This window comes from Carya illinoinensis, chromosome 14, assembly GCF_018687715.1.
Source record: "Carya illinoinensis cultivar Pawnee chromosome 14, C.illinoinensisPawnee_v1, whole genome shotgun sequence".
Classification (NCBI taxonomy): domain Eukaryota; kingdom Viridiplantae; phylum Streptophyta; class Magnoliopsida; order Fagales; family Juglandaceae; genus Carya; species Carya illinoinensis.
In genome coordinates, this window is record NC_056765.1 from 10,860,128 (window position 1) to 10,931,380 (window position 71,253).

Genomic DNA, 71,253 nt, shown 5'->3' on the forward strand with positions numbered 1-71,253 from the left:
CAACGTGTTTATGGATCAACCTCCAGGTTTCATCCATCCAACTCTGTCCTCTCATGTGTGCAAGTTAAACAAAGCCTTATATGGCTTAAAATAAGCACATTGTGCTTGGTTTGATAAATTTAGTAATTTTTTAATTGCCTATAGTTTTACATGTGGCTCCACTAACCCCTCTCTCTTTATATATCACTCCTCTCTAAAAGGACTCACTAGTGATGTTCCTTTTCCTAACCTGACTCATTATCGAAGTATTGTTAGTGCTCTTCAATATCTTATCCTTACTCGCCCTAATTTAGCCTATAGTGTTAATTTTGTATCTCAAATTTTGCATTCTCCTACTATGGATTATTACAAAATGGTAAAATGTATCATTCATTATTTACATGGTATTCTTGATACTGGTTTTCATTTTAGTTCACACTCTACACTTGATCTTTATGTCTTTTCTGATGCAAATTGGGCTAGCTATCCTCATACTCGTCGCTCCGCCACCAGCACTTGCATTTTCTTAGGAAGCAACTGCATTTCTTGGTCTGCCAAGAAACAAAATACAGTCTCCCAGTCTAGCTTTAAAGTAAAATACTATGCTATGGCACACATTATTGCAGAAATCACTTGGATCTCATTTCTCAAACGTGATCTTGTTGTTACTCTCTCATCAACACCAATTCTCTTCTGTGATAACCTCAGTGCCCTACATATGGCTGTCAATCCTATTTTTCATGGTTACAGCAAGCATATAGAATTCAATTACCACTACGTGCAAGAATGTGTTGCTCTAAGACTGCTGCATACCCGACACATTTTGGCTTCCTCCTAACTTGCCGACATCTACACCAAGCCTCTTGGACATCCTGTGCTTCAATCTTTACTCACCGAACTTGGCCTTCTCTCTTGACTCAATTTGCGGGGGACTATTAACAGTACTCACCAAATCAACTCAGTCAACCCCGATCTAGATGCAACAGCTACTACATGCACACATATGGAAACTACCAACCAAGCAACGACTACTACATGCACACATATGGAAACCACCAACCAAGTAACGGCTACATGCACACATTTAGAAACAACTAGGGCTGAGCAGAAATTCAAAAATCCAACTCTGGCTCCGGCTCCGCTCCGACTCCTACAAGTCGGAGTCGAAGCCGGAATCGGAGGTGGAGTTGTAACAGCCCGCTAAAAATTCAATTGTGAAATTTCTATTAACTTTAGGAACCTCGTGAAAACCCCATAAGTTTTCACGAATCCATTAATCGTATAGATTTTTGTCTAACTACATAGTTAGTGTTATTATTTACTATGGTATCAGAAGTGTATTTTTGATTATTGGAGATAGTTAGAAGTGTCAAAATGTATTATGGTTTGTGCCATTAGACTCGGATGGTTATTTAAAGTCTTATGGCGCAATAACATTTTTTTTCATATTTTCGGACAAACGTCTGTTCAAAACTGTAGATATTATTGGATAAAAAGAAATATCTTGAAGTAATTTTCATGAATATTATTGGGTAAAAATTTTTCTGAGTTGATATTTAAGTTTAGGACAAAATTTACATGAAGAATGTAAATTTTGGAAACTTTTGGAGTTAGTATGCAAAATCCTTAAGTTATGGGTAAAACGGTCATTTTCCCACATGTAGAGAGTAAAATTAAGTTAGTATTTTCCATATTTTAAATTATTAGTGATTTAGTTCTAACTTTTAGAATCACTAATTACAGTTTCTCGTGGTCGCACTTGAAGTTTTATAAGAAACGCGGAGATCGAGGTAAGTTAGTTTTTAACTTACTAGCAGTCTACTGTGTATGTATGCTAAGTAAAGGAACTACAGTGTATGTATGTATGTTATCATATATGTCATGCCATGCCAAGTTATCACGTAATTATCTATTATACAGAATTTATTCTGTCATCAATTTTTATCTGTTACATAATATATTCTATCATGTATTACTGTACATTACAAGTATGTCATGTTAAATATGTTGTCTATTATATGTTATGCAATATACGAAATATTTCTATCTCAAGTTGGTCATGTATTTCAAGTTATATTCAAGTCACGTTATGTTATGTCAGGGCTTCAGTCATTTTGTATTCCAGTCACGTTTCATCTTGATTACTTATGTATGGGGTCACAGCAATTGTGACGCATACACTACGTGAGACACAGTAATTGTGACGCATACACTACGTGAGACACAGCAATTGTGACACGTAGAATACATGGGGCCACAACAACTATGGAGTATGTATTTAAGCAGTTAAAGAATAAGTTTCCGTAGAATACATGGAGCCACAACAACTGTGGAGTATGTATTTACACGTAGAATACATGGGGCCACAACAACTGTGGAGTATGTATTTTTCATGTTAAGTCAAGTTTGTGTAGAATACATGGGGCCACAATAACTGTGGAGTATGTATTTACACGTAGAATACATGGGGCCACAACAACTGTGGAGTATGTATTTTTCATGTTAAGTCAAGTTTGTGTAGAATACATAGAGCCACAACAACTATGGAGTATGTATTTATACGTAGAATACATGGGGCCACAACAACTGTGGACTATGTATTTTTCATATTAAGTCAAGTTTCAGATCAAGTTCATGTCAAGTCAAGTTCAGTTCATATTTCAATTTAAGTTATGTCAATTATGCTATGTTGTACGCCAAGTTATGCTTTAATTACTTATGAATTTGATTATGCATTTATGCTTTTACTGTCATCCATGCATCATTAGCTTGTGTGGAAGTTTTTTATTAACTTACTGAGATTTGTAATCAAATCTCACTTTGGTAGTCACAACTACCATTCCCCCCGAATGGTAGATCTTGTTACAGGACCTGAAGGAGAATCAGGAGCTGATCAACTAGACACAGTTGACTAAGCGACGGTGCGACGTCAATGTTAATATAGTAGTTAACGTAAATTACTACTTGTATAATGTAGTTGCATCTTTAGTACTTTTTGGATCATAACCATTTTGGACTAGTGTTGTGATCTATTCTATGGGTCTTTATGTATGAAATATGTTTTAAGCATTTGGAATATTTTCAATTTGGTGCATAGTATTGCTAAAGAAAAAAATTATCCGCTGCGAATATTGCATAATGTTATATGCATGTTAGGAACATTGCATCTTATATGTCATGAACGGGGGCAAGTAACCTTGTGTTGCATGTCTCGACGCTTCAAATGTCCGTCCGATCCCAAACGAAATTTGGGGGCGTCACAGGGTGGTATCAGAGCAATACGTCTCTGGGCAGTAAATCCACATGTCCTTAGGAAATGCACCAAACATTAGGCTTGAAATTTTAGTCGTCAGTAGGCTTGAATTTCTTAAGGTATGAAAGGTAGTATGTGGTTTTAATACATATACTCGTGTGTTTCAAGAAGGGACACATGACTCGTGATAGAATACCTCGGAATCCTAAGGGAGATAACAATCAAGAGGATCAGAATTTCCCGATGGATGAAAGATTTGTTGAGGTAAACATAGTTAACGTTGATCTGATTGCAAGTGATGGTAGTATTGCATTATTGTTATTTTGGAGTAGGTCAAGTCATTGGGGTTGGTAAATTGTACATTGTTTGATTCAAACGAGTCATTGTTTCTATTAATTGTGGTAGTGCTTGAGAATTCAGCTTGGTAGCTGAATTGTTACCCTAGTGGTAAGAGTAACAATTTTCATTAGAAGTATTATTGTTCATACCAATGTAGATATAGAATACCTTTTAGTAATATGAGAAAGGATATGTAGGATTGATGAATGGTATTCCACATATTTGGAGAATTGTTTTGATTCTGAGAATACGATTGAAATTGTGTTTGGAAGAGTAATTTGATTAGGAGAAGCTTTAGCCTTAGTAGGATTCATTTATGATAATAGTATTACCACGCTGCCAGCAAATGATTTCTGGCAAAGCAATATCTTTATGAATACATAGATCGATCTTCTTTTGAAGACTATTATATAGGGAGTAAAATCTTGGTCTTGAGGATTTATGTGAACATTAAGAACAAATCATTTAGAGTTAGAATAATTGATAACTCATGATGGATAGAAGAGTTATGACAATCATAAGAGAGAAAGTCTCAAGTTTAAGTTATTAACTGGTCAGTTATCGAAGTACCATCTAGGAAGATGACTGATTGTTGCGATTATAAAGAAGTAAGTTAGTCCTAGACCAGTAGAACTCCTTGAGATTTTTATTAACTTGAAGATTACTGAGAGTTTGGATATGCATGATTAAATGCATATTTATATGAGTTATTAGATCATGTCATATATATGAAAATCCCTGAAAGAAATAAAATGGAGCACATAAAACATCTACCAGAAGATAGAAACACAAATATGAATATTTGTGAAGTATTATTTTATTATCATAAAGCAAAATTACAGAAATTTGAGGCTCTTTGCCTCAATCTTTAAACGCTCTTACTCTTCAAAAATCTGCATGTCTTTCCTATCTAAAGGAGTAGCCACTCGAAAAGAAGAGTTAAGCAAAGATTTTAAATCTCTGTTCTCTCGCTTTACTGCTTCTATCTTCATGTTGGATTCCTAAGAAGCCTCTGAAGGATAGAAATTTTCTATTGGAGTTTGTCAACCCCACCAGTCCTGGATTGCAGTCGCTGAGAATATGCGACAATGGCTGATGAGTATCGAGTACCGAGACTCACAAGCTCGTAGATAAGTTCATTATCTGACTTATTAGTCAGATCATTATTGGATTGCATTATAGCACCTACGGAAGAAGCATAAACAACTGGTGAACGAGGTGCAGAATACCTCATGTTTTGGTAATGAGAAGATTGCTGAGCCATTGCAAAGTGAGTAAGCAGAAAGAGATTACAGAGTAAGAATGCAGACTAATTTCAGAAAAGTGAAGAAGAGGAGATGAGAAAGAAGATGAACTGAATAATTCTTTTATAGAGAAAATTATGACGAATCATCTCTCGTGAATCATTTCTCTACAAGAGACAAGAGCAATGTAGTATCATAGCTGCGGTGCCTGACAATTACAGAAGAACAAAGTAGTGTCGTAGCTATGCGGCGCCTGACAACTACAGAAGACCTATAAAAATCATGCGCATCAGAGTTGTCTGGTATAAAACAGAGGGCCACCGATTTAAAAAAAAAAAAAAAAACAGAGAGAGAGAGAGAGGATAACGGCTTAATTTTGATGAATTCTCTACTAACTTTGGTATTTACAAGAACACTTAAAGTATATCGCCTATTTTTTTCTAAAGAAGAGTTTCGGAAGATTATTTACTTGAAATTTTAGGTTTGGAGACTGTGTCGATACAATTTGGTCAACCTTGTGGAAAGAAATATAATATAATTGTTGATTAAAATAAGAGAGTTAAGGAATGACATAATCTCAAAGGCAAATATATACAGGATAGACACCAGGTTGGTAAGCAACACATATTCCTTAACTTGTTATTTCTTACTTACTTCGATTTCGAGGACGAAATCTTTTTTTTAGGAGGGGAGATTGTAACAACCATCTAAAAATTCAATTGTGAAATTTCTATTAACTTTAGGAACCTCGTGAAAACCCCATAAGTTTTCACGAATCCATTAATCGTATAGATTTTTGTCTAACTACATAGTTAGTGTTATTATTTACTATGGTATCAGAAGTGTATTTTTGATTATTGGAGATAGTTAGAAGTGTCAAAATGTATTATGGTTTGTGCCATTAGACTCGGAGGGTTATTTAAAGTCTTATGGCGCAATAACATTTTTTTTTCATATTTTCGGACAAAACGTCTGTTCAAAACTGTAGATATTATTGGATAAAAAGAAATATCTTGAAATAATTTTCATGAATATTATTGGGTAAAAATATTTTGAGTTGATTTTTATAGATATTATTAGATAAAAATATCTTAAGTTGATTTTTTATAGATACTATTGGATAGAATATTATGAGATAATCTTTTATAGATATTTTGGGTAGGAGAAAACTACACTCAACTCTCAACTCCAGCCTCATATCTTCCATATCTCATCCATAAGTATCTCCAGCCACCTCTCCCCACGAAATTATCTTCATTTACACTTTCCATTGAAGGAATATCAAACACTCTCTCTCGGACAGCTTTTAGGAGGTCTTTTGCACACCTATTTCGAAGCTTTTGTAGGTATTTTATCATAAAATCTCCTTCATATAAGTTATTCCTTTTTGAGTCTAGTTTACATGGATATCTTATTTGCCCCATTTGAAGATCATTTGGTCAGTCAAATATTATGTAAACTATAGAAAGGTCATTCTGGGAGATAAACTGGAGAATATGTTATAGTTTGGAGTTTTTGACCAAGCTAATGGATAGATATTGGTCCGAAATTTTTATGGAGTATTTTTAACATGTATATGTGACTATTGGTTGAGGATTTTTGCATGATTAAAGGTCTTGATGAAATATTTTCTTAGATTTAGAAACTTAGAAACTGGAAGAAGAAAAACAGTTTCTGTTTTGAGAAAGTTTAACTCTTTGGTGGTCTAAACCTATTCTAATGACTTTAATAATTTTATTGGAGGATCCTAAGTATCTTATATACATGTTATATTATTATTTTGAAAATATTTGATGTTAGTTTCAAAGATATGAAATTTTATGCAAAGAGATATGCAAATAAGCCAAAGTGTGGATATTCTTGGCTAAATTTATGTTTTGGTTAATTTCTAACCATGTGATCTTGAATTAGAAGCTTATATATGTTTTAGGACATCTTTTTAAACCATGTGATGGTTTGGTTTGAAGATCATATATTTATAAGTCATAGATCAAGAGATTTATCAAAACTAGTTGAGGAAAAAGTTTCTGTTTTTGGACTAAGTGTAAAACCAAAAACTCCAAATGTTATTTTATGATTTTGGTGACTTTGGTTTGATGATTTAAAGCATGGTTGATGTTAGGATGATATTATGAATATGTTAGAAGTAAGATTTGATTTTTGAAATTCTTGGAGATGTTTTGATTTAAGGTCAAAACTTGTGATTCAAGTGCTTGGATCTTTTTACAAAAAAGTTTGGTGTTAATTATTAGCTTTTTCTAAATGAATGTTTTAAGTATGGTTTTGAACTTAGGATTGGAAGATGTTTGTTGCAAAATTTTGGTTTAAGCATGAGTTTTGAAATTGGAAGGAATTGCAACAAAAATCAAGGGAAATGGCCTATGGATGTTTCGGCCATAGTGTGTTCTTCATAGTTGTGTTTTGTTTTAAATTTTTCTGAGTTGATATTTAAGTTTAGGACAAAATTTACATGAAGAATGTAAATTTTGGAAACTTTTGGAGTTAGTATGCAAAATCCTTAAGTTATGGGTAAAACGGTCATTTTCCCACATGTAGAGAGTAAAATGACTCTCTAAGTTAGTATTTTCCATATTTCAAATTATTAGTGATTTAGTTCTAACTTTTAGAATCACTAATTACAGTTTCTCGTGGTCGCACTTGAAGTTTAATAAGAAACGCGGAGATCGAGGTAAGTTAGCTTTTAACTTACTAGCAGTCTACTGTGTATGTGTGCTAAGTAAAGGAACTACAGTGTATGTATGTATGTTATCATATATGTCATGCCATGCCAAGTTATCACGTAATTATCTATTATACAGAATTTATTCTGTCATCAATTTTTATCTGTTACATAATATATTCTGTCATGTATTACTGTACATTACAAGTATGTCATGTTAAATATGTTGTCTATTATATGTTATGCAATGTACGAAATATTTCTATCTCAAATTGGTCATGTATTTCAAGTTATATTCAAGTCACGTTATGTTATGTCAGGACTTCAGTCATTTTGTATTCCAGTCACGTTTCATCTTGATTACTTATGTATGGGGTCACAGCAATTGTGACACGTAGAATATATGGGGTCACAACAACTGTAGAGTATGTATTTAAGCAGTTAAAGAATAAGTTTCCGTAGAATACATGGAGCCACAACAACTGTGGAGTATGTATTTACACGTAGAATACATGGGGCCACAACAACTGTGGAGTATATATTTTTCATGTTAAGTCAAGTTTGTGTAAAATACATGGGGCCACAACAACTGTGGAGTATGTATTTACACGTAGAATAAATGAGGTCACAACAACTGTGGAGTATGTATTTTTCATGTTAAGTCAAGTTTGTGTATAATACATAGAGCCACAACAACTGTGGAGTATGTATTTATACGTAGAATACATGGGGCCACAACAACTGTGGACTATGTATTTTTCATATTAAGTCAAGTTTCAGATCAAGTTCATGTCAAGTCAAGTTCAGTTCATATTTCAATTTAAGTTATGTCAATTATGCTATGTTGTACGCCAAGTTATGCTTTAATTACTTATGAATTTGATTATGCATTTATGCTTTTACTGTCATCCATGCATCATTAGCTTGTGTGGAAGTTTTTTATTAACTTACTGAGATTTGTAATCAAATCTCACTTTGGTAGTCCCAACTACCATTCTCCCCGAATAGTAGATCTTATTACAGGACCTGAAGGAGAATCAGGAGCTGATCAACTAGACACAGTTGACTAAGCGACGGTGCGACGTCAATGTTAATATAGTAGTTAACGTAAATTACTACTTGTACAATGGAGTTGCATCTTTAGTACTTTTTGGATCATAATCATTTTGGAATAGTGTTGTGATCTATTCTATGGGTCTTTATGTATGAAGTATGTTTTAAGCATTTGGGATATTTTCAATTTGGTGCATAGTATTGCTAAAGAAAAAAATTATCCGCTGCGAATATTGCATAATGTTATATGCATGTTAGGAACATTGCATCTTATATGTCATGAACGGGGGCAGGTAATCTTGTGTTGCATGTCTCGACGCTTCAAATGTCCGTCCGATCCCAAACGGAATTTGGGGGCGTCACAGAGTTGTCCCGACTCCGACTCCGCTCTGATCCGACTCTGACACACCGACTCCGACTCCGACTTCCCTTCCGGCTCCGACTCCGACTTCCAATTCGACTCCGACTCCGACTTCTACTCCGACTCCGACTCCGACTTCCAATCCGACTCCGACTGCTACTCCGACTCTGACTCCGATATTGTGCATATTTTATAAAAATATGTGTTATCAATATATTAACATCTAATAAATAATAATGTATAAACATTATAATGAATAATATAAGTTAATATAGTTAGTATAAGTTAATTTACATTACTAATTTACTATAAGTTACTATAAGTTAATATAGTTATTAGTTACATTATAAGTTACTAATTACTATACCTTATATAGTTAATTTACATTACTAATTTACTATAAGTTACTATATAATAATATAGTTACTATATAAGTTACTATACATTATATAGTTAATTTACATTACTAATTTACTATAAGTTACTATATAAGTTACTATAGCTTATTTTATATTTTACATTACTAGTTTACTATAAGTCAATATATAATATATAGTTATATATATACTATATATATTAAGGGCTTATATAGTATATAGTTACTATACTATGTATTTTTTATGCATTAATCATATATATTTATATGTTTTATATAACTATACCTTATATAGTTAATTGACATTACTAATTTACTATAAGTTACTATATAAGTTACTATATCTTATTTTATATTTTATATTACTAATTTAATATAAGTTAATGTAGACTATATAGTTACTATATAAGTTACTATAGCTTATTTTATATTTTACAATTTACATTACTAGTTTACTATAAGTTAATATATAATATATAGTTATATTATATATAATTATAGATTATATATATACTATATATACTATATATATTAAGGGCTTATATAATATATAATTACTATACTATTTATTTTTTATACATTAATCATATATATTTACATATAATATATAACTATACCTTATGTAGTTAATTTACATTACTAATTATATATAAGTTACTATATAAGTTACTATATATACTATATAGTAACTTATACAATATATATAATATATATACTATAATATATTTAGTTATACTTATATACTATAATATATATAGTTATATATTAACTTACTAATTAACTATACTTATATAATATATATAGTTATATTATATATAATAGTATAGTTATATTAGTTAATATATATAGTATTAAAACAAAATTATCATTTGATTTAGAGTTAAAAAAAAAAAAAAACCAAAAGGGGCTGAAGTATTAAGACCGGTTTTTAGAGTTAAAAAAAAAAACAAAAAACAAAAGGGGCCGAAAATACCAAAAGCCCCCCCCCATACGAAAATAATGTGACTTAGGGTTTATACTCCAAGTCTCCAATCAGAAAGTTAGAAACGGCGCCCCAGCCTTCAACAGCCCCAGCAGACTCCCTCAGCCCCAGCCTTCGACGCCCTCAGCCACCACGAAACGGTGCAGCTCCAGCCTCCGACGGCTTCTCCGGTATCTCCTCTCTCTCTCTCTCTCTCTAGTGTTTTATTCATGGATATGGGTTTGAAATCCGGTATCTCCGAGACTCCGACGGCGTTGGTTGATTTATTTTTTATTTCTCTTTTAAATGCTATGGGTTTGGTTGTTGATGTTTGATTTGTTGCTTTGTTTTTTATTTTTGATTAGTTTGTTAGATGACAGTAATAATTACATAAATATATAGAATAATACTAAGGGATTAAAGCTCAATTTCTTAAGCTTTTTAACCAAATTACATCGGCATTGCTAATATTCATTAAAAGAAACTTAAATCTCAAATTGTAAATCATTACCTTTCACACATCGTAGTGAAATCACAATATTTATTAGCACCTTATAATTACTTATCCAACACTCCTCCAGATATAAGCTCTAGAATTTAACATTAAGGGCTTTCAAGGTTTATTTTTTTCTGAATATTTTTGTATTTTAAAGTCATAGGTGAATCCGGCTAGCTACTATAGTCTATGTCCACTAAATAAAGCATATTTTCGTTGGTGGCATATTTTGGTTGATTTACTTGAGTAATCTTTACATTAGTTCATGAATTTATTTTGTTTATGTTTATCTTATTTGTTGTGTTCTACAGTTCTAGTTATTAAATCATGGATATGGAAGGCACAAACACTCCTACATCCACAGGTGCATCTTGTCCTGGCATTCCACCCCCAGAACAACCGATTGATATTCTCATTCCAATAGTTGATGAGTCTAGCGGACCAATAGGCTCTTCGGTAGGCACTCCTAGTGCCTTTCATTCTACCCCTCGCCCTCCACCTGGTAGTAGAAATCCTAAGAATAAGTCTGAGGTATGGTCCCACTTCACAAGAGTGCCCGATTGTGATCCCGAAGAGCCTATAGCTACTTGTAACCATTGTCATAGGCAATGGAAATGCCATCCCAAAAGGCAAGGCACTTCGGCCATGAAAACACACATCCAACTTTGCCCCAAAAACCGTAAGAGTAAATTGGACAAGAGTCAAACTTTCTTGGTCCCGGAAGCAAGAAGTGAAGGAGGGAAAGGGGAGAAGACCTTAGGGATGGCCAAATATAATGAGAAAAAAATCCAAGCTGCCCTTGCTAGGATGGTGATAGTGGATGAGTTACCATTTAGGTGTGTTGAGGGAGAAGGGTTTCAGAAATTTGTTAAAGCCCTTGATCCAAGGTTTCCTATTCCTTCTCGATTTACCGTAATGCGTGACTGCATGAGGGTATTCTTGAGAGAGAATGATAGTTTGAAGAAAATGTTTTTGACCACCAAACTTAGAGTATGTCTGACTACCGACACTTGGACTTCTATCCAAAATATTAATTACATGTGTGTGACCGCTCACTTTATTGATAATAATTGGAAGTTGCATAAGCGGATCATTTCATTTGTTCGGATTAGTGACCATAAGGGGGCAACAATTGGGAGGTAGTTGGAGGAGTGTATGCTTGATTGGGGCATTGGCAAAATCCTCACAATTACAGTAGATAATGCTACCTCTAACGACTCCGCTATTGATTGGTTGAGAACAAGGGAAATAGGAAGTGCGGATTGTATTGTAATTCACGAGTTTATTCACATGAGATGTACGGCACACATTTTAAACCTTATTGTGAGTGAAGGTTTAAAAGATGTTGATGACTCAATTGTAAGAGTCCGAAATTTGATCAAGTATGTGAAGTCTTCTCCCCAAAGACTTGCCACTTTCAAGTCTTGTGTTGATAGATCAAAAGTTCAATACTCTAGTTTTTTGACTCTTGACGTGCCTACTAGATGGAATTCGACTTTTCTTATGTTGGACATGACTGAGAAGTATCAAAAAGCCTTCCAACTTTTGCTTGATAAAAATCCCTACTCAAGAGTTTATTTGTCAGAGGATGGACATGGGAGAAAGGGTCTAGGAGCTCCTGGGCCGGATGATTGGGAGACTATAAGAAACTTTTCGAAGTTTCTTCAAATATTTTATGGTGTTACATTGCGCATTTCTGGTACACTATATGTCACATCAAATAATTATGTCCAAGAGCTTATTGCCATTCATAAACACTTGAATAATTTTTGTGATAATAGTAATCGACGTTTGAATTCAATGGCTTTCAGAATGAAGACAAAGTATAATAAGTATTGGGGTGATCTTGAAAAAATAAATCGGTTGTTGTTTATTGCTGCTATTCTTGATCCACGGTTCAAATTGGTTATTCAAGCATATTGATTCAAGAAAACATTGGGTGAGGAGAAGGGTGAGGAATTTGTTGCACTCCTCAAGAGGGATATGGAATATTTGTATAAGGCATATGTAGAGTTTGGTGGTGGGGGCGTAACTGGTACTAACAAAACTCAAAGCAGTGAAGCTAGTGCATCAATGGGGAGTAGTAGTATTGTTACAGATTATGATCCCTTAGATTTTTTGAGGGAGTTCCATAAAGAGCATACAGCATCCTTGATGGATTGTAAGTCGGAATTAGAGCGGTATTTGTTGGAGAACATTCAGATTCCTACGGAAAGTTTCGATATTTTAATTTGGTGGAAAGTCAACTCCACCAAGTATCCAGTTCTTGCTCTAATGGCAAGAGATATCTTGGCCATTCCTATCACCACCGTTGCATCTGAGTCAGCATTTAGTACAGGAGGCCGTGTCCTGGATCCGTTTAGGAGCTCTTTGTCTCCTAAAACTGTAGAAGCTCTCGTGTGCTCGCAAAATTGGTTGAAGTCTAATCTCATATGCTTGAGTCAAAATTATTATGAAGCCATTGATGATGCGGAGAGCTATAAGCTAGACTCAGGTAATGTATTAAGAAATTTTTTTAAGTTGTTATATGAGTTGATTTTAACATTTTGTAATACTAATTTCCTATACTTTAACATCTTAATGCAGAATTAGCCAATTCTATGGCCAGCATACTTCGTGAAGAGGATTGACAATCTTATTTCTGGTATCTTATTTTAATTTTGCTTTCTTTATTTTTATAAATTTATATGGTATCTTATTTCTTTACTAATTTTGTTCTTTTTTTTTCAGGCACAAGTTGAAAAATGACATTTTTTGGACCTTTGGTTATGTATTTTTAATTTTATGTTTTAATTTTGGATCTTTGGTTATGTATTTTTAATTTTAGGTTTTAATTTTGGTTATGTATTTTTAATTTTATGTTTTAATTTTGGACCTTTGGTTATGTATTTTTAATTTTAAGTTTTAATTTTGGTTATGTATTTTTAATTTTAGGTTGTAATTTTGGACCTTTGGTTATGTATTTTTAATTTTAGGTTTTAATTTTGGTTATGTATTTTTAATTTTAGGTTGTAATTTTGGACCTTTGGTTATGTATTTTTAATTTTAGGTTTTAATTTTGGTTATGTATTTTTAATTTTGGCTATGTATTTTTAATTTTAAGTTGTAATTTTGGTTATGTAATTTTAATGTGTGTATTTAGTTTTAATTTAGTTTTTAATTTTGGTTGCACATTTGAATTTAGTTTTATTTTTTATAGTGATAGATTTTGAATTTAGTTTTATTTTCTAATGTGATAATTTTGGTTAGATAAATTAGAAATCTCAAATTATATTTTTTAAAAAAATTGATATAGAAGCCCAAATCCGATTAGAGTCGCAAATTGTAAAATTGAAATGTTAATTGGGTCAAAGAAAAAAATCTAAAAAAAAGCCTAATAAAAAAGTCCAACTCCGACTCCGCTCCGACATGTCGGAGCGGAGTGGGGTGTAAGCGTAGTCAGAGTCGGAGGTCGGATTCGGCCTCCGACAAAGTCGGAGTCGGAGTCGGAGGATGCCAAATCTGACTCCGGTTGAATCGGTACTCAGCCCTAGAAACAACACAACCAAGAATCAAATCGAGCACTACACTTTCTTAATTTATTTTTTATATCGTTACTTGTCTTTTTTGTAAATGTTACAACTCTGTAAAATTCCTATAAATACATAAAGAAACTCTTTGCAAGCTCTCACGTTTTGTGAGACATTTTTACATGCAATTTGTATGCAAACTTCTTATACCTCCTCCCTCACTCACTCACACAAACACACTCACTCTCTCTCTCTCTCTCTCTCTCTCACACACAAGCTGACTGCGTGGTTTTCATCCCTCTCAGGTGATTTTTTTTATAGAACTTGAAAAACTACATATTATGTTGTAAGATCTAACAGAGCTACAACGAATAATATTGGGACTTATTTGACTTGCAAAACAAGGGCTATAGGAATTCTTAGTGCATTTTTCAGCAAAAATTACAAAAATACAAGGTGGGGAATGATTTTAGTAGAGATAAGTAGCAAAGAACAATGCAAGGGAATGGATATATAGGAAACAACTACATTAAACATGGCAAGAAGTTCACCACAATATGGAAATCAAAAGAACTCATAGTTCTAAAGTTGTCATTGCCACCGTAGAAAGTAAGGTGGGCAATCTCCCATGAACTACCAGTGAAAAGGCCTGGGATTCTAGCATTAGCCATCCTAAGAAGCAATAGGAGGGAAGCAAATTAGAGCATACTCATTGTAAGCTTGAGAGAGAGAGAGAGAGAGAGAGAGAGAGAGAGGTGGTGTATGGGAAAGAGGATTTCTAATAAGAAAGAGAGAGAATGAGATGCGTCCTTGTGTGGTTGTTTTCTCTTTCAGGCAAGAATGAGATGCTTCGCTTCATTGTTGCAAGAGAATTGAGATGGAAAATGATATGAAAGAATAGGAAAATGTAGACGAAGAGAAATGGATCAAATCACTAAAAATGTGAGTCTTTAGTTTTGAATTCTAAGTAAACATGCTATTTATCAAAATATAAATATTTTTTTATACTAGCTAATGTAATAAGTTTTCGTATGGTTAACTTAACATGATTAATATGTTAAGAGTACTACCATCTAGCTCCCTATATGTTTCTCTTTTTCAAATCATAGGAGAAATTTTGGGAAAAACTTCCGTTTCACTCTCCCATCCAATTCTTTAAATTAAGGTTTGGATTTATGCATGCAACAGTGGATCCCCAAATATAGGGACCCAGTGTACACTCCTAAATAAAGCCATTGGTTATTATTTCGGTAAAAGGTCTCCCTCTTCACCCTCCTGCATTCTACTTTCTCTCGCGGCCTAGTTGCTATTGACTCTCTCTCGCACTCTACTTGTCCATCGATAGTAGTCCCTCCAATTGATCACAATAGGTAAGTTTCTTCCTTTGACACGCACAAACTCTCTCTCTCTCTCTCTCTCTCTCTCTCTCATGCCAACTGCTCTAAGAGAATGTTGTCTTGAATTTTGTTGTAACTCTATTATCATTAATATTCCATTGGTGAATCCTAAGTTAGATCTCGAAAACCTTAGCCTTAATCATTTTGGGTCTCTATTTGTACTTCTCTAAGGTTTCTATAACTAAGATTTTGGTATAGATTTTGAAAACAAATTTGTAAAATTGGTGAGGTTGTCATTTGATTATATAGCTTGTTTGATTTTACAGCTATGTTCTATGCCTTATCTTTTCTGTGATTACTGGCTTTGCGTGATTCTGTCCCAATTTCCACTATCACTTTGATAAGTTTTTGTAAACTCAAGCTCTGACTTGAATTCGTGCAATTTACATTGTCACTATGATTACTGGCTTTGTGTGATTTGAGCAAGCTCAAACTTAAATTTGCTTTGTTGTTGATGTGATATTTGGCTCGTTAGTTGCTATAATATTTGGTTTGCACAGTTGTGATTTGTGATATGTTGATTAATGTGTTTTTTAATATTGAGTCTAGTTTTTGTTATTCATTGATTATTTGCCTTGTTGTTGAATTATAGCTTTGTCCTTTGCAACTTTTGGTGTTGATATGCATGGCTATCGTTGGGACTATATGTGTAATATAATGAGGTTGTAATCGTGGTAAATTGAATATTGGAAGTGCACAATCCCAAGTGTTGTGAATGGGCTCCATCAATATGACAGGGTAAGCCAAATTGCCAACTTTTTTGTGAAAGTTTCACAGATACAACCATTTTGCATCTATTCGAACTTGTGCTCCTTTTTTATGACTGAAAGGAAAAAATATTTGTAATACTTGGTTGTTATGTGCGTATTCCCTATTTACTTATCCCCAAAAAAATTACCTTGTAGTTTTTCTATGTAATTTTAGAATAAGTGTTTCTAAGTTTGTGTCTACCGAACTTTTTTTTTTTTATAGGTAAAAGTAAGTTTATGAAACATAAGCAAATGAAACTTTGAGCATTCTTAATGTTAGACAAAAGACAAAAAATATTATCGTTAGAGAATTGATAAAAACCATTACTACTTAAAATTTAACTGTTACAAAATAATATTGTTGGAAAAGTCAAATTTTGATAAATAAAAATATTGTAATAATTTTGAAACTACACACCGAAAAAAAAAGGATCGGTTTTGTGTTTAAAATAATCGATAGCAAGTGAAAGTTAAAAAAAGAAGAAAAAAGACAAAAGAATGAGTAATGAGTAGTTACCATTGTAAAGGGAAGTGAGAGAAAAAATAATAAAGAAAAAATAAAGAAATATTATTTTAATAAGATAGAGAAAAAGTAAGAAATGTGGAGGTTTTTGAAAGATAAGTAATATTAAAGAGAAAATTTAGGGAAAGATGATTTTTAGCCAAAATTTAGGAACCGGATATGATTGCTCTAACAAACAAACTTACAAATAGATTTTTTTTCGTTCTTCTGCCTTCTTATATTTGAACATTCTAGCTTCCCACCTTTAGTCAGTAAACCTGTGTCATTACCTTCAGTCAATAAACTACTTACATTGCAATTTGCGAGTAAGTCTAAAGCAGAGTGCAGGATTGTGCTAACCACAGACACTTTCCTCCATATACAGAGTGAGTCATTTAATTAATATTTCACCTGGCATGTGCTTACGATTCTTGACCTGCATAGTGTTAGAAAGATGCTAACATATGAAAAGCACAGACACCTCACCACTTAATATTCTACAACCACCCAATCTGTCACCATTTTTTACAGAACTAACAACACACAAAGTGAACACAACCGACCAACAGCCATTTTTGACATCTCATCCAATTATGCAGAGCACTGAGAGAATCCAACTTAATCACAAACGGAAAACCCGTCGTATTAATTGCACCTTCAATGAATTCTAGAAGAAGCCTCCGAATTGTGGGATTGGGAGTTCATCAACTAGCACTCCATTCCAAAACAGGAGATTTTTCCTGCTCACAAATTCTAGGATCAGACTTCAAATGTGTCTATGCCTCGTACAGAATACATAAATTGTCAGGGTGATGCTTAGAACTTACTTTTCCATTCGAATTGTTCCTTCCCTTACTTCCAGGGTGGGTTCTTCAACTTCAACCTGAACACAAAGAATCCAGTCAGAATATCATGAAATCGAAACAATCTCAAAAGAAAAATAATAGAGATTTTACATATTTTCTGCCCAAAAGTATGTTGCATTTGATACAAAAGACATTTGCCACTGTTCTATCCTTCAAATCTCTCCAATAATGTACTGGATCATCAATCACCACGTTGACACTACATATCAAACAAGAAATTCATGACCATTAATTAGAAAAGGTGAGCCATCCTTCAGAAAGATTTGGCTTGATAGTCAGTGCCATTAGAGTTGACTTTGAACGATTCCTTGATCAAAAGAAGTTCGATCAAGAGTCCATCTTATTAGAGTTGGTTTAGCTTTCAAATATAGGTAGAGAAGTTTTATAAATATGGATTTTGTTTCCATCAATAGAAAATGTAAACCAAGACACAGAATTATAACATTTTTCAACGTTCTTATTCTTTTTTCATTTTTTGCCAAGTAAACAGTGTAAGTGGACGAGACCAGAGTTTGATAGAGGTAAGTCTCATCTCTATCTTGACTGACCATTGTAGCTCCCTATATCTATAGAAAATGGTTTCTATTCATGCAGCTAGAATACTCGCAATAGGGTTTACAATACTTTTTAGAGTGTAATCATATTCATTCCTGTTTGTTGCTATAAAAACGTCTGAGTGCCACCTTCTACAATATATTTTGGGTCAAAGTTTCTCTCCCATGTCAATTTTGATATTGGAGGTTGTGTCAGGCTTCCTGCTTTTCTTACATATATTTGTGTTGACAGTTGTATTGATCTTCCTTTAACCCCTGCTAATTTCCAGGATTTTGTTTTCCTCTAAAAAATAAGTTTTGCAATTATTACATCTGTAGCTAAGATTTTAGGAAGGATATTGTTTGCTACCGGCCTCACAGAATTGTGACACATTGACCTATTTCAATATCCTGAACTGAATAATTAACCGCAGACTAAATATGCAACTCCCAATGCTTGTGCTGAACTAGACCTAAAACCTAGGATGGCAGCGATTCAATCTACATATAAGTCTTCTCAGCAAACAAGATTTAGTCATTAAATTAAAGATTGTATATAGACTGAAGGAGGCTCTCAGATTTCATTCCAATGCATATATAAAGGTGAACAAACAGCAGTGTGGTGAACAAAATACAAAGTTAATTGGATTGAATAAGTTTGAATATCTTACACTTTTTCAAAGAAGATGCTCACATGAGTCTGCAAAATAGAATGCGAACGACAGTAAGACCAAAGAACTCCTTTCAAAATAGCGTAATAAACAAAGAGACATGATCATAGTGAACAAGTCACAAAGACACTGCTTGATGGAAGGAAGTGAAAAAAGAAATTTGCTACTTATCATCATTTCAAACTCCCTTGATGCTAAAAATTTAATGCCACTTCAGGAGATGACAAAATCCCATTTTCATTAAAATTATGCCAATAATGACTGCGTTAATAGTATTAGTTCTTGCACAGGCCAGGACAAGAAATAACTGATACCAAAAGGTTTCACTAGTTCCATAACAAACAGTATTTTCTAGTTCTTTTCTTTCCCTTTTCTATAATCGAAAAAAAAAAAAAAAAACAAAATAATTACACTGTCATATATATCTTTTATTCTAAAAATCTGAGTATTTAGTTCTTGAAGTTAGATTTCAATTTCGATTAACTCTGAGAAATCGAAGTTAGATTACACATAATCAGCATGTGCTTTAAAGTTAGATAACAAACTTGATAAGTTGCATTTCAAAATACTATTCCTAAATTAAGCACAAAAAAAGAACCATCAATTTAAAAAAAAAAAAAAAAAACGAAAAAAAGAAAGAAAGAATCCATCAATGGTCCAAAGTCTCGTTTCCAAAGACCTTTCTTTGAATGCATATCACTATGAAAGAAAACCCTGAAGAACTAAGAACGGTAATAGACTTTCTCAGAAATTCAGAGACATTGAATGAGACAGATACGAGAGAGAAAAGAGATTTTTTTACACTAGAAAGAAAATCTTGGGTTGATGCAATGTGCGTTTGGCATGAACGGCACAAGTAGAATCTCTTATCAGGAGTTTGATCGTATTCAATGAGATAGAGCCTCCCCATTTGGAACCTGTTTGCTCAAAGAGCTCTGAAACTGCAAGTTTTCTGGTACTTAAAAGAAAATGTTGAAGATCATATTTTTCTGCAAATATTGAAGCCAGAAATAGAGGTAAGAAAGAATTCAAGATTGTGGCTGAGAACTATACTTACCAGTCTATGTTGTTCAGAAGAGTGCACCTAATTGCAACCTTCCAACTCTCGTACTTGCAGAATTTGACAAAGACCTACACACAACTTCCACACTTAGACATGTATGTAGCCTAATTTAAGAAAACAGGGTAAAAGTTCTAGAGTTAGCAAACGATCCCGGACAGTGTGCTTTTTTTTCCCCCCGTATCATGCAGAACAGGTCAAGTCGTCCCACAAATGGGAAGAAAGTTTATTTATTCTCCTTTTCTTCTCTTCCCTATTGATTCTCTGCTTCTTTGTTTTCTCTCTCCCCTCTTCTGCTTTCTCCTGGATTCCCTTTCTGGTTCTCTCTTTTTGCTGCTTCTTCCTTACCGTGGACTCGGTCCGTTTCTTCCCCTATAAGAAAATGAACAAAGAAATCTACCAGGCATCCCATACTTCATATCTATTTATTTATTTTTTATTTATTTATTTATTTATAATCTCGTAACAAGTATATGGCATACAGATAATAAAAATAAAATAATTTAATTAATTTAATAAAAATAAAAATTTAAAATATGAGAACAATTCAACATATCTCATATCATCTTATTATTATAATTTTTTTAAATTTTTATACAAAATATAATAAACAATTCAACTTTTTCAAATTTTAAAACAATAATAATATTAAAAATAATATTCAAACAATTGTTTATTTAACTTTTAATTTGCATATAAAACCCTTTCATCTCATTTTACTATCTAAACAACTTCTATATGTGTTAGAGATAAAAATGAATTGATCCAGCTCATTGGGAGTCTATCACTAAGAACAAATAAGATAAGTTGACTTGGACACATAAAAGGAAAAAACATCTTAAGATAAATATAACTCAATTACTCTAAAAAAAAATGAAAGAGACCTTCTATAAAGAGAGAGAATGTGATCAGATTTGGGACAAACTTCACTACACACAAAAGCCCCTAAAATCTTCTCTTTTCAAGAGGATGGCATCTTTTTCAACATCTAGAAACTCTAAGTTCCTTTATCTTATTGAGAGATAAGTGAGGTTTGAGAGATTATACAATCATCAAGTTTAGTGGATGCCGCTTCCAAAAAAATCCATGGACTGTTTATTCTCATGGTTGAACATTCGAGCACCATATCGAAGCTCAAATAACCATGTAAACTTTTTTACCATATCATCAAGACCTCAAACTACCATCATAGACCGGGGATGACTATTTTCTCCTTTTTTCACCCGTTGCGCAAATTTATACTTTAACAATAAAGTGCAAGAGGTTTTCATCCTTCCAATTGCTTAAATCAGAGATGCTTTTAGGACTAGCAAAAACTTGAGATTCAGAAACTCAAATCCCAAAACCAGCTTTGCTCTTTGTTCAGCACAAGATATGAAGCCATTGCAGTGATACTAATCAGAAATGATTGAATGATTAACGTTTCTCAGACCTACTTTTGGCACCAACTGGACATAACATACTATGAGTATGGCCCACTTTTCTCAAAATTTCTTGCTTTTGATGTAGCGGTCAATTCTCCACAATTAAAAATTCATGTTCGAGTGGAACTGTCAATCTGCTCCAAGAAAATACTTCCAATCTTCGCAACCCCACACGACCACCAAATTCCAGCATCTTACCATAAACCGCCCACCAGTTTCATAAAAGACCAAGTTTACCATTCCTGCAGTTTCTTCTCGAGAACATTGTTTCAAACATCAACACCTCAGGCACATAGGATTACTAATCAGAAATTATCAATTGGGAAAAAACATCATTCAAGTCAAAAAAATACGCTAAAACTGAACAGAACACTAAAATGTTGGGGAAAGAGCTATTCGATCTCATTTATACCGTCCACAAACCGGATTGAGCAGATGCAACTTCATCATATCAAAACTTCATTAGCAAACCAGAAGGAAAAAAAAAAAAAAGGAAACAGAGGAGAAGAACCCATGCAGTAACTGCATGTTCAATGACTTTTAGATAAAGTCTTCATACAATGTTCTTGTAATCTGTGTAATCTGCCCATTCAAATGTCATTGGGTGTTTACATCGTCTCTTCATCCATCCACTAGCTCATATCCATTCCAATACAGGAGCTTGTCCCTGATCAAAAATTCTAGGATCAGACCCCCAAATATATCTATGCATTCTATAGACCCCCAAATGTCATAATCATTCGGAGAACTTACATATCAAGCACGATTCTTCCTTCTCTAATATCCATGGTGGGCTCGTCAACCTGAACCTGAAAATAAAGAATCGGTTAGGAGCATAGTCACATCAAGAAATCAAAAGAATACCAAAATAAAATAAATATGAATTTACATATTTCCAGCCCAATTCCGTATTGCATTTCGTACAAAAGGCATCTGTTGTTGTGCCATTCGAAGACCTATCGTGATGTACTGGGCCATCAATCAGCATGTTGACACTACATCTCAATATACGTCGTAAATTTGACATTAATGCATATAAGATAAAATTTTATGAAGCTATGCTGTTGTTTGTAATTCAAGGTATAAAAGGTGTAAAATGCAGGATATGCCTTCCTACTGGCCTAGCATCTATTAATTTCTGGAGAAAGTTATGGCTTTTCCTTGCACCCTTGCCAGTTTTCAGAAACTTTTTCGCTCTAAAATGAAGTGTTGCAGTTGTTACCAATGTATCCAAGATTTTAGCACAGGTTAGAGGACATTGTTTGTATTCAATGTCACAAAATTGTGTCATGCATAGACCTAATTCAATACCCCCATACTTAATAATTAACCTTGGACAAAACAAAGATCCATAGATGACAGTGGCAAGACTAACATTTTCAACATGCAGCAAGATTCTTAGCCTTGTTGCTCTTGTGATGCAAAAATATAGTTCTTCCAAACGAATGACAAATATTAATAAAAGCAAATATAGACAGCAGAAGATTAATTGTATATTAAAGCATGTGCAAAGATTAATTGCATTGAACGATTTATGAATAATATCTTACACTTTTTCAAAGACACCAAATTTCGTCATAAGAGTCTGCAAAATTCACAACAAACAATGTAAGAAAAAAGGATCTGCTTTTCAAAACAGGGTTTTTTTAAATAAACAATAAATCATGCATGGTGAGGAAAACAAGAAACAGGATTATAGCAAACAAATCAGAGGCAAACTACTCTTGGGGGTCGAAAATAATAATTATTGCATTATAACATCAATTTTTTACCCAGTCCAATACGAGAAAGAATTTATACCAAAAAAATACCAGCTTATAACCCAATAACAGGATTATTTCTCTTGCTCGTTTCAGAACAAATTTATTTTCTAGTTTTTTCAGTCTTCTGGATGTTAAATGCCATTGGATGGGTGATTTTTTATTGGCATTGGACTTTTCTCCAGTTTCTCTGTCATTAGCACCATTTTCGAGTCATTTTAATCTCAAATAATTTTGATCTTTTACATGCTATCCACTACAAAAATTATCCAAATGTTAAATTCTCACTATGGATTTTCCAAGTTGAACACTCTCTCTGATTTTGTTTTGCTGTGCTATTAACAACAAATTACGTGCATATCCGCATTGTTTTTCTTTGTCATAATGTCATCTATGGTAGATTTTTCTTTCTCAGAGGAAATCAAAACACAATGCATGTTCGAAACTATGATTACAAACAAAAGAAAAGTAGAAGATCAAAAAAACTATAAACGTAATTTACACCTTTTCTATACACAAACAAAAGAAAAGAGAACCATACTCCTTTACAAATATATAGTATTCTAAGAATGCAAGTATTTGGTTTTCAAAGTTCAATGAACTCCTAGAGACCGAAGTTAGATTACAAATATTCAGGATTGGTTTTCATGGTTAGATTAGAATTTGACCAACTCGTTGAAAAGTAGATCAAGAAACAGAAACTACGTCAAGTATAAAGAAGCTAGATTGGCATCCTCAAACACGGTTCGAAACTATGATGCATAAAAGCAAGCCATATCTTGGAAACATGTCCCGAAGAATCAAATTCACAGAAAGAATCCCAACAAGGGTTTAAATCTCATTTCCAACGACCTTTCTTGGTACGCATAACACCATCCACGAAACCGGAGGCCTGAAGAATTAGGAAAGATTATACAATGCCTATATTGTCAACCAAAAAGCAGGTCATAAAGAATTCCGACAAGAGAGGAAGAGAGAGAGTTCTTACCTGACAAAGAACATCTTGGGCCACTGCAAGGTGGGTTTGGCATAAACGGCACAAGTAGAAGTTCTTGCCAGGAATCTGATCGTATTCAATGAGAAACAGCCTCCCCATTTGGAGTTTTTCTGTTCAAAGAGCTCTGGAACTTCAAGTGGTATGAGAAGTACATGAAAATATTGCAGCGGCACTGAACATGAAGAGCGGAGATGTGAGGAAACAGAGGTCCAGAAAGATAGCCAAGAAAGAATTCAAGAGATTGGCTAAGAAACATACCAGTCGACGCAGTTCAGACGCGGGTTTAGAGAGAGGTTATGGCCCATGGGTTGAGTTTTAAGTTGGGAAGAAGGATATAAAGCAGTGTTGATCAATCGTTTAACAGTTTCTGGGTTGGCTAAAGTTTGTGACCAATTGCGTTCAGAACAGAGTTCACAGATGAATTTTAAACCAACCCCCGATAATAAGGTCCAAGAATTCAGAAATTAGTTAATTACTCCGCACCCTGTGATTATGTATGAACCCCAAGCAATCAACAAATAACAGAAAAAACAAAGAATCCCAAAATCTCCCCTTTTTCAATTATTGATAAGAGGTTTAGAAATTAGACTGAACAATATAAAAATATAATTTACACACTAAGTTCTCGTTCTTTCAATTTCTTGAATTACATCATTTTCGAACTTGGTTTTCTTAACAAACAAATGAAATTCAGAAACTCAATAAACACAAAAACAGCTTTGAATCATTACTCAGTTCTTTGAAAGTGCCACATGAGAGCTACCGATCCTCATCCTATCATGCTCTGTAAATTTATGTGCCAAGAACTTCGAATCTTTATTCTTCCCTCAGAGCACCCACAAAGCAACAAAATTTCCATCTCAAAAGAAAACATATAATTTCACGGGTGGAGACCAACCCAACCAATTTCTTCTTTAGAAGAAACCCTTGACAGAATGTTAGTCTATGGACTGCGAGGATTGGGATATACGTGGTTACCAAAACCTTACTTCGATACTCAAAACCAAAGCGAATTATTTTCAAATCACATAATCGATAAGACCTCAGATTTATCAATTGGGGGATAAATCATTCAAATCACTGCATTGGTTCTAAAATGGAAAGAAAAACTTATGAAGGGAGCCAAAAAGCTATTGAATTCATTTCTACCTTACAGATAAACGGGATCGAGTAGATCCAACTTCTGCACAAAAAACCAAAACAAAAGATACAGGAATTAAATAAATTAATCTACGAACCCTAACGCTAAACACAAAAAACCAGCAAGTCCATCATCAACCGACACCACCTATGTCTAAGAGCTAGTAAACTTGGTGACCGCCTTGGTCCCCTCAGAAACGGCGTGCTTGGCGAGTTCACCAGGCAGCACGAGACGCACCGCGGTCTGGATCTCCCGAGAGGTGATGGTGGGCTTCTTGTTATACCTCGCGAGCCGGGAAGCCTCTTGGGCGAGCTTCTCAAAGATGTCATTGATGAAGCTGTTCATGATCCCCATGGCCTTGCTGGAGATCCCGATATCGGGGTGAACCTGTTTAAGCACCTTGAAGATGTAGATCTTGTAGGTCTCAACACTCTTCTTGGTCCGCTTCTTCTTCTTGTCCGAGGCGCCGGCTCCGCCTTCCTTCGGGAGCTTCTTTCCAGCCTTGGGCTTCTTCTCGGCTGGAGCCTTCTCCGCAACCGTCGATTTCTTCTCCTCGGCGGGCTTCTTCTCGGCGGGTTTCTTCTCGGCTTTGGGTGCCATAACGAATCAACAGGAAATGAGACGATAAACGTGGAAGAAAAGAAAGCAGGTGAAGCTCTTACGGATTGAGGTTGTGTGGAAATAGAATGGACTAAGAATAAGAGTTTATATAGAGAGGAAAAGTGGGTTTTTATTGGCTAAAATAGGTTCTCACGGATCGATGATGTGGCATCTGTTTGGGCCGTTGAATAGAAATTTTTGAAGGAACGATTGACTTGACGGCCGAGAATCGTTGAAACTTGCGGAGATAGAATTCGGTGACGTGGCTCAGTTGCGGATTAGCGAGCTGGCAATTGTTTTGGCCGTTAATGCCTATCGAGCGGACTCACAAATCAACGATCAAGATTCTTTTAGCCTTGTGAAAATTTTCAGATTCGTGGCGCGTTTCGCTCGCGCGGCAACCTTGAAAAATGACTCGAAGAAGCGCCTTTTTAAATTGTTTTCGTTCTATGTTTTTATATTCCTTTCGGCTTTAGCATTGAAATTACGGCATGAGTTATCCAACAGAAATTTGAGCTTGTTTAGCCCTAGTTTAGATTCAAAAAATACCTTAATTTATTTTATCTCATCTTATTATTATAAATTTTTATATAAAATATAATAAATAATTCAATTTTTTTAAATCTCAATTTAACTTTTTTAAATCTTAAAATAATAATAATATTAAAAAATAATATTATAATAATATTTTTTTTAATTTTCATCTTTCATTTAAACCTATCTCATCTCATCTCTAAATCCAAAACAGCCTTAAGTGATATGAGATGAAATAATTTTATATAAATTTTTAAATTTAAATAAAATATTATTTTTGTTTTAAAATTTAAAAAAATTGAATTGAGATTTAAAAAAATTAAATTGTTTATTATATTTTATGTGAGAATTTGAGAGAGTTATAATTGGTGAGATAAAATGTGTTAAGAGTGTTTTTCAATCCAAATGGCCTCTTAGCCTTAGATCCCATCTGGTTACACAAATTATCTCGTCTCATCTCATCTAATTATTATAATTTTTTTAAATTAAAAATAAAAATTATATTTCAATAATATTTTATTCAATTTTTAACTTTCATCTATCTGATCTTATTTATGTAACCAAACGAGGTATCATAATAGGGAGTCTAGGGACAAAAAGTTGAAATCATGAAACTCTTACACGGTGGGGTTGACTGACTAGAGTTGTGATAGAAACTTAACAACAGTTTGGGGTTGCGTCAGAGTAGGGGTGTAACCGATCCGATTCGGTCCGGTTTTGGACAAAATCTAGGACCGAATCGGTAGGTACTGGTTTTACATTTTTCAAAACTGATTACGCATCGGTTTCCCTCCTATACCAATACTCCGGTTTCCGGTCCTGTTTGGTCCAGTTTTTTTATTTTAATAAAATACAAATTTATCATAAAAAATTATGTTTAAAAAAAACACTAATTTAAAAAATTTTGTTTTATTCAAAAATCTATTAACATTTACAAAATTCTACTATGAAAAAAATTCTACTATAAAAATTCTACTTTATAAAAAAAATCTACTATATAAACAAAAATCTGCTATATAAAAAATTACTGTAAAACAAAAACTAAAATAAAAAATCTAGTATAAAAAAAAATCTAAGTATATTACCAATAGTAATATTGTATTAGACTATTAGATCATTATAAATATTAATATTTATTATAGTGATTATAATAACTATTAACTATATATTAGTATTTTTTTTTCTTTTTGGTTCGTATTTCTTATGATAAAATGTTATTAATAAGTAATATATATTTATAATATTATATATTTAAAGCATATGATGAATTAAATTGTCATGTTTAAGATTAAACATTTACGTTATAAATTATAATAATATTATCTTATATAATTATAATTTATATTAGTATATATATTCTATATAAAAAATATATATAATATAAAACATATTATATATAATATTAATATACAAACAGTACAGGTTCGGTTCGGTTCGGGCCAAAACTAACGAAAACCGAAACTGGACCGGTTCCAGAACTAATCGGTTATCAATAGGCGAAAATATCTATACAACTTTAAAATTATTACATTTTAAAATTTTCAAATATATAATCATAATCTTTAAAAAAAAACTCAATAATCATTATTTCTATTTCAGAAATCACTTTTTTAACAACTCTAAAAAAGTTGAAAATCCAATTTTTAACAATACACAAAATTGAAGTTTTTATGAAGAAACTCATGCAAGTAATGTTGCATTTTTAAGAAGAATTACCGTAATTAACTTTAAAAGCATTTTAACAGTGGCGGAACCACATTCCTCCCAAAAGTTTTTGAAAAATAAAAATATACCTTAGTTTTTATTCATAATTTTATAAATATAAACAATGACCCCCCAAAAAAATCTTTAATCTCTATATATTCTATAAAATTTTAATATACTTATAAATGTTTTTTCAATTTTTTTCCTATAGTTTCAAAATTTTATATAATTCCTATATATAATTTATTTTCAAGAGTGTGATCTCATCAAAATTAAGTTTGTGAGAAATAATAAACTTACTAATATGAGTCTTAAAGTTTTTTGTTATATAATATTAGGCTTCTTAATTTGAAATTTAAAGTAAAAATATAAGAAATATAATTTAAGATTGCTGATATATATGAAAACAATTGAGAGATTTTATCCTCTAAACTTTATTGAGCAAGAAAAATCTTATTTAAGGTCTCTATTATAATATTATATGCTTAATGTGACATAAAAATATCTAGAGTTTACATAAAACTTAATAAACTAGATTACATATATATTAAAATGAAAGATGATATTGTGACGCCCCCAAATCCCCACGCCTGAACACGGGGAAATTGAGACGTCCGGATGGTGACAACCCGGGTCACCATCCCATCGACGGGTGCCGAGTGTGTGCAAGGCAACAGATGTGTACAGAGAAACACGCAGCGGATAACGAAAGTCATAACTAAGTACCAGAATTTTTCTTAACGTAATACAAGCTGTTTAAAACATACATAGATAAAATATTACAAAACACAAATACAGTTTTAACAAATATAAAAGATAGCATCAGCAACCCGGCAGAGCTGCATCCTCGGGCTCAGCCTCCTCCTCTTCGTCCTCTAACTCTGCACCAAAAGCTACGGAACCACGAATGGTACCGCAGGTAAGTAAAACCCAAACACTAACAGATAAAAATACATAAAACTCAAACAAGATGCATGAACCATGCCCAATGCCCAAAGCCCAAAAACACCAGTTTTCCACACACGCCAAAAACCCTTTTGGCCCAAAAACACATCCTTTCCGAAAAACACGCCAAAAGTCACATTTGGCCGCCAAAAGTCCATTTGGCCCAATATCTCGCCAGAAGTCCATCCGGCCCAATATCTCGCCAGAAGTCCATCTAGCCCACGCCAAAAGTCTCATTTGGCCTCACAAACCATTATCCAATTTTAACCGTATGCACCATGACCTCCCCTAGGGGTCATCCGCACACCCTGGCTCCAGTGTCACACCGTAGAGTACCACCACGCATGTGACACCTAACGAGCGATGCCCAGTTCTGCGCCCCGCGCGTGCGTAGCCAAGCATCCTCTAGCCCTCGCCAGCGAAGGGCCACGGAGTCGGTGAGTAGGGCGATGCCCGGTTCCGCGCCCGGCGCGTTCGTAGCCAAGCATCCCCTAGCCCCGCTCCCGTCATCTCTCTCGACAACTCAGGGGACATCACTCAGTTTATTCCACTCCTGAGTGACCAGAGGAGCTCCACCGAGATAATAACTCATCCCGGCTTGGGCTCGTGATACACACACACCCGCAATACACTTACGCCAATACACAGGCTTTTCACATAAATCCACAAACTCACGTGCATGCACCATGTAATGCCATAACAATGCATAATAAAATAATCCAACAATCATAAATCAAATAAACAGACAACTCCGTCCTCCATCCATCCAACCCCCGAAACTCCTCGGACTCAGTCCGGAATCAACAACCAACAACAGTAAATAATTGAATGAGCAATATATATTAAAATCTAAAAATAGGGTTTGGAAAATACTTACAGCGCTATATGGCAATTTTAGAAAACAAGCGGCGTTGCAAACGGCGGAAAAACAGCAACGTCACAGTGAAAATTCACTGTGGCCGTGGGTTTGAAAAATCCACTTTTGAACGGGGACAAACTAGGACACGAAATTGATAGGGAATGGTCTAGGGATGGTTGTGAAGCTATTGGAAGTGGTGGTTGGCCGTGGGTGGCGGCGGAATCGCCGGAAATGGCCGGATTACCCAAAACGAAAACTAAGCTCGTAGGAGCTATTCCGGTGGTCGTTGGAGGCCAGAAATGGGTGGGTTAGGACGGCAAGGAGTCGGTGATGAAGTGGTGAAGAAATGGTGCCCGGAGGTGGAGCGACGGCGGCGGATCGGAGCAAAATCCGTGCGCCCTTCTTGGAGCTTTTCCGGCCAAACGGCCGGCCGGTTGGGGGTGGGTTTTGGAGGGGTGGTGCACCGGAGGGAAAGGAAGAGAATGGGACCGGTGGGAGGCCGAACGGTGGCCGGACGGCGGCGGTAGGGGCTGGAGAAGGGGACGCCGGCGTGAGGGAGAGGGGGAGAGAGAGAGAGAGAGAGAGAGAGAGAGAGAGAGAGAGAGAGAGAGAGAGAGAGAGAGAGAGAGAGAGAGAGAGAGAGAGAGAGCTCGGGGGGGTCCGGATCGGGGAGAGAGAAAGAAAAAAAAGAAAAAGAAGAAAAAAGAAAAAGAAAAAAGAAAAGAAGGAAAAAAGAAAAAAGGAAAAAGAGAAAAAAGGAAAATGATGTGAAAAGAGATGAGGTCCAGTCCTCACTCCGGGAAAACGAAACAAACCGCCAAAAAGATTAAAACCACAAAACAATTAAAAGAAATAAAACACAACCTCAAATAAATTAAATTAAATCAAAAACTAATTTTAAAACGCAAATAAATTAAAATAAATAACTGATATATTAATTAAAATAAAAACAATTATTTCAGCGAAAATACACTTAAAAGCGGGTCATCACATCCTCCCCTCCTTAAAAACAATTTCGTCCTCGAAATTGCAAGTCAACCACCAACTTAAAGCAAGCCACATAAATGCTCATAAACCATCTGAGATTAAGATTAAAATACATACCTTCATCATTCGAACAAATACGGGTACTGCTCCCTCATGTCCGCTGCTCGCTCCCAAGAGAAGTCTTGAGCTAACGGATCTCCCCAAGCCACTTTAACTAAAGGTATCGTCTTGGACCTCAACTGTTGCTCCTTCCAATCCAAAATCTGCGACGGAACAACTTCGTAAGTGAGATCCGGTTGCAACTGAATACCTGCTGGGTCGACGAAACGTGGCTCTTGCTGCCCAAAGCTCTTCTTCAGGGATGATACGTGGAAGACATCATGAACATCCCCAAAATAATCTGGCAAAGCAACTCTGTAGGCGACGGACCCTACTCTCTCTAGAATCTGAAAAGGGTCGACGTACCTCGGATCTAGTTTCCTCTTCTTACCAAAACGCTTAACACCTCTCATGGGAGAGACTTTAAGATAAACCCAGTCACCAACTTCAAATGACAATTCTCTCCTCCTGGTATCAGTGTAGCTTTTCTGGCGACTCTGACTTGCCGCCATTTTATCTCTAATGATCCGGACTTGGCTTTGCATTTCTTGAATTATTTCGGGTCCAATTACCCTACTCTCCCCAACTTCATCCCAACATAAGGGCAACCTACACTTCCTCCCATAAAGAGCTTCATAGGGAGCCATCTGAATGGTCGCATGGTAGCTGTTATTGTAGGCAAACTCAATGAGCGGCAAATGATTTTCCCAACTCCCTTGGAATTCCAGGACACATGCTCGCAACATGTCTTCCAGGGTCTGTATGTTGCGCTCTGACTGGCCGTCTGTCTGCGGGTGATAAGCAGTACTGAACTTCAACTTAGTACCCAAAGCTGCCTGCAAACTCTTCCAGAACTGCGACGTAAACCTCGGGTCTCGATCCGACACTATACTCTTTGGTACGCCGTGTAGTCGCACTATCTCCTTGACATACAAACGGGTCAACTTACCCAAAGAGTCGGTGTTATTAACAGGCAGAAAATGAGCACTCTTCGTTAACCGGTCCACAATCACCCAAACAGAATTCTTCCCACTAGGCGTTCTCGGCAAACCCACTACGAAGTCCATCGTGATGTCATCCCACTTCCACTCAGGAATAGGGAGGGGTTGGAGCATACCTGCAGGTCTCTGATGCTCGGCCTTTACCTGACGGCACGTGTGGCATTTCTCCACATATAAGGCAACGTCCTTCTTCATTCCATCCCACCAGTAATTTTTCTTCAAGTCTCGATACATCTTTGTACTGCCGGGATGAACTGAATACGGGGCCGCATGAGCTTCCGCCATGATCCGTTCTTTGAAATCTGAGTCCTTTGGGACCACTCTGCGATCTCGGAACCGAAGTATCCCATCACTATCCATGCTATAGTGCAACGGCCCTCGAGATTTTCGGACTCTTTTCCTGATGTTCAGCAGCTTCGGATCCTTTCTTTGGAGAGCTTTCAATTCTTCAAAATCAGTTACCCGAATATCAAGAACTGAAGACAAAATCTCTACTTGCTGCGAACTCTCTATAAGGAGCCTTCTCATCCCATAAAGTAACGAATCCATTTCTGACGGTTCGGCTTCATCCTCCAAATGAGACTTCCGGCTCAAAGCATCAGCAACTATATTAGCCTTCCCCGGGTGGTACTTGATCTCACACTGATAGTCACTGATTAGCTCCAGCCATCGCCTCTGCCTCATATTCAGATTTTTCTGGGAAAACAAATGTTTCAAGCTCTTATGATCAGTAAATACCTCACAAGCTTCCCCATACAAGAAATGCCGCCAGATCTTGAGTGCAAAAACAATCGCAGCCAATTCTAGATCATGCGTCGGATAATTCTTCTCATGGTCCTTAAGCTGACGAGATGCATAGGCTACAACCCATCCTTCCTGCATAAGGACACAACCCAAACCGAACTTAGACGCATCACTGAAGACTACGAATGGCTTATGCGGTTCTGGGAGTGCTAACACTGGTGCCGTTGTCAACCTGTTCTTCAATTCCTGGAAGCTTCTCTCACATTTCTCTGACCACACAAATTCTGTATTCTTACGGGTCAAAGCTGTGAGAGGTCCGGATAGGCGAGCAAAACCCTCTACAAATCTTCGGTAGTAACCGGCGAGCCCCAAGAAACTCCTGATCTCGCATACTGTAGTTGGGCGTGGCCATGACAAAATGGCTTCTACCTTACTAGGATCAACTGCCACTCCGCCCCGGGAAATTACATGCCCAAGAAATTTAACTTCTTCCAACCAGAACTCACACTTGCTGAGCTTGGCGTATAGCTGGTGTTCTCTCAATCTCTCAAGTACCAGACTAAGATGATACACATGCTCTTCTACATCTCGGGAATAAATCAGTATATCATCAATAAATACTACCACAAAGGAATCCAGGTAAGGTTGAAACACCCTATTCATCAAATCCATGAACGTTGCAGGGGCATTAGCTAACCCAAACGGCATCACCTTAAATTCATAATGCCCATACCTCGACCTGAAAGCAGTTTTAGGCACATCCTGGTCTCTGATTCTCAGCTGGTAGTATCCCGACCTCAGATCAATCTTAGAGAACACGGCTGCTCCTTGAAGCTGGTCAAACAAATCATCAATCCGCGGGAGAGGGTATTTATTTTTTATGGTCACCTTGTTCAATTCCCGATAGTCAATGCACATACGGAGGGTTCCATCTTTCTTCTTAACAAATAAAACTGGTGCACCCCACGGCGACGTACTAGGCTGAATAAATCCCTTCTCTACCAGTTCTTGCAACTGAGTCTTCAACTCTTTCAATTCAGCCGGTGCCATGCGATAAGGGGCTTTATGCACAGGAGCCGCTCCAGGTTCCAAGTCTATAACAAACTCCATTTCCCGAACAGGGGGTAGTCCGGGCAAGTCATCCACAAATACATCGGGGAACTCTTCCACAACTGGAATGTCTGCCAAAGACTTCTTCTCAGACGGCGTGGACACCATCTACACCAAGAATGCATCCGCTCCCCATGCAATCTCTCGTCTTGCCTGAATCGTCGATATAATTATCGGTTTCTCTTTTAACCTACTCCTCACAAATTCCAGACAATCACCATCTGGAAGCTGAAAGCTAATTATCCGACTTCTGCAATTAATACTCGCAGAATATCGGTATAGCCAATCCATTCCGAGGATAATATCAAAACCCAACAGCTTGAACACCACCAAATCCGCATCCAAGAATCTTCCTTCAAAATTTAACGGGCATCCCAAAGCAACCTTAGAACACCACACTATCTCGCCATCGGGTAGCGCCACTACCATAGCCTTCGGCAACGGTTCCGTGACCAAGTTACACACCCGAGCAAACGTGGAAGACACAAACGATCGTGAAGCACCGGAATCAAACAAAGTACAAGCATAAAACTCATACAAACGGACTCTTCCTGTGATTACTCCAGCATCATGGGTCGCTGGTGCCTCATCATCCACCTCTCCGGGTGTGACAGCATAAACCCGGGCTTGCACTGCTTGTCTCGGGTTGGTTCTTCCACCGTGTCTACCTCCACGGCTTCCTTGAGCTCTAACGGGGCAATCCCGAGCAATATGTCCCACTTGGCCGCACCGATAACACTGGGGTCCGCTACTCGTCCGACACTCGCCCTCATGAGCTCTATTACAAGCTTCACAAACAGGCATACGTCCTCCCATACGAACACTTGAGGATGCTTGAGGTCGAGTTCCGGTCCGCTGAACAAACTTCTGAGGCGAACCCGAGCTGCTTCCTTCGCCAGAAAAACTCCGCCTCTTTTGCCCTGAAGGAGAGCCCATATTCAGATTATTTTCCCGCTCTATAAGGGTGGCCACATCCACTAACTCCTGAAAAGTGGATATCCGATGGCTGACCACCATACGGCGTATGTCCTGACGCAGCCCCTCCTGGAAACGATCTGCTCGCATCTCCTCAGTGGCGACAAGGTGAGGAGCAAACCGCTCCAGTTCTATGAACCTCCGGGCGTACAGCTCCACTGTCGCGCCCCCTTGGACCAGATTGGAGAACTCTCTTGCCTTTTGCTTCCTTACCGATGTGGGAAAGAAGCGGTCATTGAACTCTTTCTTGAAACGCTGCCAGGTCACTGCAGCGAAAGATCCCAGTTCAGATTCCAACAGCACCCTCTTGGTATCCCACCAATCAGAAGCAGTGCCTTGCAAGAGGTAGCTGGCGTAAAGTACTTGCTGTGCCTCAGTGCACCCACACACCTCAAAAGTCTTCTCCAGATCTTTGATCCATTTTCCAGCCTGAATTGGATCCTCATTTCCAGTGAAGTGTGGAGTCCGATGCGCTAGGAAGCGCTCATAGGTGCATCCGGCTTGCACCATGCTGCTGGACCCTCCTGGATACATCCAAGGCCCTCCCTGATATGGCCAGGGACCTCCTGGTTGTGGCCAATACCCTCCTTGTTGCGGACAAGGCTCTCCTGATGGTGGACAAGGCCCTCCTGATGGTGGCCAAGGACCCCCTTGTGGTGGCTAAGGTCCTTGTGGTGGCCAAGACCCTGCCTGTTGGGACCTCGCACTCTGTTGCATAAACTCCGTCATCTGCCGAATTGCTTCGGCTATGGAGTCATCTCTGGAGGTATTTTCTTGCGGTTCCTGAGTATTTTTCCTTGGTCTCCCTAGTCTCCCCATATTCCTGTCACAACACTACTCTTGACCCTCCTTTAAGAAAACAAATAAAACCATCATAAAACCAACAAAAACAAAAACAACATTACTCAGCAAGAAACAAAAGAAACCAGCATGCCAAAACATAACTAAATAAATAAAAACAAACAACAAGCTCACACAAATAAAACAAATAAAACAACTATACTTAACATAATTTTCAAAACACAACTTTAAAAACATTCTGGTACTACCTACGGGACATGTGGTTTTACCCAGAGCCAAACCGCTCTGATACCACCTGTGACGCCCCCAAATCCCCACGCCTGAACACGGGAAAATTGAGACGTCCAGATGGTGACAACCCGGGTCACCATCCCATCGACGGGTGCCGAGTGTGTGCAAGGCAACAGATGTGTACAGAGAAACACGCAGCGGATAACGAAAGTCATAACTAAGTACCAGAATTTTTCTTAACGTAATACGAGCTGTTTAAAACGTATATAGATAAAATATTACAAAACACAAATACAGTTTTAACAAATATAAAAGATAGCATCAGCAACCCGGCGGAGCCGCATCCTCGGGCTCAGCCTCCTTCTCTTCGTCCTCTAACTCTGCACCAAAAGCTACGGAACCACGAATGGTACCGCAGGTAAGTAAAACCCAAACACTACCAGATAAAAACACATAAAACTCAAAGAAGATGCATGAACCATGCCCAATGCCCAAAGCCCAAAAACACCAGTTTTCCACACACGCCAAAAACCCTTTTGGCCCAAAAACACATCCTTTCCGAAAAACACGCCAAAAGTCACATTTGGCCGCCAAAAGTCCATTTGGCCGCCAAAAGTCCATTTGGCCCAATATCTCGCCAGAAGTCCATCCGGCCCAATATCTCGCCAAAAGTCCATCTGGCCCACGCCAAAAGTCCCATTTGGCCTCACAAACCATTATCCAATTTTAACCGTATGCACCATGACCTCCCCTAGGGGTCATCCGCACACCCTGGCTCCAGTGTCACACCGTAGAGTACCACCACGCATGTGACACCTAACGAGCGATGCCCAGTTCCGCGCCCCGCGCGTGCGTAGCCAAGCATCCTCTAGCCCTCGCCAGCGAAGGGCCACGGAGTCGGTGAGTAGGGCGATGCCCAGTTCCGCGCCCGGCGCGTTCGTAGCCAAGCATCCCCTAGCCCCGCTCCCGTCATCTCTCTCGACAACTCAGGGGATATCACTCAGTTTATTCCACTCCCGAGTGACCAGAGGAGCTCCACCGAGATAATAACTCATCCCGGCTTGGGCTCGTGATACACACGCACCCGCAATACACTTACGCCAATACACAGACTTTTCACATAAATCCACAAACTCACGTGCATGCACCATGTAATGCCATAACAATGCATAATAAAATAATCCAACAATCATAAATCAAATAAATAGGCAACTCCGTCCTCCATCCATCCGACCCCCGAAACTCCTCGGACTCAGTCCGGAATCAACAACCAACAACAGTAAATAATTGAATGAGCAATATATATTAAAATCTAAAAATAGGATTTGGAAAATACTTACAGCGCTATATGGCAATTTTAGAAAACAAGCGGCGTTGCAAACGGCGGAAAAACAGCAACGTCACAGTGAAAATTCACTGTGGCCGTGGGTTTGAAAAACCCACTTTTGAACGGGGACAAACTAGGACACGAAATTGATAGGGAATGGTCTAGGGATGGTTGTAAAGCTATTGGAAGTGGTGGTAGGCCGTGGGTGGCGGCGGAATCACCGGAAATGGCCGGATTACCCAAAACGGAAACCAAGCTCGTAGGAGCTGTTCCGGTGGTCGTTGGAGGCCAGAAATGGGTGGGTTAGGACGGCAAGGAGTCGGTGATGAAGTGGTGAAGAAATGGTGCCCGGAGGTGGAGCGACGGCAGCGGATCGGAGCAAAATCCGTGCGCCCTTCTTGGAGCTTTTCCGGCCAAACGGCTGGCCGGTTGGGGGTGGGTTTTGGAGGGGTGGTGCACCGGAGGGAGAGGAAGAGAATGGGACCGGTGGGAGGCCGAACGGTGGCCGGACGGCGGCGGTAGGGGCTGGAGAAGGGGACGCCGGCGTGAGGGAGAGGCAGGAGAGAGAGAGAGAGAGAGAGAGAGAGAGAGAGAGAGAGAGAGAGAGAGAGAGAGAGAGAGAGAGAGAGCTCGGGGGGGTCCGGATCGGGGAGAGAGAAAGAAAAAAAAAGAAAAAGAAGAAAAAAGAAAAAGAAAAAAGAAAAGAAGGAAAAAAGAAAAAAGGAAAAAGAGAAAAAAGGAAAATGATGTGAAAAGAGATGAGGTCCAGTCCTCACTCCGGGAAAACGAAACAAACCGCCAAAAAGATTAAAACCACAAAACAACTAAAAGAAATAAAACACAACCTCAAATAAATTAAATTAAATCAAAAACCAATTTTAAAATGCAAATAAATTAAAATAAATAACTGATATATTAATTAAAATAAAAACAATTATTTCAGCGAAAATACACTTAAAAGCGGGTCATCACAGATATTCTAAAAAATCACTTGAAGTAAACAAATTCTAAATAATTATCGTTAAAAACCATAAACATATATTAAGATATTTTATTTTTAGAATTGTATTTTTACGTGTATATGGCAAATTATCGAGATTTAATTATATATATATTTATGTTTTAATGATTTTTAAATTTCAATGTGTCGCACATTAGAAAATTGGCCCTTGCTCAGAAAAAATCCTTGTTCCGCCATTGCGTTTTAAGTACATATTTATCAAAGAGTATATAACTTTGTTATAGTATAGCTTTTTAATAAAGCTCTACAATTAAAACGCTATTACGATATCACAATCTAGTACTAAACTAAAAAAATTACACAAATGTTGCACTATATAAGATCTCATAAAATCATATGTTATTAAGCACTAGAAAGGTAAGATGCAAGTGCAAAACAAGAGCTTGCAAATAGAGGTGGTGGATATGGATGCAAGGAGGTTATCAATATGGTTTATGTTTGGTTTACAGGGTTTATGGTCGACAGGGGCGATTCAAAGGTAAGGCAACTAAGGCCCGTTCGGAAATACAATTGTTATTAAATATTCTTAAATTAATTTATTACTGTACCCAAACCATTTCATTATTATTCATAAATATTTTAATATAATTTTAACATTCAAAGAGTCATAAGGCACTTGCCTAAGGCCTCCACTCCCTAAGCTTCACAAAAAAAGACCCTAAGTAGATTTTTGGTAATGTTTTTCAATTCATCTCATCATATCTCATTTCTTTCCTAAATATCACTCAAAGACAAACACTTTCAAATTAATCATTAAAAAATTTTCAAACTAATCATTACAACATTCCTAAACTATTAAACAAAATAAAAAAAAAAAACAATTCAACATTCTCAAATTTAAAAACAAATATAATATTAACAAATCATATTTTAATAATATTTTAACTTTATAATATTTTTATTTAACTTTTTCTTTCTCATTTTTTAAAACCCCATAAAATATCATAACCCAAACTATTTTACTACTATTAATAAATTATTTTATTATTATTCATAGATTTCTCATCTTATCTTATTCCCCCACAACCCCTTAGAGCATCTACATTTAGATGAGTTTTTTCCTAAATTTTAGCTAAAAATCATTTTTTCCTAATTTTTTTCCCTAAATTTTACCATCTTTCTAAAACCTCATATATCTCACTTCATATTTTTTTCTATAATTTCTTTATTATTTTTTTCTCTCACTTCCCTTTACAAGCTTAACTATTCATTCTTTTATCTTTTTTCTTCTATTTTGAACTATTACTCTAGAAAATATTTTAAACAAAATTTTAAATCATTTTTTTTTGCGGGTACGATACTATTTTCAAAATTATTACGATTTCAAGAATAATATAATTTTTTGTCAAAATTTACCTTTTCCACCAATCATATTTTGTAACGGTTAAATTTTAAAAATTAGTAGGGAACTGAAATATATAAATAAATTATGAATAAAAAAAACTAGAAATATGTAATTATTAGGGAATTGAAATAGTATATAACACTATGGAGATATGTGTTTGTTAATAAAAATTAGTTAAATGTTTACTAAAAATGACTATATTTAATATCATTGAAAGATATAAAAGTATAATCTACCTCACATTAACAAAAATAAGAAAATTCGATTTGTATGATATTGTTTCTAGTTTTGAAAAAAGAGTAGGAATAACAAATATATCTAAATACATTATTAAACTTGAAATAAAAAAATAAAAGAATAATTTGGGAGAGGTTTGGATAGTAAGTTGAGATGAGATGAGTTGAAATGAAAGTTAAAAGTTGAATAAAATATTGTTAGAATATTATTTTTTAATATTTTTATTGTTTTAGTATTCGAAAATTTTGAATTGTTTATTATATTTTGTGTGAGAATTGTAAAAGTTATAATGATTAGATAAGATGTATTAAAATAAATTAGGAAGACTTTTGTATCCCAACTAGGAGGCTTACTATAGTTGCATCCCAAATTTGGGAAGCAACTATAGCAACCATAATATCAAAAGTTAGTTTGGGGAATCGGATGTAGCCCATTTTTGTTTATTTTCCCCTATAATTTGACTAAGGAGAAATTATGAGAAGGCAAATGTGGATACTCTAATGTGATTTATCCAAAAGAGCCCCTCAGAGTACATTTAATGAGATTGATAATCCTCCATTAGCATCACATGTCCCAAAGTTTTTTTAGGTTTTTGAACTCGTCACTCTAGTCTGGTAAAAGCACCTCTTGCACATCTCTAAAATTATCATGTGACAACAGCGTTGTTAACTAGCTTAATGAGAATTGGATGGAGCAAATTAATTAATTAAAATCTTAAAATAGAAAACTAAGGTTATATATATATATATATATATATATATAAATTTTGAGTAATGCTACTCATAATCCATTTTGTCATAATTCTCTCATTATCTCATGATATTGTATTAAATGATTAGAAACTATTTATTATGTTTTACTTGTGGGTTGAAGAAAGTACTAAGTATTCAAAGAAATAAAAGAAGACTAGAGTAGTTATGGAATACTTTTTCTCTTCTTCCATGCATATATCAGTATTACACAAGTATTTATAGAGTATGAAAACTAGTCTTTTACGAAGAAAGATTATTCTAAAGAATTCAAGCATTTGGAATCTTGAATATTCGGTTAGCCTTGAGTAGGTAACATGTTTTGAGCTCTTAGCAGGAGATATCAACAGAGTTGGTTATGGATATATGTTCCTCTAGTTGTGCATGACCACTGTATGTTTTAATATCCCCCGCGATACAAGCGACACTAGTAGAATAGTGAGGCTTGATCGTAAGGTAGAAAACCTAAATGTGGAAAGGGGTTTTGTAAGAATGTCAATTAGTTGATCCTTACTAGATACAAAGGTAACCTAAAGTGTCTTGGCCGCCACACGGTCTTACACAAAATGATAATCAAGTTCAACATATTTAGTGTGAGAGTATAAAACAGGATTTATATCTAAATATGTATTCCAATATTATCACACCATGGTGTAGGTGGATCAGCTAGAAAAATTTCAAGTATTTTCAACAAAGATTGAAACCAAAGTAACTCACAAGCAGTATTTGCCACTGCTTTGTATTCGGCCTTATTAGAGGACTGTGCAATCGTGGGTTGTTGTTTAGAACTCCAAGACACAAGGTGATTATCAAGATAAACACAAAAACCACAGTGGATTTTCTATCATCCAGGCATCCCACTCAGTTAGTATTAGAAAAAGCTTTAAGTGTAAGAGATGAAAAGGCAGAAAAATGTAAACCATAACTAGAAGAACGCTGAATATAGCGTAGAATCCTCTTGACACCTTCCCAATGAGGAATATGAGGATAATGCATGAATTGACAAACTTTATTGACAGTAAAAAAAATATCTGGTCCAGTAAAGAAAATGTACTAAAGGCTCCCTACAACACTATAGTAAAGTTGAGGATCATCAAAGGAGTTACCACTCAAGGTAGTGAGTTTAGCCGATATGCGCATGGAAGTAGAAACATATTTGGACTGATGCATTTTGTGCTCAACAACAGATCATAAATATATTTGTTTTGGAACATAAATAAACAATAGCCGTGCGAAGAACTTCAATTCCTAAACAGTAATGCAAAGCACCAAGGTCTTTAATCGGAAATGATGATCTAAGACCATTAATGAAATCAGTGATGAGAATTAAGTGATTAACAGTTACCACAATATCATCCACATATATGAGGACATAAACCGAAGCATGTGTAGTGGTAAAAACAAATAATGAATAATCTGACTTGGAAGCTCGAAACCCTAATGCTAGCAATTTAGTGCTAAGCTTAGAAAACCAAGGCCTAGGGACTTGTTTTAAGCCATAAATCAATTTCTTCGGTTTACAAACATGAGTAGGAAAAATCAACAAACCCAGTAGGTTGTAGCATGTACATATCCTTCTCCAAATCCTTATGTAGGAAGACATTTTGGATATCGAGTTGGTGAAGTGGCTATCGGTTTTGTACTGTAATGGAGATGAGAAGTTGGATTGTGGCCAGTTTCACTACATGATTGAAAGTCTTTGTATAATCGAGTTCACCTTGTTGATGGAATCCCTTTACAACAAGGCGAGCCTTGCGCCGCTTAAGGGACCCATTAGCATGCCTTTTGGTTTTGAGGATCCATTTGGAGCCTAAAACATGAAGTTGGGAGAGGGAGGAACAAGGTCCCAAGTTTTATTCTAGAGACAAGCTTGAAATTCGATATTCATCATGGCTTAATGCCATTCTTGGAATTTTGAGACTTCTGTATAACAAATGGGTTCCTTAGAAACACTAGATGAGGCCAAAATAGTGAAGAAACTACCAAGTATTCAACAAAATGACTCAAGGAAATAAAAGAAGACTATAACAATTTTGGAATACCATTCTTTTCTTCCATACATATATCAATATTACACAAGTATTTTATAGAGTATGAAAACTAATCTTTTACAAAGAAAGATTGTTCTAGAGAATTCAAGCATTTGGAATCTTGAATCTTCAGTTAGCCTTGAGTAGGTGACGTGTCTTGAGCTCTTAACTAGAGGTACAACAAAGTCGATTATGGAGATATGCTCATCAAGTTGTGCATAACCACTGTATGCCTTAATATGATTTTATCATTTAATGTCACATAAATAAATATTGAGAGAATGATGATAAATATATTTATCTATAAATTTTATGTAAGTGTGTGAAAATTTAAATATTGATTTTGTTGGTAATACTTTATTCAATGAGAAATGCTAAGTGTCCCGGTGCGTTTTCCTAATGGTGGGTCCTGATTTTTTTTTACTTAATAATTAAAGAATTATTTTTTAATGATGTTGTGATTTTTTTTTTTTCAAAAAGTTAAAAGTGTTAAAAATATGCATTAGAAAAAAAGGCAAAAAAGTAAATAGATGAAATATATTAGGAGGAAAACCCGGCGGGAGCCAATGAATCGTATTTTATATAGTTTTGTTTGGGCCCTTCTATGTTTTATATACTCGGCCCGTTTTTAACTTAGCCTGGCCCGAGTATATTAAACATAGAAGGGCCCAAAACGCCAAGACATTTTCCGAAAACAATAACCTCTTACCTCCATATCAAGCCAAAACCCTAGTCCAATTTGTTCTGTATCATCACTCCCGCTCTCGAGCTCCCAGACGCGGCCGCCATCTCTGCTCTCAGGTAAGCCAATCTCACACAACCGTTAAACTGCTAGTCTGACTCTCTCTCTGATTTTGATTTGACCCATTGTAAGGTGAATCCTATAAGAATTGCGTGATTACTTCGATGTGTAACGTATTTATTAGCTTGGTGGTAGAGCTTGATTCGCTCAACAACAGTATTATTGACAAAGAATACCACTGTTTTTCTTTTGGCTTTGATATTTTGCATCAATTGACTGATTAATCGGCGAGTAACAACTACCATTGATGGAGATGTTTTCGTTTTCGGCTTGGTTTTCATTCGACGGGTTTGTTACTTGATCCCAGTAACATTTCGTGTAGTCTTTGTATGCCGATTACGAGAATACCCAACTATTCATCTGCGTAATAGTAAGTGTTAGTTTTGTTAATGATTGGATGTTTGCTGTAACCCTTTTGACCAGCTTGAATTTGGGAGGATGGTGAGAGTTAGCGTGTTGAATGATGCTCTCAAGAGCATGTACAATGCAGAGAAGAGGGGAAAGCGACAGGTCATGATCAGGCCGTCGTCGAAAGTGATCATCAAGTTTCTTCTAGTCATGCAGAAGCATGGTTTGTCCACTTGCACGAATTTATCCCCTCATCTCCCTTCGCTTGTGCACAATGAGTTATAATGTTTTTAATCGTTCTGTGTTTTTACAGGCTATATTGGGGAGTTTGAGTATGTTGATGATCACAGATCTGGCAAGATTGTGGTTGAATTAAATGGAAGGCTGAACAAGTGTGGGGTTATAAGTCCACGCTTTGATGTCGGTGTCAAAGAGATTGAAGGCTGGACTGCCAGGCTGCTTCCTTCAAGACAGGTTAGCCTTAGAATTTCCGTATCTATTTATTTATTTTTTGTATGACTTGGTTTGAACTAAAAGACTTATCATTAACACGATGGTTTGCTATCTGTGATTAAGGAGAATTACACATTAGAAATAATGGAAAATGAGTTTGGATGAAAGAGATGAAAATCAAACATAAGATCATACTTTTGGCATTCTACATTTCGTGGCATGATTTTGCAGATGTTTGTTTTAAAATTTAAAACTTACTGTAAATACATGGATTACCTAGGGACTGTATGCGCAATTATAGTATATTGAAAGCTATTGTGCAAGAAATTAGAAGTTTTGAGAGCTCTGATAAAGTGATATGGAGTCATTAACGAGGGACCCCCTCTCTTATGGCATGGGTTTGTTTGGGGTTGGACAAGTGATTTTGGGCGGATGTTTGATTTGTTGAGAACATGTGATGATGAGACCGTTTAGATAAAATGATGGATCATTATACTATACTTACCCTATCATGGGACGTGATAATGTTTGTAATGGACGTGATAATGTTTGTAATTATGTGTTTGCTCACATATGCGATGACTTTTGCAGTTTGGGTATATTGTACTGACCACTTCTGCCGGAATCATGGATCATGAAGAAGCAAGGAGAAAGAATGTTGGTGGCAAAGTACTTGGGTTCTTTTATTAAACGGAGTATTAAAGATCCATTTTGGAATTTTGGATTATTGGCTGAGCGGTATCTTTAATTTCCTTGAAAATAGAAAGTAACTTAAAAACGACGTGATTTCTTCCAAATTATCATTTCAGTTTTGTACTTGCATTTTTTATTTTGGTTTAATGTGATGTTGCTGCAAGTTTGATATGTTTAGTTGATGGAACTGATAGTTCTGTCGTATTGTTTTTGGAGTTTTTGTCACACCGCCGAGTACTTTTACTCAATACTTGTCTCGTAGTATCATAAATTTATGATGTTGCATTTAGTTTCAAATTGAAAAAATCAGTGATGGTTGATGAGAAGCTTTCCGTATGCTTCAAGCAGTGTATCTAGTCTTTATTGATGGAGCATTTTTCGGAGTTTGAGAGGTGGAAGATTTTAGTTGCCAATATAAGTTTAAAGCTTTAAGTTTGATCGTGCCCCTGATCACATAATAGGGTTGAGAAACCATCTCATCTCAGATGCTTTGGTTTCAAATTGTCATCTGCATGAATGCTAAATCTCTTTTAGCTACTAATTACAATTGAGAAGTACTAGATCTACTAAAGATTTCATAAAAATAAATTCACAAATTGATGTGATTTGATGTTATAGTAGATTTGATGTATCGTATCAAGCTAAAAATTTGATATACCAGATGCATTTTTATTATAATTTCCTCTAGTCATTTATGGGACACAACAGTTTGCGTCTCCAACCTACCATTTTTTATATAAAGAAAAAACCTTACAACCCAAAATCTTTAAGTTGCTCTTTGAATTGATTTTTTGGCAATTTGCACTCTTTGATTGACAAAAGGATGACACAAATTAGGAGTAGTGGTGCAAATTGAAAGAGGTCCGAGTTTGAGGTGCAAAATATATTTACATATAATAGTCTTGAATATCTGCATGATGCCATTGTATTTTTGTCCATTGGTACAACCTTGTCGGCAGGTAAATGCATCAGGGTCTAATTATTTTATCACAGGTCCTTTTCAACTCTAGTGCTATAGTTATAAAAGATTGCATAAAAGTAATCGTATATATTGATGTTATTTCATATGATCTGTTAGATCTGTTTTAGAATAAAAGTAATTTTATAATCTGACAAATTATATCAAGCAATATTAGTTTGTGAGATTATTTTTGTGTAATTATTTTGTGTTTAGAGTATTTCCCTAAAAGCTGGTACTCTCTTATCCAATGTCTAACTTCCCCTAAATTCATTTTTCAGAGTTTTAGTAGCAAATTGCTCAAATATTGTACTAACTCCTCTCCCTTAAGTGGAAGAAGACACCGTCCGTCGAGCTAGCTGCCGAGCAACTGATTTACAGATTCCTACCTTGCGTTTTCCTCGGATTTCCTTTCAGCATTAAGAACATCATAATTACATTCCTTTTATGAAAGGCAAAAGAGATTAATATATACATCTGACCTGTTTTATAATGTTACATCAACCCACGAAAAGTATAATTTTTCAAATATAGAAAAAAGCTTGGCTAAACAAGTAATAGCTGAAAAACAATCATTTTAGTAGAATTAAAAGATGAATTCGAAATAATAAAACAAAATGATACTGAATCTTTTTAAAATATAAATGTATTTTGTTATCATATTAAGATTAAAAATCTCATTATTTCCATATTTATGCGTCAACTTATATTGATTCGTTCTCATGTCTCAATCACCTGTTCACGCACTAGAATATTTTTGTCAAAATCAACAATACTGATTCAATGCGTTTGAATTGGCAGACAAAGATAATTGACTACAGTGGAGTAAACATGAAAAGACTTACTGGAGTCATTATGGATAAAAAGTAATGATACATGTAAAACCATTTTTATAACTTTTTATACGACTATATTTTAAAATGAGGGTATTTATGTAAAGTGATGTTACTTTTATAAATTAGTTTATAAAAATACTCATTATTTAAAACATAGTTGTATAAAAGAGTTGTATGTCTATCATTTTCCACACCCCGCACTGACTATGTGGGAGAGAGAGCCACCTTCGATCAGTGGTTGGGTGTGGACTGTATTGCTTTGTGCAGACCATGTAGTTTTGTGGTGGTCGACCTGAATTACTCTAGATCATTGTTCATTGTCTATAAGATCATTTCTTCAAAGATTTTAAGTGACATAAAAATATCTTATATCGAAAAAAACACAGCCTTAATGTATAACCCAGATTATAATCCTATATATATGTATGGATAATACGAATTATTATATACAAATAACCAGTCACAATTAGATTCCTGCATGGAAAATGGGGTTCTTCCTCCTTATGCTTAGCATTTTCTTGTAGTAATTGAACAAGATCAAACATGATATTTCCTATAAGAGATAATATATATATATATATATATGTATATATATATATATATATTTAGAGCGAACCAAGTCTCCATGGAACATTAAACTTAAAATATATAGAGCCAACTCCCAAGAAACAAAGAACCCAATCAACATAGCTCAGGAGCTAACCCTAGTAGTAATTAATTATACATAGTCTTTGAATTAGATAAAATGTTTCTCACAAAAGCAGCGTGACATGATGATGAGACAAAACTTAATTACTTGGAGCCACAAATGATCTCTCATTGATCTAGAGATGCACTGCCAAAGGGTCCTTAGTTGCCCAAACTTGATCAAACATGTCCCTCAAACTTCAACGGCCACGATTCATGATCTTCCCATAATCATCTTCTTCTTCTTCTTCTTCCTCCTCCTCCTCATCGTCTTCATCGTTGCTGCTGCCGTTGATGGTGATCTTTCCCCCACATGTCCTTGATGCCATGTACGCAGGTGGAACTGCAATGGACACGTAGCAAGCTAGATGAAGGCCATGGATGATGTTCTCACAAAGAGGGTGAGTGCAGAGGAGTTTTCTGAGCTATAAAGGGAGTATTTGTGTTTTAGGGGGGAGAGGATCTTCTCAGCATATGCTTGGAGCATTCACTTTCTGGCCCATTCTTTTTCATTCTACTTTTTGATTACAATTATAATGGGTACGTGGATGTAACTAAACTATTGTCCTTTCAATTATTCTTTCTTTAGGTATGTTATTTATGTTAGAATTAGGAATCATTATAATAATAAAAAAAAATATTTGTGATGAGTTATTTGTTACGATAATTAACTTATTTTAATAGGAAATTATCATTTTCGTAGCAAATGCTACTAACAGCAAATAAACATTTTTCTTGTAGTACATTTTTGTCGCTAATAACTAACGGTAAATAACAAACACAAACACTTTCAATTTCACTTTGATAATAACTCATTGTCAAGAGTTTGAATTAATCCATTTATTAAAACCTTAGAATCACCTTACATATAATTTAGTGTAGCTCGAAATTATCGTGTATATATGGAAAAAAAAAAAAAAATGAAATCTCTAATATCCCGTAAAAAGAGAGTGGTGTAATTTTAAAATTTTTGAAAAATGATAAAGATATTAGACACATTCTCAAAATGTTTTGATTATAGAGTAATGTTACATACGAGACCTCATCCTATTGTCATTTTACTGTAAAAATGTGACCTTTTTATCATATTTAGATCCATTTTTATTTTTTCAAAAGAAAAATTGAAAGATTGCTAGGCAATACCATCTTGTTGAAATGAGAGAGTTAAAGTTATTCCAAAATTATGTATTTTTTTTTATTTCAATTTTTTTTCCACATAAGATTGGCATCTTAGGGCTAGTTTGGGTAGTGAAGTGTTCTGAGAATATCCTACTACTATTTATTATTTTATCATTACTTTTTACTATTTTGTATTACTATTCACTACTATTTATAAAATATTTGATATCATCTCATTACTCAAATACAATTGCAACCTTAATCTTTTCAATTTAAAAAGAGTCATGCTATAGTCACCGAAACATTTGTCCCGAATTGTCACCGAATCAAACTATTTTTTTTATTCATTTTTTTTATATTTTTAAAAATAAAAAAATTCACAACATCCCTAAAAAAAATTTACTTAATCACTAAGTTAAAAAAAAAAATCGGTAAAAATAAACCTCCAAATTGGGGAGCTTTAGCATTTCTTATCCAAAAAATACTTTAGAAGATGCTGTAAATGAGTGAATAACCAGTTTTGAAATGAACCCATAATAAGGTCCAATTCCCTTATTCTGAATTAAGCTCCAATGGCACTTAAGCCCATTAATCTGACACCTCACTGCCAAAAGTGTGATGTCATGCTCAATGCTCTAATTTTAAAATTACACTTTTTTATTTATTCAAATACTAATTAGGACATAAAAAAAAATACGTATATGGCCTTTTAAACTGCTCAACTTTTGTTTGCCATTGGTGGGGGTTGGGATCATCTTACGTCCATTTAAATTTGCTTGCGTTGAGAAAGTACCTCCGGGCTTATCACCCTTTAGAAATGGCTCTCTATGGATATAAAGTACTATAACTAATTTTTAAAAAAGAAAATCCACAAAAAATTATAAATAAAAAAAAGTCATTAAGTAGGGCTGCTACCCACACCTCTTGAGCAGTCAGGCCCAATCTCGACCCACTGTGAATGAATATCCCCGTTCGGATGCTGCCTATGTCAAGATAGAGAGAGAGATTTTTTAAACACTCAATTTTTAAATCATTAAACTTATCTCAACTTAAAATCTTTTTACATGTGGGGCTTATAAAATTTTTCAACTTAACACTTCTTTACATACAAGACTAGGGGTATAACCGGTCCAGTCTAGTCTAGTTTTGGATAAAATTTAAGACTGAACTTATATGTACCAGTTTTATATTTTTTAAAACTGATTATACATTAGTTACCCTCTTAAACCAGTACTCTGATTTTACCAGTTTCCAGTTTGGTTCAGTCCGGTCCAATTTTTCGATTTTAATATAGTATATTATATATTATATAATATAGTATATTGTAGTATATTATAATATATATTATAATTGTATTATAGACTATAGTGATATAGTATTAATAATTTAATATAACTATTAATATGCACTATATAATATTAGTATAACTATTAATAAAATAAAATATAGTGATAAGATTTTAAAACTTAATATTATATTAATTAGTAATTTATCATATAATACAAAACTATTTTATATATATTATATATTATATATAAAAAATTAAAAAGTATATATATGAACTGGTTTGGTCCAGTCTGGTTTAGTTTTAAAAAAAGAAAAACTGGAATTGAACCGAGTTTGACCTGTTTTAAGAAAAATAAAACCGGTACAAGATTGAACTAAACTCGATACCGGACCCAACCCACAGGTTCGGTCCGGTCTAGTTTATCGATTTTTTTTTTACACCTCTATGTGAGACCCATAACATTTTTTAACTTCTCATAAATATATCTAAATTTATCTTAACATCTAAACATATATAAACTTATCATATATAGAATCTACAAAATTCACTCCATCATTTTAACTCATTATTATTCATAAAAAAACTTAATATCTCCATTAAGCTCAATTCAAAGAGAGAGAGAGAGCGCTCTTCCAAAGAGAGATATACAGACATTATTGAAATTATTTACATAAATACTAATTTATAATGACAAACTGTATTATTACATGAACAGAGGGAACGTACATATATACGTAGTTTAAGATATAAATATGATAATTACTCAGCACGCGGGTATTCTACAAAACTGCTGCTTTTTTCTTCTTTATTTTGTTGGGACAAATCAATGTGATAATAATGAAGGACTTGATCATGGTCTTGGAGACACGTTTACTCCAAGAGCTCATGAGTTATATCTAGAAAAAATGTGTCTTTTTTTTTTTTTTTTTTTTTTTTTTTTGTTTGGGTCTCTCCCGTTATTCCCTTTTCTTTGTCGCATCTTAAAAAGGGATTACTGATGATCGACAACTTGTCACAAAGTTGCATGCTTCCTCCACTCACCAACCATAATGATCGATCAGAGTCTCACACAGGCCCACAATCAGCATTCCGTCTAAGGATAGAATCATATCCTTGGCCTCCTCCTGCCAAGCATGTTCCTCGAACAAATAACGTTAGATACGGCTTCAGAATAAAATTTTATTATATATAAATAAAATTGTATATTAATTTACATATTAATATTAATTAATTCATATTTAAAATTTAAATTAGTATTATTTTTAATAAAATTTAATTTTTGACCAATCACATTAAATTAGTACACATATTAATAAGCAATTATACTTGTAACTAAACGTTTCTTTCAAAACAAAGCTATTACTACAACTAATTTGAAATTTCTTTTATTTATATAATAAGATATAACATAAATAATTAATTCTATCTTATTTTGTCAATTCAAACTTTTATGATAATTGATGATTTAATATAATATCATAGTGAATAATGTTAAGTATAAGTTTCAAATACATAAATATCACGTAAGTCTTTTGTAAAAAAAGTGAACTCCACAACGAAAAAAATGACTTTTTTATATTTTTTTCATGTGGGATCTACTTTTTAATTAAAGGCATACGCCATTATGTGAGATTTGTACATTTATAATTTGTGTTAATGTCGTATTTTGCATACTTTTAGACCTGATTGTCAGAAAATTAAAGATTTTTCACATTTTTTATTGATTTGTCTGCACAGATTATTTGAGGCTAGGCGTCGTAGGGAGGCCAGGATGGAGTATCCCTTCATTCTTTATATTTTGGGACTTCTCACACTATTACGGTCATAAACTAACCTTAGCTTTACAGCTAGAGGCCCTTAATGGGCTGATGGCCCGTTTGGCCTAGACTTCCTATATTTGAGCTTGCATCCTAGCCATGGGCCTTTGGCAGGAAAAATCTCCTTACAACCTGTACACATTATTATTCTATAAGTAGGTTCTCTACTTGGGTTATTAGATCGAACTCCATAAAAACATTATTGCATATGGTTTTAAGCGTTCTTGTCTTGAAGCTGAATTTGTCAATCTTTTAGCATTTATTTCAAACTTGGAAGCTAAAAGGAAAGGATCAATAAAGAAAGCTCCATAATGTACACCCTGTCCATGCAGTGTATTAAGCTGTTTTTGCTGTCTTTTATTTTTTGGGATCTTTAATTCCAATTTCGGAAAAGACAATTGAAAAAGAAGAGAAGGAGACAACTTAAAATCATTTTATTTCCTTTAATATTCAGACAATATCGGATAGATAATTCATTGAAGTGAAAGCAACGTATATAAACATGCAGTTGCTGGGTTTCAAACTGACTTAGTGTACCTCAGACCACGTCCAAGTAGCTTTGTCCCAGTCTCTAGCCAACCTTGGACGACGTTGTCCCAGTCTTTGAAATTGTTTCCAGAAACATTTTCCCATCTCAACATGGGTATAAGTCATGTGTGTACGACCAATATGTAGTCCTGTCTCAGCACGTTTAATTTAATGATATTATCCGTTTTTTAAATCAAAAATTATTTATTTACGACTAGTTAATTCTAACGAAATGATTAATTTCATCAAAAATTAATTATAAATAATTTTTTGATTACAATAAATTGATGACAAAAATTTAATTTTTTTTATAGTGAATAAGGGATGATTGTATGACATGATTTGATGTTTTATAAACAAAACATATCAAAACATAAATGCATCTTTATATTAGTTAATGCGGCAGATTTTCATACCAAAGATCTGTTTGACGTGTCAATAAGCAGATTTTACAAATCAATTTTATTGATATCTTATATGTTTATTTATCTATATTTTAATATAGAACTTGAAAATTTTAAATTATTAATAAATAATATTTATAGTTGTGAAAATAACAAATCTCGCATATTCTATTTAAAAAATATGGATAAATATAATATTTACATGTAAAATCTAATTTTTTTAATGATGAATCTCTACTTTTGAAAAAAAAATACGTGAAAAGTTAGACTCAATCGAGATTAACTTAATTCAATTTAATTTTAAGTTTAGTCTAATATTTAAATACTAAACTTTCAAATTATTGAATTCATATTAATTTAAAATTTCTTTACACGTGAGATTTATAACTATTTTTAACTTAACACTTTTTTACATGCAGAACTCATAACCTTTTTAACTTTTTATAAAGACATATAAACTCATATTAACATTTAAATATATTTAAATTTATTTTAAATAGACTCTAAAAAACTAATTTCGTAATCTCAATTTATAATTATTTATAAAAAATTTAATTTATTTCAATTTAACTTAACATTTAAACGTGATCTAAAATTTTATTTGCAAACAATTAAAATTGATTGACTTTAAAAATAAAGGTTGGATGGTTCTGATTGTATGGGAACCAAAACAAAGATTTTTCTATGCAGCCTACTTTCATATGACAGTTGTAACTTAAAGCTTTGACAAAGTAGAGAACCAATTGGGCGTTGATTGAGATGCCAGCACATACACCCAAGCTCCAATCTTTTACATGCACCCCCACCTGATATATTTTAGCGCACATCTTTCCAGCCAATTGACTATTGACACCTGGATTAAAAATAGCAAAACTCACTTTGTTAACGCGTGGCAGGATTTAATTAGTTGAAATGCAGTTAATTGAAGGCAAGTGTTAACGTGCGCAAGAGCAGAAGTGCGGCAAAAGGGAAGAACAAAGTGCGCATTTTAGCGAACCCCACCATAGCCGGAGCAGCATATAATAGCCAAAACACAAAGAAAATCATCTCCCCTCTCTCTCTCTCTCTCTCTATCTCTCTCTAAAATCTTTCTGCTCTATTACTGCGGACCTCTCCGAGATCACTCTCTACCACTTTATATCGCTAAAGCTCTCTCAATTTGTTTCCGATCTGGTATTTCTTCTTTCTGATTGTGATGTTTTTTTCTCGTTCTCATTGGATTTTCTATTCATTCGACTTAGAATTTTGGTTTTTAAAATCCTTTTTGTTTGCTTTCAGAGGGTAAATTGCTGGCTGGGATTTGTATTTCATATTAAAATTAAACTAATAATTCAATGGCTGCTCCACCGGCAAGGGCTCGGGCCGATTACGATTACCTCATTAAGCTCCTATTGATCGGCGACAGTGGTACGTTTATTGGAGCATGTTTCCTTTGTTTGCCCTCTTATTTTTAACGAGAACTAAACAAAACATTATGTGCCAGGGACATAGATAGTGGTACAGAGTTCGGAAAGTTATAAATTTATTCTGCATTTTAGCTTGCTGTGTTTTGGTTTGGCTTGATTTGTCGTGTTTATTTTTTTTTTACTTTTTATTTTTGGATTTGAAAATTTTCTTTTTGTTGGGGCTGAATGGACATTGTGATGTCGTCTTTGTATAGATCTAATTTGATTCCTGTTTAAACTCGTCCTGACCTGATTTTTGAGCTTTTAGATGTTAAATATTGAGAGTCTCCATAATGTTTCATCTTGAAAAATAGCCAATGCTGTCGTGTATCCAAGTTTTGATGGATTCTGAGACTTTGTGTTTTGCTATGTTGTTTCAATTAACAAAACCTTGTCCTAGCTACTTGTGATTGGTCGTTAGAATGTTTGAACTCCTCTTCTAGCCTTAGATATATACTTAGGCCTCTTTGTTGTTGTTTTTTGTTATTGCCCTCCTCTCTCTCTCTCTCTCTCTCTCTCTCTCTCTCTCTCTCTCTGTAGGAATAGAAGTTTTGGCACACAGGTACTCATGATATTTGGACAAAAAATTGATCTGAAATTTATTGATTGGGTTATACTGCTCAGTTTTCATTGTGTTTGGAAATATGAATGTTCTTGAGCATATTAAACGTATGAATGGATTCAGATATTGTAACGCCTCAATGGAAGGCTCAAACCATATGGCCTAGACTCCAAAAGGATTAGTCAATGATATAATTGGATCCCCATTATAACCTTATAAAGAGTAAATTTTTTTCCTTCCCATGCAATGTAGGATCCCATACATCACCTACTTTTATCCTTATCATATGAGGTATCACAATCATTTGTAACGCTCTAATGGAAGGCCCTAATCACATGACCTATACTCTAAAAGGACTAGTCAATGATACAATTGGAGCCCCATTAGAACCTTATAATGAACAAGAACTTTTCCTTCCCAAGCAATGTGGTATCTCATACACCACCTACCCTTATCCTTAATATATGGGGTATCATAGATATTTTTTTGTTTAATAAGAACTCTTTTCCTTTTATTGAGCATATTAAACGCATGAATGTTGCTACTTAGGGTTGGTCACTCCCCTTCAGAGAGGTAGGGTAGGCGTAGCTAGCATTTATGATCATCTTCATCATTCAAATATGATTGCTGGTTGATCATAAGTTTGTGCACTCATACGAAAAATTTAAATTTCCATGGAGACAGTAATGCTATTTAGTCGAGTTTGTGCTGGATTTGCCAATGGGTTTGGCAACTTGTTGATAATACAGCAAAATTCTCATTGGGCTAGCTTCATCAGAGGTTCTCAGTTTGTATTCCTGTACTTTTGGAGAGCATATCAGTAAAGTTTTAGGTTTTTAGGATTTACCAGTCATAACTAAGGACTACTTTTTGGGCAATGTAAAACTATTGATCTCATTAAGTTAATTTGTAGACTAATAAATAACTTATAAAAAAAAAAATTGTAGACTAGTAATAGTAATGCCTGCACCTAAGATTTGACCAAAGGGTTTTTTGATGATTCTTCTTGTTTCCCTTCATAGGTGTGGGTAAGAGTTGCCTTCTTTTACGCTTCTCAGATGGCTCCTTCACCACTAGTTTCATCACCACCATCGGGTACGTATTCTTGGGATTTTGGAGTTGCACTGCTGCAATAAGTGTTGGGTTCTTGAAAATTTTTACCAATCTCACTATGTCAGTCTTCTCTACACAGCATTGACTTTAAGATAAGAACCATTGAGCTAGATGGAAAACGAATCAAGTTGCAAATATGGGATACAGCTGGCCAGGAGCGGTTCCGAACAATCACAACTGGTAAAATTTCTTTTCTTTTCCGGTAAATATCTGTAGACAGGCATTTTATATCAGAAAAACTCAGATAGTATGGTACTTACTAAAAAAAAAAAAAAAACCTTAAGACTTGACTCTGGCCATTACCTTCTGTTGCTCAAATCATTTAATGAGGAAAATTAACTGGTGGGAGATGTTCACCTTGTAGAGTTTCTATGCTGAGCTTATTTAACAAGCTCATTTAACTTGCTGTTTGACTAGGGAAACTTAAAGAACAAATTTATTGTTTGGGTGGTAGACTGGGGTTCCATGTATAAAGTAGTCACCTCAGATGAGCTGAGCCACTTGCAGAGTTGCAATTATCTTGGGTTTGGCTTCAGAGAAAGCTTCACTTGGCTTGTTTGTTATGAAATGAAGCCCAGTTTAAAGTCTCGTTTTGCTCTTAAATACTAATGTGTCATTGTTTTCTAATGTGGGACTCTAGTGATCCCATCGATTTTAACACTGTTTTACTCAATCAAATAATCAAAAGATCGATACCTGAATCCTCCTATACAGCATGAATACCAGAGAGGCTCTCTGTAAACTTATTGATGGGCTTGTCCGTTCCTGTTGTTAATATTATAATACAATAAAATCATTGCAGTCTCAGAGTGGCTCACTAACCTCTGGGTCAAATGTAAGGCTTTTCAACTAAGCTCAAGTCAATACTGTGGAGTTTGTTTCTACTTGAGCCAAGCTATATCATCTTGATGGCCAACCTGAGCTCAGGCGGATTGATTATCTATTGGCTTATCTGAATCTCTGGAAAGAGGAACCAAACAAAATGTCAGAATAAAATCCCTCATTTTCTTTTTTAATTTGAAAATTCTAGATTTCAACAAGCAGCCCCATGGAACCTTCCAAGGGTTTCCAGTGGTCTTCACCAAGTGACTGTTACATGAAATTTCTAGAATCGTCCCAATGCTCTATAGTTAGATATCATTAACTTGATTATTTTGATCTTAAAACTTTTTCATAAAAAAAAAAAAAGATTATTTTGATCTTAAAACTGGGAGGTCAGCTGATAAATTGTTGTATTTCTGTCTTCTCGTCTTTGGTTTTGTCTTCATTGTTTTGTATTGCCACAATAACTTAGAACACTCTTTTTCACTATATTACTCCAGTTCATTTTTCTTATTATTGTATGTTCATTTCCAGCTTACTATCGTGGAGCCATGGGAATTTTACTGGTGTATGATGTGACTGATGAATCATCTTTCAACAGTATGTTTTTCCCCCCTTCCCCCTCCTGCTCTTTCTGATTTCCTTGCTTGGATTGACAAAACTTCATTTATGGATTGGAAAATACTTTAGCCACAAAGGGATTACACAAAAATCAATGCACAAACTGATGTGGCTTGATGTGATATATCAGATTGTAAAGTGACTTTTATTATAAAGTAGAATTAATGGATTCCATGAAGCTACATCAGTTTGTGAGTTTATTGTGTGTAATCGATTACTTAGTGTCTGTAGCAGTTCTCTTATGGATTTCTACTGCTTTATTAAGACCTGGCTTCTCACCGTTTGCAGACATTAGGAACTGGATTCGCAACATCGAACAGCATGCTTCAGATAATGTGAACAAGATACTGGTTGGGAACAAGGCTGACATGGATGAAAGCAAGAGGGTATGTTTCTTTATGTTGGTATTTCTATCGAATTAAATCTAATTTGCTTTAGGTTTAAAGAAGAAAACCTACTAGTACCTAGTTTTGTCCATGCTTTGAGCTCCTTCATTGTGCCTTTTTGGGGACTTCTAATTGTTGACTACTGCAGTCTCTCTCCCCCTCATGCATTTGTAGATCAGGGTTCGCACCCAATCAAATATCATTTATTGTATTTTTTTGTAGGCTGTGCCTACCTCCAAGGGCCAAGCACTTGCTGACGAGTATGGTATCAAATTCTTTGAGACTGTAAGTAATGCTACTGATTATGGAAGCTGGTTATCGGTATAGTAAGTACTAAATCCACTGTTCATTGCAGAGTGCAAAGACAAATCTAAATGTGGAGCAAGTTTTCTTTTCAATAGCAAGGGATATAAAGCAAAGGCTTGCAGACACTGACTCTAAGGCTGAGGTACAAAATTCCTATCTTGTCTTGAATAAGAATGAAGAAGTGCAATGATATTATTAGAGATCACCCTCAGGTATCTGTTTTTGAAAATGTTGGTATGGTTCTGTCATTGCAGCCTTCGACGATTAAGATCAATCAATCAGACCAGGGAGCTGGAGGAGGCCAAGCTGCCCAAAGATCGGCTTGCTGTGGTTCTTAGGAGCCAATCATTTGATCACACATAATGAAGGCGACACTTCTCTGAAAAGGGGCAAACAAAAGCAAAAAACTAATTTGTGATAACAATATAATGGGTGCTTGTAATTTTTCTGACTCAATTCTTTTTTAACTTGTTTTAGTGTGTGAAGAGTAGTTTCTTCTTATATTTGAGAGTTCTATTTTGTTGCCAACTTTGGATTCGTATATTGTGGCAAACAACAGCTTTATTTTCTTTTCTACCCTGTTTCCATCTTCATCTTGGGACATGAACAGATTTACATTAAATGCAATTTCCAACGTAGAATGATGTCCTCGTTTTATAGATTACAAAAATTTGCCACATGAAACTAATATAGATTAGAAACAGAAGTGGTTATAAATTTAGGAGCTGTTACCATATATAGATTTCGAATGAGATGGAGGAGATCTTATCATAGTTTTGAATTCCAAGTTTTGACCCGGCTGGAAAAAGTCAGAATTTTCCGCTTCGGTGTAGTCTGCAATACACTATACATCCTCGTTTTGTTCGGCCTGTTCAGATCAATTTTGGACTACATTTTGTTTCATATTGATTTAATGAAGAATATATAAATTTTCTTTAAAATCTAAAATTCATTTATATAATTTTAATTTTTTTTTATAACTTTAAATATGTATCCTTATTCTCTCTTTTTTAAAACCTCATTATTTTTAATAATTTTTTGGTTATATTTTTTTTAGTTACTTTTTCTTCGTTTCAACTCAAGTTTGTAATTTGTTTAATATTATCTTGTCTCCAATTATATTTAATATTTTCAATATATATTCATTTTATAAATCTCTAATTCTTTCATAAATATATGTATATATAATAGACACAAATACATATATGATACATACTAATATACATGTACTATTTTATTAATTATCAGTTTATATGTCTATATATATATATATATATAACTAATCCATACACCGAAATATATCAATATTGAAATATTACATTCCAGTGGATAAACAGAGTTTCGAACATTGGAGCTTATTCCAAACAACGAATACAAACTCGTTTGAGTTGTAAGATTCAGCATAATTAACTTCTGCAATGGTGCAAGTGGCCTCCTGAATCTCTCTTTCTTATTTGGCGAGGTAAGTCTGAAGGAAACGTATCCAGATTACGACATGAATTTAAGGCTGATTTTATGAGTTCCTCTTTAAGATAGGAAAAAAGTGAAGCAAACACTCTAAACTTCCGCTCGAATGATACTGAACATGAGAATTTGGGGGAAGTCTAGCTGCCATCTTTACAAATGAAGTTCTTTTGTGCCCCAAAATAACAAAAAACCATCCACTCTTCAATACAAGATATACAACGGAAAGACCAAACATAATTAATTTACCAAAGAAAACAAAAAAAGGTGTTACTCGTTTCTATACACATGAGTTGACACTATCTTATCATCTCGAATACCGCTATATGTTCAGTTCCTCCTTTCCATATATACGCTGGAGCTCACGAGTTGCTGCTTGAAATGATTCTAGAAAAACAGAAGAAACAAATTAAGAATATCAAAACTCACAGCAATTCAGCAGGTGAAAAAAGAACACAAAATGGGACAGTTTATGCAAAGTTAAATCCTGGCCCTGGCAGGGAGGGAGAGAATGACAATTGAAAATAACTAGTTTTGTTACCTTTCCAAATTCGGAAGGATTTCTGATTAATTGGGGCACCGAAAACAGTTTGAATCGCGTCAAACAATAAACTCTCAGGCGTGCTTCTTAATTCTTGTACAATCTGATAAATCGTCTTTCCATTCTCAAAGTATATGTGATTGTTAGGGTGCTTTGTTTTACAGCCAGCATGGCGCTCAAACTCGTATGCATTCAGCACCTTAACAACAAAAACACAAAATTCATCGGTTAGCTCAAAAGAAATTTATTGTTAAATACCCAGGAACACCAATGGATGGCTTACCTTGGAATAGTCACATGACTGACACCCACAAAGATAGCCAGAACCTTTTATAATCCCACGAAGCTCCTTGTTAAATGCAGGAATATAATTGTATGTCATTCAAGTGAAACAGTAAAGCCTGAAGAAATCAAGAAAAACTCGAATTTACCTCCCGTGCCAAGGAAACGTACTTCACAGGGACTCCATCAAGCATACCAGTTGATATCAAGCTTCTAACATTTGAGGGAAAGCTATTTGGAGCTTCTTTCTTTGATGTTCTGAATTCTGGCTTATTCTTAGAAACAGATTCGGGTCTTGATTTAGTTGCCCTAGTGGCACTCAGAACTGCAGTGGTATTTGTGGTGTCCAAAACTTTCTCACAGGATGTTTCTGATGTTTGAACTGAAGGCTGATTGAATAATAGATCATAGCCGCTGACAGGCCTGCCCACAGGGATGATATCTTGTTCATCAGGGAAGCCACTAAAAGATAAAACATTAGCTTCCCCCTTACCATAGGTATCACTCATTGAAATGGAAGTGCCATCTCCATCGCCATATGTGGGAGTTATTGATCTGATATTGGCATCTCCCCTGTTGTAGGTGTGACCCATTAAAGCGACACTGTCATCTTGGTTATAGGACTGCCCTATTGCTGTAAAAGCGGCTTCACTTTCTCTGTCATAAGCCTGACCTGGAGACAGGTGACTGATATTTTCCCCACTAGAACAATGTCCCTTTTGAATATGCATACTAGGGTCACTATCCTTAACTTCATTGACTTTGACTTTTCTTATTCCACCATAGGTAAGACATGTTTCAGGATCTTCCATAGAATGAGATATGGACAAACCAATGGATGCATCTTCTCCGAATTGGTCATCAATACCCTTTCTTCTCACATGCAAATTCTCTGTTCCAGCAGAAGATATATTACTTTCAGCAAAGTTGACAGACCTTGCTGTATCAGATCCAAATAAACGACTGACAAATTGATTTGGAACTGAATTAAAACTGGAAGCATTTTCCCAAGAAGGGATATTTGCAATTGACATTCCGGAACTTAATTTGCTGTTCGGAGCATGCACTGCTTGCTTCTTGTTAGGGAACAGCTCCGTTTCAGCAGCATCTACAAACCATTGATGAGATCGTTTTGGTTCAGTTCTGGAAGTATTATCAAATGTTGAGTCTCTGTCATGTACTTGTCCATCACCTTTTTCTGTCCAAAAACCCTTGTTCTGAAAAGACTTCCAAAAAAAATTATTCAACCTTTAAGACTCTAACACAAACCATGCACACACTTCCTCATGGTAGACATGAAATAAAGGTAAATGGTTTAATGCCTTAATTCAAGGATTTGATTTGTGACTTGTCAGTCATTTTCCTTACTCTTATAAGAAAAAAAAACAGTCATTTTCCTTACTCTTAACCACTCTCCATATAAGTAACTACTTTCCTTTTCAAGGAATTGACATAATTTTACTTGTCTTTTTTTTTTCTTTTTTGATTGACACCGAGTGTCCACGAACAGTGTCCCGACTAATCCCAAGGGTGTATAGGCCCTCGGCAAGGAGTTTCCCACAAGTGCATCTCGGGTAATTCAAAGGGAAAATCTCCCAGTCCGATGGACACTAGAGATTATTTGCACCCAAGGGGATTTGCACCTTACACCTAGGGGAAGCAGACCCCCAAGCCCAAGGCCTTTACGAGTTGAGCCAACCCCTAGTGGTTTTTTACTTGTCTTTTAAAAAATTCAAAAGTGATATTTGCAGGTTCCAAGGGAAAGAAATAATCAATCATCAAAGAATACAGAAGGAGCCTGACACCTCAAGTTTACTCACAAGTGAGTTGGAAGAATAGTCTTATTATTCCACAGCAAATCAAATACAAAAGCACTTAAATTATTTCTTGTTCCCTCTGCAAAAATAAGCATCATGTAACATAACAAAAGCTCCAGCATTAAGCAATAGCCTCCCACATCGCTTGTTACGCTATTTAGCATATAGCACTATCATGGTCCATAATCACGAAGAGCAATGGACCAGCATTATCATAATTTCCTCTATGCATATCTCTATCCTAACTCCAATTAATTAAGCCCATGCCCTTCGCTTTTTTCTTTAGTAAAGTCCTCTTAGCAATCACCACAAAAAGTATAGAATTCACAAGGGAGTTCTAGCCAAACACAAAGCGTAGTGCAAACTTAAGTCCAGAATACTTTCACATGAAATCCAGAAGGTTCAACCCCGGTATATACTCTTAATTAAGCTCTCCTGCACTAACACAAATATTCTTTAATATTTTTTGGGCTTGCGAGGGATTGGATTAAGCTAACCATTTTCCTATGCCTTCACTTAAGCCAGTATAAGCTACCAAAATTCAGAAGAATGCCAGAAACAGGAAGAAGATATGAAATTTGAGAGGATGGCTTAACAAAGACAAGTACTAAAAATCTAGCGAGAAAAAGTGAAAGCGTGAACCACTCCTAGAAGATCACCCTCTCACTGGCCATGAAACATAGTTTTCCATGCATTCTGTGCAATTGTTTCAAGTTTTACCATAGCTCATCTCAAGATTTAAAAGGCCTTCGCAAGAACAGCCGCCAATCACCTTTCTCACCTCAACCATGAAAAAGTTTAAATTTCTGTTCACAAAATCACCAATATGCATATCATAGTAATCTCTAACACATGTAACGAACAATTAAAAATACGATAGAGTAAGTCGCAACTTGCAACATAAGAATCTAGAATGGTTACCATTTTGCTGCTTCTACTTCCAAGGTGAAAAGGAGAGTATTTGATTCAACTTTCGTTTTCGCTGCTCGTTCCTTGCGTCTCAATGAAGTATGTACGGACCGAGACACATCAGTAGTACTCAGTCAAATAAACTTCTGAAAAGGCACAGACGCCTTTAGCGTACGGATAAATACCTTTGCCGACCATAAATCCAAACCACGCATAAACAAACAAACAAACAAAAAAATAACTAAAATAAAAAAAACATCGAAAATGCCCTTTGTACCAAAATCTCCGACAGTTCATCTTCATAACTCAAAATCAAACCCCGATATTCACAAAAAAATAAGAAGCTTCCGAATGAAAAGGTTTTAACGCGAATTTTCAACCTCATTAGATACGAGTAAGAGAAATTCTATAACCCTAAAAACGGAGAATCTGAAAATGGGTACGTTGACCGGAAACTGACCAGAAGTTTAATCTCCGGTCTGGAAGGCGATGAATTTCCCGGCGAAGCCACACTTGCAGCGAATTTTTCAGAAAAGACACATTGGTTCTGGCTATGGTGTATGAGGAGCACTCGATCTTTTCTCCAAAAGCAATATAAAAAATTGGGTGAATCCGCATGACCAGAAGTTACGGTTACACTCATCCCGATCATACACGTGTGGGATGGGAAACAAATCTTGACCGTCAACTTAGTAGGATCCACTGGATTGAGGTGCTTTTTCGTCTTTTTAAGTTTCATAGGAGGTAGGGAATCTGAAACGGGTGGTGCGTAGGTGGAGTTGAGCCCTCTGTACGCATGGCAAGATTCCGGTGCCTTATAATTATCAAAGTATATAAAAGAAAAAGTCAATGTGCTGGGACCAGACCAACCCACTCTGGACACGTTGTACATTTGTAAATATGTATTTCAATAGAAGGATAAAATTGATAAAAAAATTATATTCATTATCTCATATACTATACATAATAAATATTTTTTTTAATTTTTTAATTAAATATATAATATATAGATGATGAGTAAAAGACTTTAATTAATTTAAAAAATATAAAAATAATGAATAACAAAAATCGTATAAATACACATATTTACCCATTAATATATATAGCATTTCTTATATAATAAATACGATTGATTATTAAGGTGGAATAAGCTGGCACAGGTCCAAACCGAGAAAGGCGCAAAAGGACGTGAAAGTCCAAAGAGAGCCCAAGGAGGCAGGCGAGGCCCACGACAAGAGGAAGAGTCGCAATCAACTGATGAGGACATCACTCTAATAAATACAGAAAAATTCTAAATATAAATCTATGCACTACACGTAACATTTTTAATTTTTTTCTTTTACCAAGTATTTGATATATGAATAATAAGTTAAAAAATTTAATTAGTTTAAGAAGAATAATTTTAAAAGAAAATTAAAAGAAAGATTTAAAAAAAAATATGTGATATGTGATATGTGGGCTTATAAGATTATTAAGAGAATGATACACATATAATTATTTTGAGTTATTTTTATATAATTATATTTTAAATTGAGAGAATTTTTATAAAATGATGTTACTTTTATAAATTATTTAAAATATATTATTTTATTTTTTTACGAAAACAGCCATCGTTGAAAGCAGGATTGTGTAAATGGTTGTGAATATAGTTGTATGTATATCATTTTTTTTTTTCTAAACAACATGAGTTATTTGCATGAATAGGGGTAAGGAATAACTATTCATAACTTTCTTACAACTCCATTTTGGCTCTGTTGAGATATAATAAGTGTTTCATTTCATTTTATCTCACCGTTATAATATTTTTAAATTTTTACACAAAATATAATAAATAATTCAATTTTTTCAAATCTTAAAATAATAATAATATTAAAAAATAATATTCAAATAATATTTTATTTAACTTTCAATTTTCAATATCTCAACTCACTATTTAAACGGTATCTTAAATGGGCAACATTTTTTGGAAAACACTAATACTCTTATGGCTTATAACTCATGTTGAGAAGATGATAATAAAAATGATAGTAGATAGCATTATTCACTATAAAATAGTTACACAAAATGATTGTATCTTTATCATTATTTTCATATGATTAATGCTATTTGGCCATAAGGAATTTACCGTTTAAGTGACTCTTTAACGTGATGCCACCATGTAATGCTACGTAATTTATTAAAAAAAATTAAAAACACATATATAAAATGGTAGAGGGAATTTAGACTTGCAGTCTTTCTCTTTTTATATTTTTAGATGTCTTTTTTTTTATTTAAATATATATTTCTGTATCTATTTTAATAAACTATGAAATACTACGTGGTGATCCTAGGTCAAGAGAGTTATATGAACGGTAAGTTTAAGATGACCCATTAATAGCCTGACTAGCCTTAGTAGACATCCGAGTCATGTTCCAACGTGTCAGGTAAGCAAGACAAACCGAATTAATTGTTGACAAATCATCACAGGGTTTGTCGTTGGGAAATCATAGTACTCCAAAAGACAAGCGAACACCTATCAACGCAAGGAAATTTGGTGCAGAGAAATGAATGAATCACACAATTGGGCTGCTCTCAGTGCATGATTCACACCACTTTGATCTAAACTTTTCATGATCACTATGGATGCACGACACATTGACATTTGGGGAGAGTTTACATTAATTTGATCCAGATATAATGACTGATAATATTATTTTAGACACACACACACATATATATAAGTTTTATTTAGTGCTGTAATGAATACAACTACTCTGCATGTGTTCCCATAAAAAATAATACAATGACTACATATTTTCTCACTTTTTTGTTACAGGCAAAAACAGTATTATAGCTTGCCAAAAGGTCGGATTTGGTTATCAAATATTAAACTATCTTATCTTATTTAATTATTATATTTTTTTAAATTTTTATACAAAATATAATAAATAATTCAATTTTTTCAAATTTTAAAACAAAATTAATATTAAAAAATTATATTATAATAATATTTTATTTAATTTTCAACAAAACATCTCATCTTGTTTTATCTAAACAGTATATCCAAATGAAGCAAGACGGCATGCATTATATGATTGTTTGCGAGAGTGTAGTTATAAATAAGGAAGTGCACATGAACATCGAAAAGTTTTTTGCTTTGCCTGTGTTCTATTCTCAAGTTGACAGACACATCATTTGAATGATTTGTAAAATTCGAAATTTAAAATTTATATTTCAAATTAAATTATATTACGTAAACACTTTATTAAATATGCATAATTATTTACACACTGATTTGAGTATAAAATTTTTTTCCTTCCGTAAATTAAGCTCCCTAGCCTATAGTAAAATTCGAGATACGTGGCATCAGGTTTGAAAACTTAAAAAATAATCTTTAGATGTGATCATCATGTCTTGAAAAATTTATCTTCATCTTCAAATAATCTTTCAAACACGTGAAGTATATAATGAAATTGATGGCTTATTTTTCAAAATTACAAATGCTTAAGAAAACAAATTAAAAGGATGCCAATTAAAACATTAAATTATATCAAATTAGATTCTTTTCCTAATGTATGCCATGAATCTCATGGATAACATCCATTACATCAGCTTAGTTCCATAGACTTTTTTATCAAAACTAAAATTAATAAAGTTGTATCAAGATAGAGTGATGCTATACTCATAAAAAATTCGATGCTTAATGGGTACCGAATAGTGTAAATTATTATTTTTTCAATTTTTTCTTTTATTTATATATATTTTAATCATTTTAAATATTTTTTAAAAAATAATAAAATTTATAAAATTATTATAAAACATTTTCTTAATTATTACGTAAAAAGAAAAAATAAACACAATTTGGTAAAACAATTATGTGGGAGTAGCGTTTCTAATCGAGATATCATGTGACAAGACTTGCAACACCTAATTATAATTTAACGTATCATATCAGACTAAGCCAATACTAATTAGTGAACTTATTATTATTTTTTATACAAGGGGTGGAAGGTTTCGAACCTAAAATTTTCATTTAGAGAATCGGTTCATATGCTATCAGACTATCAGACTTTTAACACATAATTAGTTAAAGATGATATATTAGAAAAAATATATTTTTGCATTGCAAGATATTTGATAAAGGTTTAATTTTAGTTTGTTTTTTAAATAAGATTTTATGATGCTAACAATGTAGAAATGGTTAACCATGACTTATAAATAGAATAATATCGTTGTTATAAATACGGATCAATAGTTTTGTATTATATAAAACTGATAATATAATTTTGAAATATATATTTTTACATAAGTGAAATGAGAGGAGATGACTTCTTGAAAGCCGAAAGAAGATAAGAAGGAGAAGATCGTCTCGCTCTTACTACAAGAAAAATTGCATCTAAAATATTTTTGTCTTTTTAAAAATCAACGCAAAAAGAAAACATTTACGAATGGTTATTACAGTTTTTACAGCTTAATTTTAAGGTTTTATGTCTAAATTAGAGCGATATAAAAAAGAAAATTTATTGTATCGAAATGGTTCATGATCTCGTTGATCTGTCTCATTCTCTTCCATTGGAAGTGGTTCTCTCTCTCAAATTATAGTAATTCGATAACAACATTATTTTATGGTAAAATATTTTACAAATAACTTAACTTAATAAAATAACAAAATGAAAAAAGTTCGAAGTAAAAACAAATTCTATATGAACAAGAACTGAAAAAAAACTGACTAGAAAATCCCAACTTAACTAAACCGTATATATGTATCGAAAAGTTTCAACAAAAACAATCTGATCTAAACCCATCATCACCAACTGGACATCTTGAGATCATTTTCCACCGGTGTCAAGTTCAAATCCAAGCACAAAACCCTTTTACTACTTGACTTCTTCATGACCGGCGTGGCCTGCACGGCGTGTTTGATCACCAAGCCTTCACTTATGGCTGCCCTGTGCCTCCTCATGTGCCCACCCAGCGCCTGTCCGATCGCGAACTCGAGCCCACATATGGAGCACTCGTGCGTCTTCGGCTTCACCGGAGATGTCGGAATGCGATGAAATAGGTCTCCGGCCATCAGCCTCGGCTTCTTGTGGCTAGCCCTGTGCCCTCCCAGTGCCTGGAACGACGGGAACTGCCGGTTGCACGTCTTGCAGACAAAAGCACGAGCAGTAGTAGGACTACTACTGCGTATATTTCTGGTGGCGTCAATTTCGCCGACTCTGGAGAGTAGAATCAAGAAATTGGCCGCCATGTCTGCCGTCCGTAGCTCATCTCCGTCCTCTCTGCCTCTCTTCATGGATCTAAGTAATTCAATACCAAGATAGATAAATCTGCTAAGCTGCTTGCTGAATATGGAAACGAAGTAGGATTTGCGGTGGCTGGTTGCATACGTATATGATATATATAGAACGATTGAACTGATGAGTAGGTGGGATGACAGATCTGCCCTTAGATTTCTTGGGGAACAAGTGGGTAAGAGATATGGTATTGAACGTAATTTTAACGTTTAGGATAAGGCTGTAAGTGTAAATGTGTGTTTGGACCGCGTTACTTGAGTCGAGTCTCAGGCGATGGTAGTGGGGGAGAGTTTTCTGTTGTTAACTTGTTTCGTATAAACGCGCTGACTTCGAATGGAATTCCAAGAGTCTTTAAACGGCTCACGCGCATCCAACGCGTACGATTACTCTACTCACGATTCTAACACTTTCCGCGTAATTTCATTGATAATGAATGGATCACTGTCAGCTTCTTCCAAGAGCCTCTTGTTTTGTATTTTATTATTATTTTTATAGTTGTTAATGTGATATATTTTAAATAAATTATTTATTTAAAGAGTAATTAACATGAGAAAATTTGAAATAAATATTTATTTAAATATTGAAGTAAAAGGTAGAAAGTCTACAAAGTATTTTGGTTTAGTAAAAGTGCTAGATTGCACCGCTCCTTTTGACTGTATTTCATATTTTTTAAAATATATTTAAATATTTAAAAAAAATATACCAATACATTTAAAATCACTTCTTTAATCATTAAAAAAAAACAATATTTGTGACCAGCGGTCAATTCGAGGGGGCAAGGGGAGAGGGCATAGTAGTGTTTTTCAAGGGCAATGCTATTCTGCCGCTCAGAGTGCATCGCTCCTTTTGACCGCACTTCACATTTTAGTTTTTATTTTTTATTTTTCTTTTTACATTTTTTAATATATTTAGATATTTTTAAAAAATAAAAAAAAATATAACAATACACTTAAAATCACTATTTAATCATTAAGTAAAAATGCTAATGTAATCAAACTCTTAAGTTATCAAAATAAATAATAAAATATGATTTTAAAACTATATATTTTTTATGATAAAAAATTACTAACCTAATTATTCGATTGAGTTTCAATTATTTTTCATCTTCTATCGATCTTACTAATTTTTTCATTTTTAATTAGAAATGATTTAGCCACAAAGAGATCTTATAAGGTAAATTTATAAATTGACGTAGACTGATATGATATGTTAGATTGTAAAGTTACTTCTATTATAAACTAAATTTAACATATTATATGAAATCATGTCAGTTTATGAATTTATTTTTATAAAATTTCTTTATGATTATAGTATTTGTCTTTTTTTTTTAATTAGACAGAAGAACATTTTTCTCTTGATCTTTATTAAATATCACTATTTTTTATTAATATTATAAATATATATAATCTAGAAGATGATACGTACGTGCATGCATCATGCAATATATATGCCACAGAATTCCTCAACTGGTCATATACATGTGTCTTAGATTCTTATTAGTTGACGTGTACGGCCACGTTCGTACGGAATCCGAACGTGGTACTTGAATTGTTTAAGTTCTTACTTAATTTCACACGTGCATGCCACGTGTTCCTGATATATATCAGTTCATTATTCATTGGACGTTCCAGAAGGCTGTAGTATATATCATGTTTCCATGTGCACACTCTCCTCAGACGTACTGCTTTGTATGATCTCCGGTCCTAAAGTCCTACCCTAAACCTTAAAGATATTGAGAAATGCCTCTATTCCATCCAATGAGCAAGAAAGTTCGACCGTTGCTTGTTTTAATGACCCGAAGCATTCGAAATATTGACCAAAACTGAGCGTCCTTACTGGGATATACATATATATATATATATATATATGAACTATGCATGCACCACGCATGCATGATGACGACACGATATTCTTCTGCATTGCAGCGCCGTAGGGTTTGGGTTGATGTGTCAATCATGTTTACGGTTTATATATCCAATTTGAAAAGAAAACATGCATACATATATATTTGCTCTGAATTTATGGGTGGCAGGGAAAGTTCTTGACAATTTCCAGTTAGTTACATTGCTATTCTTTTCTCTCTTTTAAGTTTTAAAATGACCAAACTAATGAAGTTGATCAAAAGCATACAACCACAAGAGCACATAATATGTCTACATACATGAGTACTACATGAGGAGCCGTCAAGTTGTCAACTACGTAGTACTGTTTATTCATTAGGCTTTAATTTTCCGGGAATGTTCTTCCCAAGTATTATTCCAAAAATCTTATAATTTGGTGAACATTTTCTAATATTTTTTAGAAAATTTTACTACTTTTCCTTCTGGACTACAGCTAGCATCATGACTTTTATGCTGGATGGATGAATGTCACGACTAATCAACCAATTTGGAGTACTTCCCTCAAAATGGGACGAGAAGGTTATAGAAACTTGCATGGGTCAAATTATATATTCTGCTACTTCTAGATGTTCAGGGCTTTTAGATATACATGCATGCATGCTTGGATACGCGGTGTGTGCGGAAATAGTACATTTCATGACTGTCTGCTTGGCTAAGCGTGGTTTGGTTATACAGTTCAGATAAAATGAGATGAATAATTTTATTAAAAGTTGAATAATATATTATTATAATATAATTTTTTAATATTAATTTTATTTTAAGATTTGAAAAAGTTGAATTGTTTATTATATTTTATGTGAAAATTTAAAAAATTTGTAATGATTATATAGCATAAAAAGAAAATTATAAAAATAAACTATTTTATAATATATAATTAAATTAAATTCTCTAAAAGTGAAATAATTAAGATTTTCTTTATATATTTTATTATATATTATAACTTCATTACGAAGGAATTTTATAAGAACTACTACAGACACAAAGAGATTATATAAAATAAACTCACAAATTGATATGGCTTCATTGAATCGGTCAGATCTATTCTGTAATAAAAGTAACTTTACAATCTGACGTACCAAATCAAGCCACATCAATTTATATGTTTATTTTTGTGTAATCCCTTTGCGACTAAAGTATTTTTCATTTATAATTGCTAATGATTTTTTTTTTTATTATTATAACTAGATTAATGGTTTAGATCTTTAGTTTATATGTAAGGAAAGAA

At 34.6% G+C, this 71,253-nt stretch overlaps 7 protein-coding genes across 19 annotated transcripts; 2 read left to right on the forward strand and 5 right to left on the reverse strand.

The window, feature by feature from the left end:
* Window positions 1-17,163: 17,163 nt before the first annotated feature.
* On the reverse strand, window positions 17,164-20,576 carry LOC122294314 (protein yippee-like At4g27740). 6 transcript variants are annotated; one of them, XM_043102938.1, is made up of 7 exons: window positions 20,189-20,576; window positions 20,027-20,100; window positions 19,772-19,910; window positions 18,970-18,998; window positions 17,856-17,964; window positions 17,727-17,782; window positions 17,164-17,639 (listed from the first exon to the last, which is right to left on the reverse strand). In XM_043102938.1, exons 3-7 carry the CDS (start codon window positions 19,877-19,879, stop codon window positions 17,567-17,569), a joined length of 375 nt encoding a protein of 124 aa, XP_042958872.1. In that variant the 5' UTR covers window positions 19,880-19,910; window positions 20,027-20,100; window positions 20,189-20,576; the 3' UTR covers window positions 17,164-17,566. The 6 variants fall into 6 exon arrangements, with proteins under 6 accessions (XP_042958872.1, XP_042958870.1, XP_042958871.1 ...); XM_043102936.1 differs by having other exon boundaries at window positions 19,772-19,927; window positions 20,189-20,575; XM_043102937.1 differs by having other exon boundaries at window positions 19,772-19,958; window positions 20,054-20,100; window positions 20,189-20,574.
* Window positions 20,577-21,006: 430 nt separating this feature from the next.
* LOC122294315 (protein yippee-like At3g08990) lies at window positions 21,007-25,328 on the reverse strand. 2 transcript variants are annotated; one of them, XM_043102940.1, is made up of 6 exons: window positions 24,202-25,178; window positions 24,066-24,105; window positions 23,004-23,038; window positions 22,343-22,448; window positions 22,207-22,262; window positions 21,007-22,120 (listed from the first exon to the last, which is right to left on the reverse strand). In XM_043102940.1, exons 1-6 carry the CDS (start codon window positions 24,213-24,215, stop codon window positions 22,075-22,077), a joined length of 297 nt encoding a protein of 98 aa, XP_042958874.1. In that variant the 5' UTR covers window positions 24,216-25,178; the 3' UTR covers window positions 21,007-22,074. The 2 variants fall into 2 exon arrangements, with proteins under 2 accessions (XP_042958874.1, XP_042958873.1); XM_043102939.1 differs by lacking the exon at window positions 24,066-24,105 and having other exon boundaries at window positions 24,202-25,328.
* LOC122294310 (probable histone H2B.1) lies at window positions 25,329-26,042 on the reverse strand. The gene has a single exon (XM_043102931.1). It carries the CDS (start codon window positions 25,949-25,951, stop codon window positions 25,505-25,507), a length of 447 nt encoding a protein of 148 aa, XP_042958865.1. The 5' UTR covers window positions 25,952-26,042; the 3' UTR covers window positions 25,329-25,504.
* Window positions 26,043-43,316: 17,274 nt separating this feature from the next.
* LOC122293288 (40S ribosomal protein S15a-1) lies at window positions 43,317-45,171 on the forward strand. 2 transcript variants are annotated; one of them, XM_043101812.1, is made up of 4 exons: window positions 43,317-43,451; window positions 43,876-44,023; window positions 44,114-44,274; window positions 44,845-45,171. In XM_043101812.1, the coding sequence occupies exons 2-4, from the start codon at window positions 43,891-43,893 to the stop codon at window positions 44,941-44,943; spliced, it is 393 nt and encodes a 130-aa protein (XP_042957746.1). In that variant the 5' UTR covers window positions 43,317-43,451; window positions 43,876-43,890; the 3' UTR covers window positions 44,944-45,171. The 2 variants fall into 2 exon arrangements, with proteins under 2 accessions (XP_042957746.1, XP_042957745.1); XM_043101811.1 differs by lacking the exon at window positions 43,317-43,451 and adding an exon at window positions 43,541-43,740.
* An 8,418-nt stretch (window positions 45,172-53,589) lies between these two features.
* Window positions 53,590-58,482, forward strand: LOC122295186 (ras-related protein RABE1c). Its single transcript, XM_043104293.1, has 9 exons — window positions 53,590-53,756; window positions 53,862-53,990; window positions 55,613-55,685; window positions 55,783-55,883; window positions 57,060-57,125; window positions 57,435-57,532; window positions 57,755-57,817; window positions 57,888-57,980; window positions 58,093-58,482. The coding sequence occupies exons 2-9, from the start codon at window positions 53,918-53,920 to the stop codon at window positions 58,174-58,176; spliced, it is 651 nt and encodes a 216-aa protein (XP_042960227.1). The 5' UTR covers window positions 53,590-53,756; window positions 53,862-53,917; the 3' UTR covers window positions 58,177-58,482.
* Window positions 58,483-59,382: 900 nt separating this feature from the next.
* LOC122294704 lies at window positions 59,383-63,471 on the reverse strand. 6 transcript variants are annotated; one of them, XM_043103624.1, is made up of 6 exons: window positions 63,312-63,471; window positions 62,864-62,997; window positions 60,275-61,233; window positions 60,127-60,192; window positions 59,844-60,042; window positions 59,383-59,689 (listed from the first exon to the last, which is right to left on the reverse strand). In XM_043103624.1, the coding sequence occupies exons 3-6, from the start codon at window positions 61,157-61,159 to the stop codon at window positions 59,625-59,627; spliced, it is 1,215 nt and encodes a 404-aa protein (XP_042959558.1). In that variant the 5' UTR covers window positions 61,160-61,233; window positions 62,864-62,997; window positions 63,312-63,471; the 3' UTR covers window positions 59,383-59,624. The 6 variants fall into 6 exon arrangements, with proteins under 6 accessions (XP_042959558.1, XP_042959557.1, XP_042959556.1 ...); XM_043103623.1 differs by having other exon boundaries at window positions 60,275-61,323; XM_043103622.1 differs by having other exon boundaries at window positions 60,275-61,342.
* Window positions 63,472-67,353: 3,882 nt separating this feature from the next.
* LOC122294747 (zinc finger protein ZAT11-like) lies at window positions 67,354-68,341 on the reverse strand. Its single transcript, XM_043103681.1, has one exon. The coding sequence runs from the start codon at window positions 68,124-68,126 to the stop codon at window positions 67,638-67,640; it is 489 nt and encodes a 162-aa protein (XP_042959615.1). The 5' UTR covers window positions 68,127-68,341; the 3' UTR covers window positions 67,354-67,637.
* Window positions 68,342-71,253: the final 2,912 nt, after the last annotated feature.

Bases quoted from the DNA above. Each gene is read 5' to 3' on its own strand.
- LOC122294314 (XM_043102938.1), bottom strand. From the start codon at position 19,879: ATGGGGAGGCTCTATCTCATTGAATACGATCAAACTCCTGATAAGAGA. The intron at 18,999-19,771 runs GTAAAAAAATCT...TCTATTTTGCAG, and splicing joins CCCAAGATTTTCTTTCTAGT to ACTCATGTGAGCATCTTCTT. The intron at 17,783-17,855 runs GTAAAATCTCTA...CTTTGTGTTCAG, and splicing joins TACTTTTGGGCAGAAAATAT to GTTGAAGTTGAAGAACCCAC.
- LOC122294315 (XM_043102939.1), bottom strand. From the start codon at position 24,309: ATGGGGAGGCTGTTTCTCATTGAATACGATCAGATTCCTGGCAAGAAC. The intron at 23,039-24,201 runs GTAAGAACTCTC...TGAATTTTGCAG, and splicing joins CCCAAGATGTTCTTTGTCAG to ACTCTTATGACGAAATTTGG. The intron at 22,121-22,206 runs GTAAGTTCTCCG...ATTTTTGATCAG, and splicing joins GGAAGAATCGTGCTTGATAT to GGACAAGCTCCTGTATTGGA.
- LOC122294310 (XM_043102931.1), bottom strand. From the start codon at position 25,951: ATGGCACCCAAAGCCGAGAAGAAACCCGCCGAGAAGAAGCCCGCCGAG.
- LOC122293288 (XM_043101812.1), top strand. From the start codon at position 43,891: ATGGTGAGAGTTAGCGTGTTGAATGATGCTCTCAAGAGCATGTACAAT. The intron at 44,024-44,113 runs GTTTGTCCACTT...GTGTTTTTACAG, and splicing joins TCTAGTCATGCAGAAGCATG to GCTATATTGGGGAGTTTGAG. The intron at 44,275-44,844 runs GTTAGCCTTAGA...TGACTTTTGCAG, and splicing joins GGCTGCTTCCTTCAAGACAG to TTTGGGTATATTGTACTGAC.
- LOC122295186 (XM_043104293.1), top strand. From the start codon at position 53,918: ATGGCTGCTCCACCGGCAAGGGCTCGGGCCGATTACGATTACCTCATT. The intron at 57,126-57,434 runs GTATGTTTTTCC...CACCGTTTGCAG, and splicing joins TGATGAATCATCTTTCAACA to ACATTAGGAACTGGATTCGC. The intron at 57,818-57,887 runs GTAAGTAATGCT...TGTTCATTGCAG, and splicing joins GTATCAAATTCTTTGAGACT to AGTGCAAAGACAAATCTAAA.
- LOC122294704 (XM_043103619.1), bottom strand. The intron at 60,043-60,126 runs GTAAGCCATCCA...TTTGTTGTTAAG, and splicing joins AGTCATGTGACTATTCCAAG to GTGCTGAATGCATACGAGTT. The intron at 59,690-59,843 runs GTAACAAAACTA...CTGTTTTTCTAG, and splicing joins ATCCTTCCGAATTTGGAAAG to AATCATTTCAAGCAGCAACT.
- LOC122294747 (XM_043103681.1), bottom strand. From the start codon at position 68,126: ATGAAGAGAGGCAGAGAGGACGGAGATGAGCTACGGACGGCAGACATG.